The sequence below is a fragment of the Dreissena polymorpha genome, chromosome 8, assembly GCF_020536995.1.
Source record: "Dreissena polymorpha isolate Duluth1 chromosome 8, UMN_Dpol_1.0, whole genome shotgun sequence".
NCBI classification, from domain to species: Eukaryota; Metazoa; Mollusca; class Bivalvia; order Myida; family Dreissenidae; genus Dreissena; species Dreissena polymorpha.
The window spans coordinates 70,861,938-70,934,026 of record NC_068362.1 but is presented as its reverse complement, the minus strand read 5'-3'; the positions used below and the strand labels follow the sequence as shown (position 1 = coordinate 70,934,026).

The 72,089-nt window shown below is 33.7% G+C and overlaps 2 protein-coding genes across 2 annotated transcripts; both read left to right on the top strand.

The window, feature by feature from the left end:
• Positions 1-15,401: 15,401 nt before the first annotated feature.
• LOC127842747 (insoluble matrix shell protein 6-like) lies at positions 15,402-18,959 on the top strand. The gene is made up of 4 exons (XM_052372452.1): positions 15,402-15,553; positions 16,335-16,419; positions 18,146-18,286; positions 18,791-18,959. Exons 1-4 carry the CDS (start codon positions 15,502-15,504, stop codon positions 18,849-18,851), a joined length of 339 nt encoding a protein of 112 aa, XP_052228412.1. The 5' UTR covers positions 15,402-15,501; the 3' UTR covers positions 18,852-18,959.
• Positions 18,960-42,491: 23,532 nt separating this feature from the next.
• LOC127842748 (insoluble matrix shell protein 6-like) lies at positions 42,492-45,739 on the top strand. The gene is made up of 4 exons (XM_052372453.1): positions 42,492-42,637; positions 43,669-43,756; positions 44,891-45,031; positions 45,579-45,739. Exons 1-4 carry the CDS (start codon positions 42,589-42,591, stop codon positions 45,631-45,633), a joined length of 333 nt encoding a protein of 110 aa, XP_052228413.1. The 5' UTR covers positions 42,492-42,588; the 3' UTR covers positions 45,634-45,739.
• Positions 45,740-72,089: the final 26,350 nt, after the last annotated feature.

The following is a 72,089-nucleotide window of genomic DNA, read 5'->3' as shown; positions in this document are numbered from 1 at the left end:
GGCAAAAAATGTTAGAGATTGAAAATTTAAGAAAACACAAACCAAGGGACTTCTGGCGATTTTTCAAATCGAAAAATAACGTTATTAAAAACAAAATTCCCTTAGAAGAATTTACAAAGTTTTTCGAAAACATTAGTAACAATATGTCTGATTTTTGCAATACTGAAGCAGAAGATTTTTGTTTAAACAATGACTTTGATTTAGAAAATTCTGCATTTCCAGAACTTGATGTACCTATATCTGTTGAGGAAGTTAATTCTGCAATTAAACATTTAAAACGACATAAATCATCGGGAAGTGATTGTATTTTGAACGAATATTTTATTGAATGCAGTGATATTTTATCAACTCATTTGTGTGATGTGTTTAACGGTATTTTTGTATCGGGATTTTTCCCCGATAAGTGGACAGAAGGGGTAATAATCCCTTTGCATAAAAAGGGTGCTTTTAGTGATGTTAATAATTATAGAGGGATTACTTTAGTTAGTTGCTTTTCAAAATTATTTACCACGATTTTAAACAAGCGCATTGAAACGTTCTGCAATGAAAACACTATTATTTCGGATGTGCAGTTCGGATTTAGGAAAGGTTATTCAACTGTTGATGCCATTTATATATTGATGTCGATTGTACAAAATTATTTAAATGAAAATAAACGCCTGTATGTTGTATATGTCGATATGTTTAAATGTTTTGATAGTATATACCGCAATGCATTATATTTGAAAATGTTTAAGTCTGGTATACAAGGAAAATTGCTTAGAATAGTTAAGGATATGTATGCAAATGTTAAGTCACGTGTTAAATCATGTTCTTCTTATTCAGATTATTTTAGTTATGCGGTTGGACTGAGGCAAGGGGAGGTAATGTCGCCAATTTTGTTTTCTTTATTTGTTGAGGATCTTGAACTTAGCCTACAAGACAACATTAACTCTGGTTTGAATATAGATGATATTGTGTTGATGTTACTATTATTTGCTGATGACATGGCTATTTTAGGCAAGTCGCCGGCTGAAGTCCAATCACATTTAGACAACTTATATGTATATTGCAATTCTTGGGGGCTAAATGTTAACACTGAAAAAACGAAGATTATGGTATTTCGGAAGAGGGGAGGGTTAAAAGATAACGAAAAATGGACATACAATGGTAATGAAATTGAAGTGGTTGATAACTTTAACTACTTAGGAACGGTTTTGAATTATACAGGAAATTTTAAATTAAACCAGGAACATTTGGTTGGTAAGGCCCTTAAGGCAATGAATGAATTATTGTTTAAATGCAATGATTATGACATAAAACCGAAAATATTTTGTCAGTTGTTTGACTCTTTTGTTGGCTCCATATTAAGTTATGCTTCAGAAGTATGGGGATTCACAAAGTCAGATGACATTGAACGCATACATTTAAAATTTTGTAAACGATTGTTACAGGTTAAAATAAATACATGTAATGTAGCTGTTTATGGAGAATTAGGGAGATATCCATTGTATGTAAACAGGTTCGTTAAAATTATCAAATACTGGTTTAAAATTATTTACAATGAAAATATCATAATGCAAACTGTTTACAAACAAGCTATAAATGATTGTAATAAAGGTTATACAAATTGGGTCTCAAATGTCAAGAACATGTTAAATAATTTTGGATTTGGTTATGTATTTGAAAATCCAAACGTTGTTAACGTTAATAGTTTTATTAGCGAGTTCTAATGTAGACTTGTTGATAATTTTAAACAGGAGTGGTATGGTAAAATGAATAACAGTTCTGTATTAGATATGTATAAAGTCTTTAAAAACTCATTTGAATATGAAGAATATTTGGACTTACTTCCTAGACGTTTGCGCCTATTTTTTGTTAGATTAAGAGTGTCTGCACACCCGTTGCGAATTTAAACCGGCAGATACGCTCAGAATAACATACCACGAAATGAACGTTATTGTTTATGTTGTAATGAATCTGATTTAGAAGATGAATACCATTTTATATGTATATGCCGCTGCTTCGCTGATTTAAGAAAAAGATTTATAAGCCGTATATTTTATATCAACCCATCTGTGTATAAATTCCACAGTTTATTAGTTTCATGTGACAAAACAGTTATTTCTAATGTATGTAAATATATCAAAGAAGCTTTTGTTTTAAGAAATACCTTGCTTAATAATGTTGTTTAATAAATTTCAGTACCGCCTTGACAGAACCTTAGTGTTCTTTCGATTTATTGTTTTTATTTGTATTTGTATTTTTACATGACTATTTCTATGTTATGTAATGTTATGTTGTTACACCTATTTACGTGACAGAAAGTATGTGTATATATATGTATGAAGACGATGTACTTTTGTATAAGTCTGAAAAAACTGTCTGTCTGTCTGTCTGTCTGTTTAATTTCCTGATTAGCACACAATTGATATTCATGTTCCTGATAAGACAGCTGACACAATTGCTTATTTGATATTGGAAAAGATTTTTCCTAGGTTTGGTTGTCCTTTGCAGATTGTAACAGATCGAGGATATTAAAATGTAAATAAAACAGTGAAATAAACATTAGACATATTAAAAATAGATCATATTCTCACAAGCGTTAGTCATCCACAGAGGAATGCAAAAGTGGAAAGATTTCATAGAACATTACACGACGTATTAGCAAAGAAAGTCCAGGAAAATGTTAGACGAGTAATAAAATTTTTAATCAGACACTAGCTGCTATAAGATTTAGTGTTTCTGAGCCTACAAAGTTCAGTCCATTCTATTTGCTGTATACAAGAGAACCTTTATTACCATTTGATCATTTGCTTAAGCCAATTATGGTCTGTTAATTACAATTTGTAAGGTTGCGGGCCTTTCCCTTAATATCTTCAATTTCAGAGAATCATCATTTAAGCAATCTGTGAAATTGTCTATCAATTGTCTCTCAGCATCAGCGTATCCCACGCCATATTCCTCTTTTCTCAAAGACATAATTCTTTCAGCGTATAACTGGATATCCTCATGTTTACCTTGTCTAATTTTCCTGAGGAGCGTTAGATCGAAATGCGGATCTGTCACGTCTGAGAACCTGATCTCTGAGTCTCGTTTGAACTGTCCCTAAATATTCTCAGGATTAACATGAATATCTTTCAATGTAGCCAGGAACTGCACCCGATGCACTTTGATATGCGATGCAATGTTTTCTATCATCAGTTATATTCATTAACGTAGCAAATTTCTCAATGGATTGTGTCCATTCCCTATACTCTTGACGGTTTCCCTCAAATTTAGGAACTGTTCATGAAATGCCCTGAGCTGTTAAAGCATTGGAAACATTCATTAATTTACGCCTTAAATTATCGAACACTGTTAAAGGGTCTGTACCTTCCGCCACGGTCTAATTTTCTCTGTTGCTCTTTTTTAGCATGGATTCAAGAAACAAACAAATAGAACTTACCAAATTTTTATAATCCTGCAAACGGCGCCAAATAGTGTCCATCTGTCACATAGTCGACAGAATTACAACCCAGTTCATAGTTGAAACAGTCTTTATTTATTGTTCAAGTAGTAATCGTACAGTAACACGAATTGTAAAGTATCTATGAGCCGAGCCCCTTCATTCAGTCATGGCGTCTAACCAAAATCGACTCTCTCTAATACCAGACCTCGAATTATTTATACAAGGCATTTGTAACAATGAACTTTCATTAATTGAATTGATAAAGAACTACGTCCAAACTATTCAGGAAATCATTCTTTATCAATATCCCATTAATTTCTGAATATTGGTATTTTCTAACATGTAGGAAATGTACACTTCTGCTAAACAAGCAAGCGTATTTCAGTAGGGTGTACTATGTTATAGTAACTCAGGTAAGCAGAGGTAATATTTCTGCTGACATATCAACACTGAATGACAATGAGCCACGCTCTGTGATAAAGCATGTGCGCAAAGTATCGTCCCAGATTAGCGTATGCAGTCCGCTCAGATTAACCAGGGACGACACTATCTGTCTAAACTGGATATTTGCTATAAAATACTTCCTTAAAACAGAAAATACAATCACAGCGGAGAACGTCGTCCCTGATTAGCCTGTTCAGACTGCACAGGCGTATATGAGTCGATATTTACGCATATGCACTAAACCCCCTTTTCACAGAGCAAGGATAAAATAAAAACGTTTCATTGCGTATTAATATTATAACATAGATGGTAGTTCTTCAATGGCGTTGTTCTTGACATTTACACTCACGAGCATGACTCGGTTGTCAGAAGACAAACCGATATTGCATAAAAATCGAAAATATATTTTAAGCGCGTTAGACTTGTCTAAGATTTCGTTTGTAAAACTTGTGGTAATCTGTTATCTATAGACACTTCAGGAGGGGCTTTTAATTAGATCTGGTGAAATAAAGATATCGGCAATGACGGCAACTGATTTGTCGCGGACTGTACAGTTTGTAGTTTACCTTGCCTTATACACAATACCCAATGGTACTCGTTAAAAATTCGTTTTTACGGCTTCTGTTACTAACCGTGAAAGATGCAATGCACGACAGTGATACAGTGATAGCCAGCAGCTATCAATTTCGGAGCGTTAATACTGTTTATGCTGGATGAACAATGGTAAAAATTCGTTTTTACGGCTTCTGTTACTGACCGTGAAAGATGCAATGCATGACAGTGGTACATGATAGTATATAATAATTATAATATTAAGATCTCGACAAGGCTCTCCCCAAATATTAATTTAATAACCTTATATCACGGGGTCAGCGAGAAGCCGTAAATCTATTAATCCACATCATTAGTTTGAGCCAGTTTGATCTTTTCATTATTTACTATTAAGTTACTTATTTTTATTAAAACGTATTTTTTGAAGCTTGCACCTTACAACGCATTTTCTGAAACTGAAATGTTATACATAGCTTGTTTTTGCGCGTAATTGACTTGTTATTGATTTTGATCAGCCCCCTGTCGAATTCCGCATTGTTATGTGTGTCTGTTATAAAAACTAACCACCGCAACAACGTCTATACATCATACATGTAATTGTACAACGTAAATTAAAATGTCATAAAAAAGTCTACAATTGAAAACCTGACATTAAACTAAAGTAAACCTGCTTCTTAAATAATGAGTCTTCAAACACACTTATCTTTTTCAATTATTAATTGTTAATATAGCGTGTTGAAGATGCTGGCCTTTTTTTACAGTTCCCTTTTATTATGTATCACGATAATTTTGTCCATTTAGAATGAATAATTAGGATGCACTTTTCTGCAAATGAATGACAAAAAAACAACGTGTTAAACGTAGTTAATGTGCAAAAAACATTGCGCTACCGTTTGCCCTTTTTACATGAGCATTTAAATTCGAATTTGCAAATGCCAGAGAAAATGTTTCTAAGAAAGATTGTTAGAAAGAAAGCTCGATAAGAAAAGTGGTATCAGATGTTAATCACGCAAGTTAGCGGACGTTTAATAATATCTTGTACCGTTTTATAGTTGAATTGCGTCGTTTTCAGCTTTGTATGAAGACATTTAACGGAAAGAAGACTATTTAAAAGAAATATAATTTGAGATCATCTAGTCTGTTATCATCCCGCTCCGTTATGATCAGCATTATATCCATGTAGCACTCAAATATGCATACTGGTATTTCAGAATAATGGTACTTTTAAAATAGTTCCCTAACCACCAATATTAAAATCGTACTAATAATTGTGCAGTGTTTTTTTTCATGACATGTTTACCTTAAATATCAAATATAATTATAAGTTTAAATCGGGTCAAATGATGTAAAAATATTTACAACAAATTTAATACATTCATTTGATATCTATATCCTTTTAAGATTTGCAGATGGACAGTATAGTTTGGGAATTTAATTAGATGAAGGGAAATATTTGATTACAGCTCAGTTCAGAGTCTATTGAAAACTCTGAAAATTGCTATGCGTCTCAATGCTTTTCTTTTTCTATCTGACTTCAAATGAATTATATGACTATTTTTCTGTAGTTAAGGCTGTTACATCATTGCCACTTCAAACACCGTTTATTTTAACAGAATCTAAAATTGACAATAAACTTTGTATAATAAATATTAGATTTTGTTGTTATTTTTATTGATACTTAACGGTCAAATGTAGCGTCCACGATTCCGATAATTTAGTTATAAAATGTGGTTTAAATGGCCTTTAAAGCGCACCAGAGACGTTCTAGGTATAACAAAAATCCGAGGGATGCATGCCCAGGACCTCCCTGGAATTACCTAAGATACTGCCTCGACTAAAATTTGGGTCTGGCTACGCCACTGATTTAGTCATTGACGATCCGTGAATATTTACCGAAAGTCACATATAAACTCAATTCTGTATTGACCAGTTTAGAGAGATTGCAAAATGGAGTAAAAATGAGACTTGTGCAGAAATCTTTTTTTGCATATGATTTTAAGAAATAATACAAATGGACACAATGAACATTAAGCGTAGCGGTACGGGTAGCGTATTTCTTTCATCGTTTAATGCGTATTTGATGCTATTTAAGAACACTTTAACGGGCAAAATAAATACACTGTTAACAGAACAAATTGTTAAGAGCGATTTCAGAAAAAAATACTCAAGTGCACGTAAAGTGATATTTAAGTTGTTTGCCAAATGCTTTATTTCTTCTTTTTTTGTAAAAAAAACAACAAAAACAGAAAATAGCAGAAAAAAGCAAGTGTACTTAAAGCCCATTAATCAGCACGTATTACATTGCCTACAAATATACTTTTTCTGGAACGGATGCATCTCACTCTCTGTTTTGATAAATTATCATTCAATGTAAGTTATATTGATAGACCTGTGAATTGTATATGCATCTCGATGATTGTAGCCACAAGTAACTATCGCGATAGCTAAAATCTGAATTCTAGCATCATGCCAAACGTCAGAACAATCAAGGGAAAATTGCAATACATATGTGACAGTACTTTAGAAATCAAGGATTATGATTGTATTTTGTCAGCTTAATCCCTGATGTTATTGCTGTAAACATAGTAGTGTTACATGTTTATATATTTATTTTAAATGCACATAGATAATCATGATTAATGTAAAATAATGAAGATAACACTTAAAAACTGTGTTATTTGAAAAGGATTATGATATTAATTAAACATTAGATTTGTATTGATAATTTTATTTTGAAGTTATATCAATACAAATTGCATTTTTTCCTACCATCAAGTGATTTGAGCGCTGTCCTATGATGATGCTATAATTATAAATTTAATACACATTGTTAACAATTTATTTATATTTGTTATCAAACAAAATATTCCTATTTTCATTCAGTACAATAATAATTACCTGGTATATCAATATTTGTAATTATATTAAATTAGTAAAATTCATTTTGCATATGCTACATTTTGATGTCTTTTTGGGTGGTTTACCCCTAAACTTCTAAATATACAATGCTATGTTTAAGATAAGACATAGAAATATACGCAGTTGGCATTTGACTAAATTGAGATAAATCTAGTCAGAAATCAAAGGCGATAAGCGACATTTTCACATAACATATTCATCAAAGATAGCATATAAGATGGATGCAAACTTTTACTTTCGATGTCATGATACGACATATTTTCCCCCAGTGGACTGCATACTACAAAATGTGTCAACTATGCTGATATAACATAATTTACCTCATTTGAAAGCAAATGGGATGGCTTAAGGACTATCATTTACAATACAATTAAACAACGTTTATTAGATAACTTCAAACAAAGATGGTATAGTGAGATAAACAATGCCCATAGACTCATGAGCTATTGTAGATTAAAAAACACATTTGAGTTAAAACCATTTCTTCATTTTATAACAAATAAGAAATACAAAACATCACTTTCACGATTTCGATTATCGTCACATAAATTAGAAATCGAAAGAGGTCGTTATAATAACATACTACACGAAAATAGAAAATGAAAGTTTTGCAACGGACACGCTATAGAAAACGAGTATCACTTTCTACTTGTTTGTCCTCTATATAGAGAAATTATAAAGGTACAATTAAAACCATATTTTCAAAGGTGGCCAACGTTAAATAAATTTGACTTTCTAATGCAGTCGGCAAATAAAAAAGACATTATAAACCTTGCTAAAGATATAGAGAATACTAGGTCGGTGCCGAATAAAGCAAAGTTTATTTTGCGAGGTTTAGAAAATCTGAACCACGAGCCTTGGCGAGTGGTTCAGATTTTCGTGCCGAGCAAAATAAACTTTGCTTTATTCGGCACCGACCTAGTATTCGATTTATCCCATCAATTTTCTTAGTCGTAAATTATTTCTTTAAAAATAAAATAGGAAAATCGAACTACACGGAATATCCTAAAGTTATTTTAAGCAAACATTGTTTCATTATTTTAATCGTGCCGAGCCTGATACAATACAACAAGATCAGTAACTAACCTGTTTTTCTGTTTATCATACCTTTACGTCCCCGATTTTGAAGAAATAATGGAAAAAAAAACAACACACTAAACAAATGCAGCTTAAGCGTGAAAGAACATGCATTGTGTCGTTTGACGTGTTAATAATGACGTCGCGAGTACGCGCACTTAATATTTGTAAATAAAGTTTTTTTGCTTTTTGAGTTGCATTATTTGTTAAAAATATATTACATCTTGGTATCAAATTGTTTGTTTTGTTGAATCTGACTCGATTTTACTAAAAATGATTACTTTATAGTTGATTCCGAGTAATATGACCATTCTCCGCCGCGCGTGACAGCTTTATTTCAGCACTGCCGAAATAGAGGAAAATTTATTCCACAGTGGTTTATTTCGACAATGCACGTCTGATGATGGGATAAATTTTTAATGCTAATGAAATGCGTAATAATATGACAATCAGTTATAATTGTTAACTTTTACAAGACATAGCCATGTTAAGTGATTTTTTCATTGAATATGTTTATATAATTTTGATAATTCTACAATTTCCTCGTGTTACAGTTGATGATATTTTTTCATTGAATATGTTTATATAATTTAAATAATTCTACAATTTCCTCGTGTTACAGTTGATGATATAATTATATTGATTACTGCTGTATTACTGTTTTTTGTAAACTTCTCTTATTGAATCAATGATTTGATATTAGTATACACACTGCGTAACTTTCTGTTTTGTGGCAAAAAAGCATTGTATTATGCTTATATGCTAAAAAAGGTTGTTGTTGTTCTTATTTAAACATATATTGTCCATGTAAATGCATTGAAACCTAACCCGCATTTTTTAGCCTATAGACACTATTGAAAAGTTTTAAATATATCGACATTCACTTTGCATAATTAAACAGATCAACAAGTTGAATGTTTTCTGTCAGAATTTTTGTTATTAAACTTGGTTTACTGATAAATTCAAGACCGAACTAGAGAATGAGATAACATGTAGTATGGACGCTGTTGCATAATTTAATAGAAATAGGAAAGTCCAACGTACGTTTCCTAAATTTAGGCTATGTTGTAAACCTATAATATATTAATAAGAAATCACTAAATAAATCTAAATTCAATGAAGACCAGACATTCGAACATTTTCCTATGCGGCACAACATAAACTCCCTACTCATTAGAATCTCGGATGCCATATTATAAGGTTAGAAAACGACGTTATCATTAGTGGAACAGACTGTAACTACATTTGCAAAAGTGCTGTGTGCTTAAATGTTGATGCTGAGTTGTTGAATCTTAACAAGAAGAAACATACATATTTGCATAGGTTTCATTCAATCGCATCTAAGAAAGTCGTAATTTTGATGTCTTGTTGAATATTTATCCATTAAACATTGGATTGGTATTTAAAAAATGATGTTATCTTTTATTGTTATTTAATTCGGTAATACAGTATAGACTGGGGGACATACTGTTTTTGCCCTGTCTGTTTATTGGTTTGTTGGTTTTCGTCAAACTTTAACATCGGCCTTAACTTTTGCAATATTGAAGATAGCAACTTGATATTTGACATGCATGTGTATATCATGGAGCTGCACACTCTGAGTGTGAAAGGTCAAGATCATCCTACAAGGTCAAAGGTCAATATATGGCAGGGGGGCATAGTGTTTCACAAACACATCTTGTTTTTTTTGTGTGCAAAATGCTGGGCGTAGTATAAGGTTCGTTGCGCCTTTAACCCGTTTTAGCATCCAGTGCTTGACATAGAACAAATGCGATGCACCCAGATGGTGTATTTTTAATATTGAGTACTGTAGCGCATGTAAACTCTAGTTTCAAACGGCTACTTTGTTTGTAGCCTTAACCTTAGAATAGCCTTTTTTTCTCATTTTAAATTAAAAAATATGTAAAGAAGCAAAAACTCGTTAACCTAAGTAATTCAGTGTAAAGGTGCTTAAATTGATAAATTGATAATCTAACTTGTATTATATCTTATGTCCATAACTATATTAATGGTTCAGTGAAAGTTATTTGAAAACTGTTAATTGCTGAACAACATATATCCGCGGGGGGGGGGGGGTCGGTTATGCCAAGGGACTCTTATTGTTTATGCCCTGCCTTTTGTTTTAGAACCGAAAACATCCTTTGAAATTTTAAACGCAAATGTTTGCTCAAATGTCAATAGTAATTAATTGCGGGTTTGAATGTCCTGCACATGATAAGAAGAGATAGGAATTAATCGTTATGCAAAGTGCAAGTTGGTCACCCAATGCACGAAGAGAGTTGAATGTTATATTGTGTTTGAAATTATTATTCAACCAAAAAAAAGATTTTCGAGTTTTAATCCGACATTCATGGCGAATATAACTGAGGTATGGCCAAATACATCTTTATCAAACTATTTTTAAGGATGTCTGCTTTATTAACACCGCGTTACAATGGCAGTTGGTATTTTTAGTTGGATTAACTATTTATTTTTTTTATCAACAGCTTCTTTAATTTTGAAATTTATCATGTTAATTGCAATCCGCATACAGATTAGATATGGTGAACTTTAAATTCTCATAATGTTGAAATAATATTTTATCTTGTTTCTAAATTATTTGATCAGATCCACAGTCTCTTCTTTGATACCTTGTTCTAACGCCGTGTTCCTTCAAAAATCAGCATAAATTAACACAACTTTTTTTCGGGACAAATTTTGATTTATACCAACCCTTGTTTAATCATCAATTTTATCGACACCATTGATGTTGAATTATTATGAATGTTTAAATGGTTTATCATTGGTCGCATAATTAAATTTATAATAAAAATTGTAAGAAGATGCTCAGTTAATTTTTCAACCAGCATTTTTAAATGTATTTGGACCGTGCTGTGTGAAAAGGACGCATGTGCGTAAAGTGTCATTCCAGATTAGCCTGTGCAGTCCGCAAAGTTAAATTATGGACAACACTTTTCTCTTTACTGTTTTTTTTGTTTACAAAAGTGTCTTCTTAGCAAAAATCCAGTATGGGCGGAAAGGGTCGTTTCTGATTAGCCTGTGCGGACTCCGAAGGCTTGTCTGGGACGACACTTTAAGCACATGCTTTAAACACCCATTTAACAAAGCACAGCTCATTTAGATTTATGCAGTGCGTGCATTTTTTTTTGCTTTCGTCACTTTTGAGTGCGTCAAACAGAATACTAATTGCACCTGTTATGTGTCGAATGCAATTAAAGTGGCAGGATAAGCTTATATTAGTTCATGACAGACGTTAATGACCAGTAGGTTTAGTTATAGTTCGCAAACCTTTCATGTTGCACACATAAAACGGCGTCTTCAACGTTTTTACTACATTGTAAATGCGCAAAAAAAACAACAAATGACGAGTTAACGTTTAAATTTATGTGTAAAAATGAAATACAACAGAATATAAAAAACATTACGCTGAACCTTTTGAAGATCAATTAAGATAAAAGTTGAATCAGTGCGACATTTACATCTCAGGCAATTAGTGCCTGTTATAAGTTGTACATATACTGCCATGAACACAAACTTAAAGCAAACTGTCTGCACTCTAGACGAAATAAACACTTATTCATATGTTATTACAGAACATTTTACTCACCATTTCGAACGTTACCCGGCAATTGAAGAAATCAAATTTAGTTAGTTACGTAAGCAAGCCATGCGAAATATTTGGCCGACGTTACCGCCTGTTTCACAGCTGCTGATGGAGCTTATACTATCTGTTGGACACTATTCAGTTACCCACATGGCGTGTAAATAAGATTAAAATAGTATATCAGCATCGATATTATGTATAAATAAAAACAAAAAAGTGGAATAACGTGTCTGGTGTAATACAAGCTATTGGACAAGTGCGTCCTGTTTCTTTAGTCTAGAGTAGTCATTCAAATTCGATCATAAATGTGTCAGACGAAAAACAGACGTCTGTTTTTACCGGGTTATTATGTTGAGCGTTTTCAGTGGTTTCTGTCTTGTCAGCATTATCGTCGTTATTGCTATTGTCAATTATACTTTCTGTTGGAAGCCAGATATGGCCTGTAATCAGATCAGGTGCAATAACGATACTAATGGTGAAGGCGAGTGTCTTAAAACTGCCACACACGATAACGTTTACAGTAACCAGAGCAAACACAATGGTGAACTAGTCGTTTTTACAGTACAGCTATTTGTGAATATACGTACTTTTGGATTCGATAACATATAATTATGGATGTTTCAATATACAAATTGGAATATAAAATTATGCGAACAGCGTTTTGTTTCAATTTTATCAGATTAAGTCTCGTAACCCGCAAAGGACGTGATATTTAAAAGCACCAGCACAAAAATAACACCACCACCAACAGCAACAAAAAGTGATTGTCTTACGTAACAAATAGTGCTAAAAACTTATGTTAAAACCACGTTTCTTAAAATTGCTTGAAAAAGAGCGTCCTAAAAACAAAAGCAAAATTCGCAAGTCATAATTCACTGTGACACAAGTACGTACGATACCTAGCCAATCATGCATGTATTGTTCGTTCACTCGTTTATTGTCCTGCTACTAGTTTATGATGATGTTTACTTTAATTGAGCATTCACTTTATAAAAAAAAGCATTTGAAGGGGCAGTGTCAAATATAAGTTGCTTGAAAAAACATAAAAAGCAAAGTAAACGTTAAGAATGTGGATTTCCCTTTTGGTCATCAAATAAGTTGGAAACATTTATTTCCCATGAATGGTGGAAGCTAATTTGAATTCAATATAATGACCGAATCGTTTCGTTGAAATAAACACATAACTGTGCAACACGGCGAACTTTTATAAATGTCACTGCAGACTGATTTTGTTGCGCACAGATAATTAATAGATTCATGTTGGGCTAGAACATTATTGAAAATTACAATTGTGCTAAAACACTTGTGTTGTAAAAACATGTTCAAAGCTTGCGACTCTGGGCTCAACTAATTAAAATATATTGTTTTCAAGAATTGATATCAAATCAAATATATATATATATATATATTGCAATGAATACCTTTTAAAACATACGTTTGTTGACAGTTTTAAATATCACTATATGTCTTATCTATAGTGATTACAATGTCAAAATAATGCATTCCCAATGTAAACTTTAAATTATATCCAATGATTTTAAATACCAGAACATAAAAATAAATTTTTGATTCAAAAGAAGTGAAATAGCCCACATACAAGCGAAAAAAATAGCACGTATGGTAACTCGTTTACATTTTTCCAAATTATGGGTCGTCTAATACTAAGATACAAACATGCATGTATGCATTTTAAAGACATAACAACACTGTGGATTTTATTAAAATTTCAATCTATAATTATCATAGAATGAGCATGTAGACTAAGTTAAGCAACTTAAAAACATGTCGAATTAAAGGGATTATTTCAATGATAATTTTGCGTAAAAGTATATAGAGACAGGTACAACTTGTTTTATTAAGTGATTTTCCGCTTGTTGTCTCTCGCTCCACATGGAGGCAAGGATAACACGGGGGTCTTCTGAAAATCCTCCACGTGTCCTGCAGGCTCATCGGCTCCGACATTACATTTCTCCTCAGGGATTGGTAGTACCTACATTTCTCGAGGTTGTATTGTGCAGTCATATTATAATGGTTTATACTCTGTCTGCTACTTTCCATTTTGTATTGCGAGCACATGTATATTCAAGTTCTTTAAATCTTGACCACATTAGTTGCTGATTCTTCTGTGTAGGCCCTTATCCATGCTTTCAGATGGTACGTTTCTTCAAGCAAACCAGCGTCAGGACTTAAAATAATAGTGTGTTCACTTTGTTAGTCTTTTGTTGTGATATAGAAGACTGTGGTACTTATGGTGATTGTTCCTCTTTATAGTCTGCATAGGGGAATGATTATACGTTAATAACAGTCATACATTGAAATTTTTCATAAAGACATCAAATTGGATAATATGTTTGAGTGGTGCAGTCTAGATGAAGGTCACTGTAATTGAAATGGCAAAACGCTTAATAAGACTATTTTATTTGCCCCGATCAGTGAGGCAATTTAATGAACCTTATGTTGCTTGTGGATTTTTAAGTGAATATACCTTGCAGTAATAAACATAAGCTTACAAATCTAACCAATTTACTCTGTAAATTATTTGCTTTGATAAATACTTTAACAAAATGACCACAAAGAAATAGATTCAGTTTATTTTGTAATAAATTTTGTATTGTACACACATTTAACAATACAATAAACTGCATGAATCATGACGACATTGAACGGGTCGATAACAGTAATTTAAATCTCCAGCTAAATGATGTCAGATATATTTTGCATAATTTACAGATGCGTAGAATTGAATATCTTTCAAAACCTATTGACAAATATTGCCATTCCATTTAGTCCGCAAAGAAGACGATTATGTTTTTATAGAAAACTAATTTTTTTTTAAAGTAATGTTGCAAACAACGTATACGTACATGTAATGTAGTCCCACACCTCAGTGAACCGTTTTTTTGGTACGTTTTCTTCAAATGATATATATATATATAAATCAGATAGAAATAGAAAGCGAAAAACATGAAAATCGTGTTAAATTTTGAAGTATGTTCATATACAGGTATGTTGTACCAAGTGTTACATGACAGCGCCTGTTAAACTGATTCATCTTTGCACACGGTTTCAACATGCATGACAAGCGGGACATAAAAGCATAACTCACAAGCTATCCTCTTATACAATAAATTAATACTTAACAATTTCACAATATCTGCATATCACGCAGTTTTGAAATTCAATTGTTTTCCCCCAAAAATATAATGTTCATAGCTTGCAAAAAACTTCAAAACGACGGAAATGCTGCCTGACAGTTATGTTAATTGGATTAGGAGGACTTCACTTTTCTGTAAAATTTATGTATAATTTAAGTATTCGCACTTTAAAATGACAGCTCCAAACCGATGACCCAAAGATCCTCTAAGCCGGCGCGTTTTCTCTCTCTATATATAACATCAGAGGAGTCCAAGTTGACACATCACTCTGCAGTAACACTCAGTTAGGCAGTCTGCATCGTCTGTTTCTTACTTCCAAAATGAATTCATATCTGGTTCTACTCGCTGTTTGCGTCGCAGTTGCGGTTGCAGGTTTGTTATTATTTTACAATATTTTTTTTATTAATATTTCATTAAATGTGCTACATGTTTATACATATTTTTGTGCAAAAGGTATGTTTGCCGTTTAGTCTTAAAACTGTATCACATTTATAAAAAGCATGTTTACTTATGTAAAATATTTATATTAATACACGCATATGACGTCCGTGGGCATCATCGATTATTACATAGGGAGGAAGATAAACTTTATTTTTCGTTCAATCTTATTTAATTCAGTGGCACCAACATTTAGTGGATAAAAAGGCGTTACAAATTCACCATGAACGTTTATAAGACACTATTTTCTACATGTGCTGTTTTGTATTATCAATGAACATTATGTTGTAAATATAAATAAGTGAATCGCTTACATACATTAAATACGTAGATGGTGTTATAATTATTGCCATCATCGGGTGGTCTTCTTAAAGTATTTTTTGTGTAATTATTGTATCTGTATAAAAACATGTGACAGGTGTTTGGCTGTTTATGACTTTAAGTAATACATTATAGACAAGTTTTAACGTTGTACTATTAAATGGTTTCAAATGAAACGATTAAATGCACTATTAACGATTGACAAATTACTAAATTCACATACCATTATTCAAACATGTTTGAATTTAATGCACATATGTGCCTCCATATTACAACTTAGTTCACCTTAATCGAATTCAATTACATAGTCCGTCGTAACATTTTAACGATATAATATTAACAAATTAAAAATCGAGTTGCATCATCATTGTAATATTTATATTATGTTTACCAGACGAATGTGGATGCGCCAATGGTTGGGCTCCAGTATGTGCCACGGACGGGAGTACATACGAAACTGACTGTGATCTCCATTGCAGGTAGGTACTAAAGATTTAGAGTGCAAGTACCTGTATGTCAAACTATGTTGGTAATAACACATCAATTGCGAGTAAGAACAAGTGGGAAATATAGTGTGTATCCATGCATTGCAGGTTAGTACTAAAGATTTAGAGTGCGAGTACCTGTATGTCAAAGTATGTTGGAAACAACATATCAATAGCGAGTGGGAAATAGAGCGCGTAGCTATGCACCAAGTTGGAACGATGTTCTGTGTAGACTATTCGAATGGGGTTTAGAAGTTTTAGCACTTAAAACTTCTATGTCATCATTAGGATTCATAAGGATGGGGATATGGTATGTCTTAATACGTTCATGGCAACCAAATATTAGCGCATGTGTTTGCTAAACCCATTAATGCCTAGTGGACTCTCCCATCCTTCTAAATGGGAGAGTCCACTCAGCATAAATGGGTTAAGTTTATTACTGATAATACAATTACACGTGTAATTTTGATGATCTCGGTCGCATGCTGTTGGCAGCTTAACGTATTGCAGTACATTAATAATCAGTGAAGGGCGTTCATTTAATTATGAAAATTACCAAACTGATATGTTGTTTTGCACTTTCCATATTAATGATTTTGTACATGTGCTATTGGAAAAATGTTTATTATTATTATTGTATCACCTTTGACATGAAATTACATGGCCAATTTCGGTACCTGCTCGGGTCGGAAAGCGTTTACAATGTACCCAAATCCCAGTTATCAAATGCTAGTTCGTGGCAAATATACTACACAAATGTTTATGTAATGTTTAAATGTTGACAAGTAATGGTTCTTGCATTTGCATAAAACATAAATGATACAAAACTTTTAACCAGTGATTTAAGGGATGGCAAATGTGAAATCAAAATCACACCGAACATCGCGTGAATCTATCAGTACTATATTGCCACTTAGGTGTTAGCTAATTTAGGTCTCTAACCGCTCGGTCACGTGATTAAGTGAACTGAGCGATCGTCGTCCGGGCGAAGTGTAAACTAAAGCGATATTAACGTACTTTAAATGGCATTCGTTTTTATTATTTAAATAACCATTTGCCACTAAACGAAGTATCTAGCTATGCAATCACTCGAAGAAAACGCACGTTGGTGATGTGCGTTCGCAGTGTCTGCCTCTATCTTTCGCGCCAAGACTTGCATACCATTTTCTATGTTCAGATGTTTCCCAAATGAAAATTAGTAACTTTCAGTGTGCCGTGTATACACTGATTTTTATGAAGTTTAAACAGACCCCATATACGGTTTACACGATAATTTTATGTGGAATATTTGCAATGGGTTAAACATTATCATTCAACCCATGGGACGATTAGCGCATTCTTCAATAACTCAGTAGCCTTAGTTTCATATCGTATATAAGAAATTTAGATTTATTGAGTCGTGCTCTGAGAAAACCGGGCATAATGCATGCGCGTAAAGTTTTGTTCCAGATTAGTCCGTACAGGCTTATCAGGGACGACACTTTCCGCAAAAACTTGATTTTCGGTAAATAGGGACTTCCTTGAAACTGAAAATACCATAAAATCGGATAGTGTCGTCCTTGATTAGCCTGTGCAGTCTGGGACGACACTTTACGCACATGCATTAAGCCCAGTTTTCTCAGAACAGATCATTTATTGTAGACCACAGCGTTTCGATTACTACAGAAAAAATCGTGATGGGTTAACCGGGTAGTCATCAAGACTTCTTGTATTTTTTCAGTGGGAAGTTTAAAGCGTGTAATGGCGTATGTCCGTGCCATCCGGAACCCAATGTGTCACCCTGCGGCTGCGACAATCGCTACGAACCTGTGTGCACTGCGAAGGGAGATACTTACCAGAACAAATGTCAGGCCGACTGCAGGTTCGTACTTAAAGAATGCTGAAGCGTTTTGTTTGAACGAAATGTGTGATAACAATGTAGGTCATGAAAAATCATTCCAACCAAGGACGAAAAACAGGATTAGCCATACAGCAACAGCATAATACATTTTATGGATTGTTCTATAATAACGAGAATGTTTATATTGATCCCAGGATGTCTGGCATTTTACTTTGTCAAAACAAACTATTCCCATAAAGGTATATTTTTGTAATTGCCGCCCGACATAGCATAGTGAAAATAAATAATTTGATAGAGTTCTGTTAATATCGTATCAGACGCAATCTTTTTACTTATTTTGTATTCATTGATTTTGACTTAAAAGTCTGTGAATTTTCATCGGTTAAATCGATAGAAAACTAGTTTAATACCGAATATTTGTGACAGCTTTTGTGTGGATAGTTAATGATTTAATATTATTCGCTCTTATTGTATTGTCAATATATTAAACACTTATAACACAAAAATCATACCGTTATTTTTCAGTGGTGAGTTGGTCGTCTACCCCCACGCCTGTCCCGCGTCTATCAAGCAGAACAGCAAGTAAATGACGTGAAGATCAATCAAATGCGGTATATGCAGTTCAGCACTTGCCGTTTCTTCTGTCTCAATAAAATGTTGTAATACTGTCGGTCAATAAAAACAGTACAACCGTTGCCATAGTTTATTGTTTTCTTAATCTTGGGAAAAGTCAACTATATTTTGTGTGTAGATGTTATAACAGCTGATTTTTTTTTATACTGTATACAGTTTTATACAGTATACTTTTATAATTTTTATAATAAAAAGGTCATGCACTGCAACTTACTGGTTTCTGTGTTTTTCCTAAAGTGGTCTAAAATCCTATTAAAGTAATTGCGGTTATATCTTCTTGCCTGTATTCTTTGAAAATTGTATACGCCCTTGGCCTATTATATTACAATAAGCAAATATTATGCAAATCTGTTATGAGGCCATTTGTTTGTTTGTGATAATGCCTATCGTCTGCGTATTCAAGTGATAGGATGTATAAGTATCTCCATAAATCAAATCAAAACAAAAAGCAAATATGCCTTTTATCTTGAATTTAAAGTGAAAAGATATTTAATTTTACATATAAACCTGATTTTTTTCTCAACGAATATCAATTAAATTAAGTTTAACGAATCATTTTTTGTGTGGATAATACTCGGTTAAACATGAAAGGTGAACGTAGCAATAATCGCGGTCAATGTTGAAACCATAGAAAACAATCCCATTTGCAAAAACCCATGCTTGCATTAGATTTACTTGGAATAGAATGTATTACATTTTTGTGAAGAAGTAAACAAAACCACGGGAGCCACACATTGTTAAGTGTTAAGTTTATAACCAGAGATCCATTAAGATCCATTAACTAATTATACAAAATGACTTTGGGTTAAAAAATCAAACATGTAACCAACACCAACTTAGGGCAGAATATTATTTATAACAGTAAGCTTAATTTACTGGTTTATAGGGTGATAATCCACAAGGTAAAACTCACAAATTTCGCTTGAACACGACGTTGTTTCCTTCGTAACTTTATTTGTTAACCAAAAATTGTAAAAACATATCAACTTATGCAATTTTAGTAAAACAAAACAAAACAAACATATAGAACGAACAATTCAAATAAAATTGAGTTATTTGCTGTATTCGAATCCATCTCTTCCCTTCAATTGCTGACTACGAAAATTAATATATCATTTGTCATATCCCAGTAAATCGCGCTTTGGAAGGAAATAACAAGTTATAGGGACGGGAAAAACTAAAATAAATGACATTGCTATTTTTTATTATTTATGATCATTTTTATTGTATAAAAATAGTTTTAAAATAACAACTGTCATGTGGGAAGATGGTCTTTATTCATTATTTGACAATAACGCGTAAAAAATCATGACACACAACGCGCACAAATAAACATCATCATGAAAGAGGTTTAATAATTGTTAATCATTACAAAATAACTCATGATAATAAATCTCTCATTAGAATGTGACATTTATAGAAATCGTAAATCTTACCTACATCTATAGGTCATGGTTGGTAAAAATATTTTAAAAGAAACGTTATTTTCACCTAATTGAAAGAAAAAATATGGCTTCAATATATCGTTTTTTTCTCTCGATCTTTTTTTTCTAGCCGTATCGGGAATATCGTCGCCTTCGAAAGAGATGTGTAAGCAGCGGTACAATACATCTGCTGGTTATAAGCAGACAGACATATTTGCCTTCGGTACAAGATTATGTTAGTCATGAATTCATTCGTATGATTGATAAGAAAAGTACCGTAGCTGAGACGAACTCACTTCAGGATGCAGGACTGCAGTAGTGCTTTTCGAAGATAACGCAATTCAGTTTCTCAAGTGTATGATAATGCAAATGATGTAGTATAAAATGTTCAGATCAGGGACCCATACAAACATTCATTTGTTTTTATAGGGCCCTGTTCAGATTCACAGCATGTCAGTTACCAATTGGTTCTTTTATTCTTAATATTATCGAATCAATAATTCATTACTTTTTGGTAAGCCCATTTATAACGTTCGCGCTTTGCGTATGATCCATTGTCCAAACTATTTTTCTTAAGTTTAATAACGAAACACTCTCGTTTGAACGTCTTTTTAAATGAAATGCTGTTGAATAATAAAATAACATATTGATTTGTTAAAATACAGTTAGTGAACAATTAAAACTAAATTCGAATTAATATGTTACTTATTAAATTTCCTCACTGCATACATTCTCTATGTTTCTTATATTTACTCGCAATTGCCAGTTACACATTTATTCCTAACACCTGCGTGTTGCAATATTATAATTTCATATTGGTAAAGGACAACTGCTCGCTGAAATTTGCTATTTGTCACTAACATACTGCAACACTTCCGCTAGTCTTCTGTTTATCTTTCTATCACCTGAATGCAAATAGCTTGCACATAATATAAGTTGACTTTGAATAATATATTCCTGAGGTTAAATGAAACAAATCAATCATGTATCATGCTTATTTGGAAGAATGTATTGCTTTAAACTCTGTACTTTAAATGTTATAATCTTTAATGTCGCCTACCGGTGAAACCGGAAGTGACTTATGGTTTGCGCTCTGTGTGTCCGTGTGTCCGTGATTCCGCGAGTCTGTGAGTCTGTCACACTTTTCTGGATCCTGCGAAAACTTGAAAGTTCTTCATATTTTTTCATGAAACTTAACACATGGACAGATGGCAATATGGAGATTATACACGTCATTTCATTTTGTTCCTACGTCAACAATTATGGTTGCTATGGCAAGAAATAGACTAGAAATATTGCTGAAAATGGTGGAGTTTCAACGGTAGGGGGCCATATTACGTGACAATAGTCTTGTAAAGTCTGGTTTATACATTAAATTTCAGTGTAACAACATGACACAGTTATTAAGCAATGCATATGCTGCAAGCCATGATGCTACGTGGAGTTAATAGCATGCGAAATATCAATTTGAATAAATATGTTATCCTTACAAAGCGGAAAATAGAAATATATCGTGGATATTAAATCTAAGCTATGGGTAAAGTTAATAAACCACTCTTTATGTCTTTGTGAGTCCGTGAAATTTCAGTGCAGGCTATTATTGTATTTATAATTACGTTGTACGTTATTTGTACGTTGTGAAAACCCTGACTGTAGAGAAGTCAACCGTGTTGCTTATGGAAAGCAGTACCATCTCAAGATCAGGGAAATGCCATTCTTTGATGTAAATACCAAGCTTGGAACAGGTATGCATGTCTTCATTTTTCAACTTGCCATTTCTATCAATGTTTAATCATTCAATTGCCATTGATCTTTGGACTTTTTACACATTTTCAGACGCCTTAAAATTCCAAGTGTCATTCCCAGTGAATATTTGTTTATCGTGTAATATATAAGGAAACATTCCGGTGTCCATCAAATTCAGTTTTCAAATTTAGTTTCGCATTTGTGTTGTTAAATCCAATTGATTGCTCATTCATGTTGTTTAATAATGTAATGATGATACGAATGGATTCTATGAAAATACATTGTGACGTCATTATTAAGTAACTACGGCCTTATTTTGTTTTCATGTTCTTATCATTTTCAATTCTCTTTTCAGCAATGAAAGTCAGTTTGGGCAGGCCGGTGAAGGTAAATAACTTCCTAACCACTCTAAACATAACGCTTATTGCAAATAGAAATCTTAAGAAGATGGAGGGTCGTGCTGGGGAGGCCATCAAGAAAATCTCAAATGCGTCGTCTTACAACGCTGCCATTGATGCTTATGACAAAGAAATGAAGTAAGTGTATAAACTAACTTATAATACAATGTTATTGACAATTCTGGTGCCAATTTTTAGTATTTTTTCTCATCAACTATCTTCTTATTTCCTATTCCAGATGAGCATTTATTATTAATAATAAGTGTTTTATTAAAGGCACTGTTGTGTTCATAGTTTGGTAAAATTACATTTTTTAAAAGATTTTTGGTTAGAACCCCAGGGCAGGCACATTATTAAAGTATTTGTGATTGTTATTAAAAAATATTAAAAGCTATTCCAAATATTACACTTTTTTAAATAAGTTCATTACGTTTAGCAATAAATCTTATGAAGGAGCATAGGTATATTAAAATTCTGAGCTATTCATATAAATGATGAATTATTTTCACAAGCGATAATTTGAGTTCAACGACTTGTCAATATGTAATGTGCTTGTTTTGCTGAAAATTTATTTTTCTCATAACCAACGATCATATAAGGCGTCAGAATGAAACTTCAATGGGAGTTATAAAATTCATGAAATAAGCATTGTGTAAATTTAATTTTGTATTTCAGTTCGAGGTACAGTAATGCCTGATATTACTCAGATTGCTGCTGTGCATATGAAGACGGGTATTAAGTTCTCGACATATGTGAAGACAACAGTGCCAATTTCTTCCGAAGCTCAGAAAGTGATTCGCCTCTCTGTTGATGATCATGGCATAATGCGTGTAAATGGTGGAAGTGTTGATAGTGTATCAATTAAAACTTCTCTACATGAGTGTATGATGTGGCTTGCAAAGTTTCCCAGAGCCATTTTTGACGATGCTGGAACAGCATCGTCTAAGGTATGATAACCATCAAAAAAATATACAATGGCAACCTATGTAAAAGACCGAGCCAGTCCGATTAAGATAACTCGATTTTTCAGTTACTTCCCTTGGGCATACGCAACTGCGTAGGAGATTGCTCGTTGATTCTCCTAGCAGAGTTGTCGTTCGTGTTTCAACATTCAACAATGGCCGCCCCCATGAAAGTCTCGATTCAAAACTTTCTTACTGCATAAATTGGCTTGTTTCGCTATTTAGAAGCTGTCATTAATGATATATGAATTATTTATTCACTAAATCTCCGCTAATTACAACAACGGATGGAATTCGAAGGATATATTCGATGTGAATGGATCACTTTCTACAACGATGACTTCGCCCATGAGAGACTTGATAACACTCGTGTCAGAACTTTCTTACAGCTTAAATTGGCTTGTTTCGCTATTTAGTAATGCAACAATAAATGGAATTCGAAGGATATATTCAATGTGAAATGAAGCACTTTCTGGATCTCGACAGATTGACAAGGCAAAACTGGCATACTGATGATACTGGTATTTTTAGTTATCAATTTAAGTCACATTTTGCTTTATAAATTTTGGTCGAGCATTTTGCGACTTATTGAATGCCTATGATACCCGATATCAACAGATCATATGGAATTTGCATATCACCAAGCTGTCCTGAAATACAACATTGATTACAAACTCTAAACTCAAATTACTGGTTTGTATGAATTCTTTCTTCTTTCTATTTAAGTAGCTGATATCATAGTCCAAATAATTAGACGTAATTTTTCGTTTAGTCCATGTATATCGACCTCATATTTATAGGAGTATATATTATGTTAAAGGGGCCTTTTCACAGATTTTAACATGTTTTGAAGTTAGTCATTAAATGCTTTATATTGATAAGTGTAAACATTGGATCTTGAAAGCTCCAGTTAAAAATCCAGAATAACATTCTTTTTAAAAAAGTAGTCCGCCACAGGGCTTGAACCAGTGACCCCCTTAGTCATGAAGTAAAAACGTATTAGCCTGCTCGACTTTTCTGCCAAGTAAAAATGGTTGACGTATTTTATACCTAATATAAGCAATCTTCGTAATTTCACACAATAAAACAACAACAACATAACTCTCCAAATTATTCAATCGTTTCGCGTTGCAACGCTTTATAATTTTTAAATCGTTAAAAGATGCATATAATCGCTATATTAGACCATGGAAAATTTTCAGTAATACTGTTTCCTAAAAATAACATAACTTAAACAAAAATTTGCGGATCCGATACAACTTTTTCAATTTTTGTCAATTTACCAAAACGTAAAAAGATCTCTTTAAAGTTATATGAACTGTATCCCAGTAAAAGAGACATTAAGGTGATTGTGGCCAGTTTTGATCCAGTTCAGCCTGCAGTTGCTTGAAAGCTGTTTGCTTAAGAGCGGTTTTCTGACAATGACAAATAGTTTAATTAGATACTGATTAGACTGCCCTTTTCCTGTGACCTGGCTAATTAAATTCAGAAGCCTGGTAACAGTTTAACGTTAATGTTACCAATGTGTCAGACCAGGGCCTGGATTTTGAAATCTAGGACATGCATGGTCAGGAGATGTCATTTAAGATTATACATTTTTTCAAACATATACAAATGCATAAAAATATAAAAAGTAAAAGTCAGAAGGCATTTGACTTCGGCTGGTGCCATGGCACACCAGGTGTTTCGATTGCAATAGTTTGATGGACTCACTACTTGGATGTGTAGTTACATTATTTACAGTATATCAAACAGTATTTAGCATGAACCAATACTTTTTTTCAAACATAAATAATTATTGATGTAAAATGCTTGAAGGAATAATATATAAGGTTTAAGAATGCATTTTCTTTTTGTTTTAAAGGATATCTTTGAAAATTATATTTTTTTATGAATTTTTTGGCAACAAGGGGTAACGCATTTTAAAAAAATGTAATTAATTTTCGACAAAAAACAGGTACCATGAGTAGCATGAAACAATTTTTTGTAAACATTTGTTATTGATGAAAAATGATTGCAAAAATAATATCTACGGTCTAGTAAAGCATTTTTATTCTATTTTAATAGGTTACTCTTAAAATTCTATTTTTCATGATTTTTTTTGCAACAAGGGGTTATGAAATATTTTTGCAACAAGGGGTTATGAAATTTAAAAATTGTTACTGGATTTTAAGACCAAAACTGGTACTATGATAAAACTATAATGCACTTCGCCAAAACATTTATGATTATATTGTTTATTCTTGAAAATGTATTTCCCCTATTCACTAAAAATAACACTTTTGATAAGAAAATTCATATATAATGATGTTTTTAGTCGTATTCAGCCACAAATTCTTGTCAGCCACTTAAGTGTTATATGTTGCCTTTCTTTTTCTAAATGCAAAATAATTCTACGCTTTGAGACATTCATAAAATATTTTATGTCTTCACAACACCGACAGGCTAATAAATTTATATATCAAGTACTTCCATACTAACAGGACCATTCTAGGCGGGCAACCTAGCAACCTTGATTTGTTCATATCTTCCTATCAATCTGTTATATGTGTTATGAATCATTTGTTCGGAGAACATTTAATGTTTGTTATAACTTTTAAATAATTCAATGTCTAAAGTGATATTGTTATTGACCTATAAACCAACATACTGATTGAAATGGAATATTTTATTAATTTTTTGCATTTTATCTTACATGAGAAATATTTGCCTAAATGTTTTTCAAACTATAGAGAAATCTATATACAATTAATAATTGACGACGCTTATCAAAAAAACATTTATGAAATTGAAGTTTAAAGATAAAAATTAATAATGCAAGTTTTTGTCAGATATTCGTAATAATTTCCATTATAATTGAGTTCTGAGTAATGTGGATGAATAAATATATCGGATAAAACGAACACTTGTCTACACTTGAATTATGATTTATTTTTCAATATTGTATGCACTTAAGTTAAGCCTTTATGCTTTTTGTAAGCATTTATAGACAGTGTCCCTCCCCAAAATCAAGGAATTATTACTTGTCATTCATTTGTGTAATGGTATACTATAATTTTGTGGTAGAATATTTGAGAAAAACATTAGAAACGAAACTTGTCAGTGATGAAATTTTTTCCATATGGTTAACGAAATTACCGATCGTCGGTTTCTGAAAAACAATACGTCACGGTTTTTAAAAATATGATGGTTGTGCCCAAAGATTTTGGTGTTAATGAACATTACTTGTTTATATTTTAATAATTTCGATTCTCATTTGATTAATACATTATTTCAAGGCTGATAAACTTGAAATATGCAAGCTATTCTTTCGTTTTGCATATGTCTGTCGATACATCTGTACAATCGGTAATTTCCGTAACCGCTGGTTAAATTGTAGCAGACACAAGTTTAAATAAAACAAATATGTTTTACACTAATATTCTACCTCTTTCTTGCTAAAAACTAATGCATGAACGATTTCCAAGTAATATTGCATCGTTTTCAGCCAGGAACACTGTCTATGGCCGCGAAAAAAAGCAACAAACTTTTTGAATTACAATATTTACTTTATAAATGGCTTGCATGCGGCATGGCATTGCATGTTCCGCAAGATAAATATCTCGACTTTATTTATTGGATGATTTCGGACTGTTTCATCCAATCAGAAAATATCTTTTAAACGTAATTTAGACCCATGTTTAGCGATATAATTAAGTACCACTTTTTATACACTGCCAAATTGTGACATAACAAGTTGCCTCCCTTGTTGGTTCATTCTACTGTATTATTAATACAATAATTTATTATGCCCCCCTTTGAAGAAGAGAGGGTATATTGTTTTGCACATGTCGGTCCGTATGTCCGTCCACCAGATGATTTCCGGATGATAACTCAAGAATGCTGGATGCCACGTTTATATTCCAATCTTCATAAAATTTGGCCAGAATATAAGTCCAATGATATCTTGGATCAGTTCGAAAATGGTTACAATTGGTTAAATTACATGGCTGCCAGGAGGTGGGTCATTTTTCCTTATATTGCTATAGTAAAACATTGTTAAAACCCGAGAGGTCACATTTATTTTCCGATCTTCAAGAATTTTGGTCACAATATTTTTCCCAATAATATCTTGTTATCTCAGGTGAACGACTTTGGGCCTTTCAGGCCCTCTTGTTTTTTCATCTTACCATTTGAAGAAAAGATATAATTGCACAGATGTCTTTTACTTTTAAAATGTGTTATGCTGCATTTCTTATGTGGCTTGTTCGGGGTATATTGTTTAGCACATGTCGTTCAGTCCGTCAGTTGGTCCGTCCACCAGATGGTTTCCGGATGATAACTCAAGAACGCTTATGCCTAGGATCATGAAACTTTATGTGTACATTGATCATGACTCGCATATGAACACTATTGATTTTGAGGTCACTAGGTCAAAGGTCTAGGTCACGGTGACCCGAAATAGTAAAACGGTTTCCGGATGATTACTCAAGAACGCTTATGCCTAGGATCATGAAACTTCATAGGTACATTGATCGTGACTCGCAGATGAACCCGATAGATTTTCAGGTCACTAGGTCAGAGGTCAAGGTCACGGTGACCCGAAATAGTAAAATGGTTTCCGGATGATAACTCAAGAACGCTTATGCCAAGGATCATGAAACTTCATAGATACATTGATCATGACTCGCAGATGACCCCTATTGACTTTCAGGTCACTAGATCAAAGGTCAAGGTCACGATGACTTGACAGAGTAAAATGTTTTCCGGGTGATAACACAAGAAAGCTTACGCCTAGGATCATTAAACTTCAAAGGTACATTTATCATGACTCGCAAATGACCCCTATTGATTTTCAGGCAGGCTTTTTCCGCTCCATTTTGGGAATACGCCACACTGGAATTTTGGGAATTTCGCGTCGTGAAAAGCCCCATTTTGGGAAAAAAATTATTCGCAAAATTGGCTCAATTTGGAAAAATTATCGCATGTAAATAGTGTTTCTTATATTTCAAAGAAGCCGTTAACTGGTAAATAACGACTATTTTGATAACTTATTATTAAAATTTTACAAAGTATTATGAACATGTGAGATAACTGCAGGTTTTTTTATCTGAATTTGGGGAAAAGGCCTGGCCTTTTTTGAGGTGAAAAAAATCGTGCGAAGCGCCGGATATTGAGGAAAATAAGGAAAGTCTTAAATAATAATAACATATTTTACAGTCTTTAAAACAAATTCAAGGCAACAGATTCTTAAATTATGCAACACTTTCTATTTTCTACACCGGATCCGGTTAACTTATATATTTTAAGTTAAAAAAAAATAAAAATTTTTTTTTTTTTTTTTTTTTTTTTGGAATTGGGAATTTTTTTTTCAATTGGGAAAAAAACTACCAGATTTGCATTGGGAATGGGGCCGAATTTCGGACCCGTGGCATGGGGCGGAAAAAGCCTGTCAGGTCACTAGGTCAAAGGTCAAGGTCTCAGTTCCAAAAAACGTATTCACACAATGGCTGCCACTACAACTGACAGCCCATATGGGGTGCATGCATGTTTAACAAACAGCCCTTGTTTCAAAAATGTTTTCATGTAGTATATTTATATTGATATTTACAAAATTGATAAATATGAATGACAGACTTTACTGAAATCATTTTTGACGATTCTGCGAAGCAGCTCGTCTAAGGTATCATACCATGAAAAATCTTCACAATGTCGACCTATGTAAAAGACCGAGCCAGTCCGATTGAGATAGCTCAATTTTTCTAATCGGCATACCTCGCTTATTATCATTGATAAAGGTATAGGAAGCTCAGCTATAAATAGGACAGCATATTCTGGGAAAAAGATTTTATTATAGTTTGAAAACGTTAATTTTTAATCAGTTATATTCAATTCATTATATGTTTGTTGTTGTTTTTTTTGTGGGGGGGGGGGGGAGGGGTTCGAACTTTTTATTCACAAAGAAATAAGTACATATAACAGAGTATAGGTCAGTTATAAAGTACAGTTACATACAGTTACATACAGTTACATACAATTACAGCTGTGTAAACATTCATTCAAAACGTGTGTATGAATATCTAATAGTTTCGTTATAATAACGTTATATATTGGTTATTCACAACTATGTTAATACCCTTTTTGCATAAATAACGTAGGATATTGTTTGTAGATCAATGAAACAACTATGCATTTTCTGTATTGTATTTGACATTTGTCGTGATTCAGTAAATAAATTGCGAAATAAAACGTGTATAATTAACTTTCAACGCGATCATGAGTGTAAAGAAAACGAATTATTTCGAACCTGCCCATTGTAAACGTTGTAGCGACTATGGTATATAAACAGCATAATAGCCATGTGACATCTGAGAAACTCGCTCTTATGCGTGCTTTCTCATTTTGCATATTTAAAAAACTTTTCAAACAGAAATTACAGAGCCACATCAGTACACATACTATGTTTGATTATTCATTCATTTGTTGGATATTGTTTGCTGTTTTAAAACACATATTAGGTCATATCGCGGAGATTTAACCTTACCATGTGTTCAATAGGCGAACTAACGTATTCAAGTGCTCTTACGACTATGTGCTCATACCTACTTTCCGGAATCATCATGAAATTATTGCTGTACTTAACGAACAAACATGCCTAAGCTTATTGAATTAAAGAAAAAAATAATCAAAAGATAAAAATTATATGTTCATGCACATGGGCATGTGAAATAACGTCCGTACAGCATCATTAACTTAGGAAAGGAAACAACGAAATATAAAGTTTGGTATGATAAACATGTGAAATTAAAGAGCATGATGAAATTAAAGAGCATGTCAAGTTTTGAATTTATATGCTGAAACGTTATGTTATAACCCACAAACATTTTACTGTAACATAACGTTTTTTAAGATAAGTGGTACAGAAAATACACGTCGAATATCTTAAAGATATTTCTTGTTATATTTGATCGAAAATGTAACCCGCCTCCCAGTTTCGCTGAATGGATCAAGTTCCCCACGGATACTACTTCCCTGTACCCCCATTTTTTTACGTAACCTACATTTTTCGTACCCAATTTTTTTCGTACCTAATTTTTGCTCGTACCAAATTTTTGTCGTACCCAATTTTTTTTCCTACCCAATTTCTTTTCGTAACCAAATCTTTTTTTAACCCATTTTTTTGGCATAATTTGTGTACCCAAAATGTTCGTAACCATTTTATTCCTACCCAAAAAGTTAGTACCTTCATATACAATTGTGGTGATGTAGATAAAATTAAATAGATGCTTTTATATCAATCCTTTTCAAAAGCATCGTCACACCAGTACTGTCAGTACTTTGATTGTTGCTCATAATGGGCGCAGGTTTGATTTTCCGGTTTTGGTTAGTGCATTGCTGAATAATCGTATCCTGGACAGTCACACAAACAGGAAGATCTGGTGAACGTGTTCTCCAGGCAACCTGCAACGCCCACAGTGCTCCTGGCGATGTTGAATCAGTAGGATCTTTGCTTAAAACATGTACAATTACTGACAATATGGTCCACATCTTTACAGTTACTGAAATCCATAATTCAGTTTGTTTTAGTCATGAAAAGCTTTAAAGGCAAAGAACATTAGATTGTTAGACGTGCTGTTGCGTAGAGGAGCTCTAAAGCGACCAACAGCTGAAAATATTGCGGAATATGGACTGGCCTTGTGTCATTTGAAATCCATATTTTCTAGTTCTGGAGAGGATGACTTTAGGGATACTTTCATTGCTAAAAACAATGAGGGACTACCAAACGTCACAAACGCAAAAAATATTTTATCTAAAATCGGTCAGTTTTTCAGTAACGAAAAGTGACGAAACGAGGTAATATGGCTTTCAAATTACACGCGGCCAGTCAAAATCATGCAATGGCTTTTTACTGATACTAAATTATGTACATCAAGTTGTCATTAATCTGGCTGTTTTAATGCCCCCGGTAGGGTGTCATATAGCAGTTGAACTGTCCGTCAGTATGTCTGTCCGTCCGTCCGTCCGTCCGTCCGAAAACTTTAATGGTCATAACTTTTTCAATATTTAACACAGCAACTTGATATTTGGCATGCATGTGCATCTTATGGAGCTGCACATTTTGAGTGGTGAAAGTGATTGTCACGGTCATCCTTCATGTTCAAATGTCAAATATATGGCGTCTGTCCGTCCGTCCGAAAACTTTAACATTGGCCATTACCTTTTCAATATTGAAGGTAGCAACTTGATATTTGGCATACATGTGTATCTCATAGAGCTGAACATTTTGAGTGGTAAAAAGTGAAGGTCAAGGTCATCCTTCAAGGTCAAATATCAAATATATGGCGTCTGTCCGTCCGAAAACTTTATTATTGTCCATAACTTTTTCAATATTGAAGATAGCAACTTGACATTTGGCATACATCTGCATCTCACGAAGCTGCACATTTTGAGTAATGAAAGATGAAGGTCAAAGTCATCCTTCAAGGTCAAATGTCAAATATATGGCGTCTTTCCGTCCGTCCGAAAACTTTAACATTGGCCATAACCTTTTCAATATTGAAGATAGCAACTTGATATTTGGCATACATGTGCATCTCATGGAGTTGCACATTTGGAGTGGTAAAAGTTGAAGGTCAAGGTCATCCTTCAAGGTCAAGACTCAAAGGTCAAATTTTGCAATATTGATGATAGCAACTTGATATTTGGCATGCATGTGTATCTCACGGAGCTGAACATTTTGAATGATGAAAGGTGATGGTCAAGGTCATCCTTCAAGGCAAATGTCAAATATATGGCATCTGTCCGTCCAAAAAAACTTTAACATTGCCCATAACTTTTACAATATTGAAGATAGCAACTTGTTATTTGGCATGCATGTGCATCTCATGGAGCTGCACATTTTGAGTTGTGAAAGGTGAAGGTCAACGTCATCCTTCAAGGTCAAGGTCAAAGGTCAAATTTTGCAATATTGAAGATAGCAACTTGATATTTGGCATGCATGTGCATCTCATGGAGCTGCACATTTTGAGTGGTGAAAGGTGAAGGTCAAGGTCATCCTTCAAGGATAAGGTCAAAGGTCAAATTTTGCAATATTGAAGATAGCAACTCGATATTTGACATTCATGCATATCTCATGGAGCTGCACATTTTGAGTGGTGAAAGGTCAAAGTTATCCTTCAAGGTCAAATGTAGAATTTTGCAATATTGAAGATAGAAACATCATATTTGGCATGCACGCGTATCTTATGGAGCTGCACATTTTGAAAAGTGAAATTTCATGGTCATCCTTCAATGTCAAAGGTCAAATATATGGCTTCAGAGCAGCGCAGTAGGGAGCATTGTGTTTCACGAACACAGCTCTTGTTATTAGAATATAAGTTGTATATTATTGTGCTACATGTTTAAAGAAACATGATAACTTATACATCTTTATGCCTCGTAATATTGGGACAACTTTGACAATTTGTGGTGAACTGCGCCTGTATTAATATGTTGCCTTTTGACTTTAGGTGACCTTAAGATTGTATTATTAATGTATTATTATATCAATATTAATTCAAAGTTAGCTAAATTTCTTCACATGTCATGGTTTATAACTGTAGCTTTTAATAAGCAACTAGAAAACCCCCAAAAAGAAGTGATATACAAATTTATACTTAAATTCATTGCGTGAAAATGAATTTGGGTAGGCATACTCAAAGTAACATTTCTTGAGATAGGAACGGTAAAACTTCCTGAAATTCATTCAGTGTGTAGAAAATATGTTGTGTTAAATAAATATGTACAATATATGCATTTTATCACACTACAAGGGACATAAAACGTAATTTAAGTTTCGTGTCACTGAACCATTTGTTGTCGTTTTTGCTATTTTATCCAGATAAGTGCATATATTATTGGACATCAAAGGCACAATTGGCTTTCAATGACACTTTTTTCATTCTGTATCCACTAACAAAATCCAGTCGAGTACGTTTATTAAGTTAATTGTCAAAATATATGTATATCCCATTACAAAAAACTATATTTTTTGAATATAGGGTAAATCCATAGAAAACGCCTAACCGAGTCAAGGGGTAAGTGTGTTCAACCAAGTATAAAACGTTACCAGGCTGGTAAAAGTTTTAAAATTTTGCAATAAGTTGTGATATACAATTTACTATGTGGAAATAATAACAAAGAGTGTTTCTGGAAAAGTACCCATTAGGCTCTCAGCCCCCCACCACCTTAATATCTTAGTAAGAAGGTGATTTTTCAAGCGCTTCCGAAGTGTAGTGGTTACACGCTCGCTTCACATGTGAGAGGTCCAAGGTTCGAGCCCCAGTAGAATAAAATTATTTTATTTGTGTTCTATATTAACTTTTTGTTTTGATGTAGACATTTTAGTTTAATAAATATGCTGTTTTAATGTAGCCATTTTTTGTTTTATTATGCCCATGAAATATATGTGTGAAAGGGGGGGGGGGTCGTAAACACATTTAAACTTTTACAGTGTTTTCATATCAATGAGTATTCAACCCCTATCGTATATGAGCAACGTTAGAATAAGTTCAGAATCATCTCCCCTTGAAGTTGAGAAAAATATGAAAAAACGCTTACAAGATGAAGCAGATTTTTTAAAACCCGCACAGTTCTGTTCCATTAATGAAAACGGCACACGGATGCCAGTAAAAATAGGAAACCAATGTAAATAAAATGAACTATGAAATATTTGGAGGTTACAACACAAAATCATAGATAATGGTTATTTGGGGGTTATAACACAACATCATAAATAATGGTTATTGGGTTTATAAAACACAGCATTATAGATAATGGTTATACCAGTATCTTTTTCTATTTTGTTTAAAATAATCGGCCAATATATTGATATTTACAGTAGAAAAAATCGTTCCATGTAACTTCATTGATTGCCTTTTACACTGAAATTCCCGACGCCCTTTGATGCTTTGCATCAATAATTATCTTGTACGTGTATATGCGATGAAGTTGGTTGCTCGTGAGCTGCCCCGCCTCGACACACTCCTATAGAATGGTGCGTGCAGGCATTTGGGTAAGCGATACACGCCAGGTTCCAGACAACACTTTTAAAATATTATTTATGTACTTAAATCAAATATGCATGGACAAACTAATGAAATAGCTTTGAGATCAGCTACGGCTGGTAAATGCACCATTCACCCTCTTCTCCCGTGAAATTTGACCTCGACCTTTATATGAATAACTTGCACCTTTCTTTTTTAATGAGCGTTTTGTATACATCAGCAACTGTCCGAGAGACAAAAGCTTTGATAACAATCTTTTGTTTAGTGCGCAATTATCACCAAATGAAGTTAATCAAAAACACCTCAAACATTTTAAAGTAGAAATACACCACCATCATAGTTCATACTGTATTATATAACGGTTTTCATTTTAACAGTTGTGGTTCTCATATAAATAACTGAGTTCATCCATCCTCAGAACCAAACAATATTGACATTTTTGTCGTGTAAATTCGACTTACCAGATTGAATAATCTTATTGTCCCATCGAAATGTTACTAGTATTCCGCCATTTGGAACTCTTCAAAACACCCAAAACCGATTTGAGTATCGCGCGGCTATCGAACTAGATTAGTGCTTGGTAGTTTCGCGTCGCCCTTGTCGAACTTGGTTCAACCCCACTCAGAGTATTTTTTTGGTTGGTACTCTTCTATGTCCTCGCCAATTATACGAAATGTGAAAGGTTAAATATCCGTAGATTTATGTTATGCATTTCAAATTTCAATAAAGTTAAAAGTTAAATAGTCATCGGTTCTGATGCACAGACTGATGCCTCGCACAAAGCGTCTTTATACAACACATTCACCAAATCATCATACACACAAAAACATACCCTCATACTAAAAAGAATATCGCGCACTTTCGCACACGCACGCACATATAAACTCGCACAGGCTGGCACTCATTCAAACACGTCGCGTACTTACCACGTGTTCGTACCTCAAAGTTTTCGAATGCTTTAAAATTTACACATAATTAATGTTTTTAAAATATTTGTTTTCAACAAAAATACATCTCTTCGCGGAATTCGCTATCAATAAAACTATTTCGCACGACGTCGTGCTAATTGAGTCTGTGCTACCAAATAAAACAGTATATTAATAGAAAAATCAACAAGGCTATAAATCGCCACCTAAATCTAAAAGCAACACTGTCAAATGCACGTACAGCAATAAAAGAATGTAAATAAAAGTAGGATGAATAAACGTGTAATATACCAGTTACAAAATCAAAAAAGGTTAAAAGCACTTATCGATTACACGCAGAAGAAATTATATTTACGAAGGGACTGTTAATAAGCATTAAGTAGCCTGAACAATAAATGTTATTTATAGCAAATTCTCGCAACAAAATTGAAATTGTAATGTGGCAGAATTCATATGTGTCACAATAATGAAATTAATCAGCATGTATGTACTGGCAGATAAACCCATATGTACCACATATGTACCCACTGAACTTGCGAAGTCGTCAGTAATTTATGTAATTTGTACGTTAAATGTTTCCGTGTCACTTAAAAGACAGACATACTTCAATGGGGGTGTTTTAATTAAGTGGTCGATTGAAGAAATTACGCTGTTTCGGTTTCTTCAGTGAGTGTATTGTACGCTTTTACTTTTGTTTCTTGCACGCGTTAAACCTTCCATTTATTTACAGCAAAAGGGCAACTCGTTTCCGTTTAATATTGCTTTTGAATTGGTCAATACTCAAATTTGCTGAGTTTGATGATAATAAAATGAACAACAATTATAGTGAAAGCTCAACGATAAGAAAGTGTAAATAATATTGTGAAGCTATAACAGTTATAAAGTTGGAGTAAGTGACATTTGAGAAAGTACATGCAATTATAAATAAGCCTTAATCAAACATATATGCACATATTTCAACGTTTCAGTTGATTAGAATGCCCGTTTCTTGATGTTGTTAAAACATATTAAGAGGAACAATATCGTTGGTAATTTGCTTAACCTATTTCAGTCGTGCATAAAACATTGGTAGAGGTTCTACAATATGATAATGACATCAGTTGACTAAGACGACATTACAGCTACAGTTAAAATATTCCATGTAGTTTCTTTAAAATACACATTATTATGGCGCATATTTACAAACCAATTTCATTATTATTTGATCTCAACGTTACGTTAGTTAGTCGATGCTCCTTCAAAACATAAATCACGTTTGTTTGGATATTGAAAGATATTATGCTTTTATAAGTACATGTACATTAAAGTGACAAAAAGAACAGACACTACAAAATAATAAGAAGGTCCGTTATAAAATCAAGTTGATACAAATTGAAAATAGGGGTAATTCGCAATCTTTCATGCATCGAGACATCGAGACATTGAGAACTGCACATGACGGGGATTATTATATCTTTCTTAGAAAAGAAAAGTGCGAATTAAATATGGACGGTAACGTTGTCACTATTTACGTATCAAGTAAACAAGGAAGACATTTAATAGCTCAGTCTAATTACCTTAATGCAATCTGCATTTAACGACAGACGCGCTATTCTTTGAAATAAACACCTTCATAAGTGCAACAAGGATAAATTATTTTAGACAGGTTGTCATATATTGAAGGTGCAAGGTATGAAAGCAATTTTGAAGTAAGTACACGAACTAAAAGTTTTTCTTTTGTTTAATAACATGAATCACGACAATTATATTGTTCATGTCGCATTCTCGTATTACAATTATGACCAAGTGACGTAGTGTGTTTAATTTTTTAAAGTTCTTTTTTTACCATGCACACTGCAATTAGTTTCGCTTAAACGCATCAGATATGCATAAACATAATGAAAAGTAGTCGTTCGTTTCGGAGAAAAGAAATGAACATTTACAAATCTGAAAGTTATTGAGACTTGAAAAGTGAACACAGACATTATTTATTCATAAATATATTTTGAAAAGTATGTTACAAACATTACGTGATAAAAACAACTAAATAGTTATAGTATATATATATTTTTAAAGAACATGATAGTTATGCCTATTTGAATCATGCTTACTTTTAAAATGCGATAACATATACCCGACCAATGATCAGATAATAGAATACATAATAAAAACATTCGCCCATCGTCACAAAGCTAGGTGGTTTCTTAGCACGGAATTCGCTGTTAGGTGTAGACCTTTTGTTTGCAGACATTATTGAAAATAATATTTTATAGTATTAAATAAATCACGAGTTTTTTGCTTGGCAAGACACTCGTCTGATGTACAAACTCTATTTATCGAAATTATCTCTTTTACGGACTTTATCTCTAACGTGCATATTTAAAATGAGCACTTGATTCATTTCAAGAACTATAACAATTGTTTGATTTGCATGACAAGGCTTTATAAGAATTTTATATACATCAATGTTCTTAATTTTGCGAACAACATACACACATTTGGAATAAAGCGTTTCCTAAATACATCACCGATTAAAATAATAATCAATAAATTGGTGCAATCTCAAGGTTTTAGAGTATAAATACAATACATACATATATAATTAAATAAAACATAAATAATTAAATAAATAAATACATAAATAAATATATAGATAAATAAATAAATTAGTTAATTAAATAAATACATGAATTAATGAATATAATACCAGTCAGTTTTAAACAATGAAATACAACGATATTGGATTAATGCGATGCTCTTGGTGAAAATTTGTAGACGAAAAAACACATTAACTTACGATATTATATTCTGTTATTGCGTTCTGTAATAGAGTTTATTTGTTAATGTCAGTGTAAGATCGTTTGTTATTTCACGAATGACCATAGAAAATATAATTTTTATATGATCACGAGTGAAAAAACAAACGATCTTACACTGACATGAACACATTTTCTGCTTCTTTTATGCCCCTTTTCAAGAAAATAATGAACAGCTGTTTCCCTTTCGCTGAAAAGTTACCCTTTCCCCCGTGGCTTGCCTCAATACATTTCAATACACACAATGACGTCATTATACCAGCGAAATTCTCCGCTTAAACTCTTTTACAATGTAAATAAACGGTGAAAACAGCATAAAATGAAATAAAATTTGTCGGATTCGATGGAATATCGTTTTTAATTCACTCGTGATCCTGAAAGATATATATAAATCTTTAAGTAAATCTTGATATGATAATCTAAAAATAGAAAAGTAGTTCCAAAAATGTGATATTGTCACCGGTGAAAATCGCGACTTGTTTATTTTTACTGCTGTTATTTCACTGCAGAGATGTCATATTTTATCATTAGGTATAACATAATAATTTATATTTTGACTTTACGATGTCGTGTGTATTTATCCCATGTGTTTTTTTTCATCGTATTTATCGTTTGTATCGGATAAAAAAGACACAGACGTAAACTTGTATAAATTTTTGGTGACGGATGAACCAATGAACAAGGTAATAGTGAAGTATTATTTGAGCAATTGTAAGAAAACACATCATTAATTGTCTGAAGAAGTAATTAAAGTGTCATTAACTAAAGAAGATAAATGATAACTATGAATGCTTTTGATTTTAAAAAACGCGTCTCGGTTGTCACACATATATATTTTTAGTGATTTGATGGTCCAGTGATGAAATTGATTTACGACGTTGATCTGAATCAATATTCAGTTATATGATGCATTGTTTCAAAAGCCTTTATATCAAAGACGATATGAAGCTGATAGATGTTTTAGTTGCATGGTAAACAGTTCCTCTTGTTCGTATGTTACAGTGGAGAGGTTAATTACCATTACTTTTGAATTGTATTAATTTGAAGTTTATTCTAGTATTCTTTTACATATTTGGAAATTATTAGGAGCCATTTACGAGGTTTGGAATTTCTGAACGCGGTTAAAACCCCAATGATTTTCATTCTCAGTTCCAGTTAGGCGACCATATTTTTGTTAAATTAAGTGTTGTTTGTGTGTCGTGATTGTTATATCCAAGCAAAATAACATTCAAGTCATCGGAATGTACATTGTTATCATCAAATAACATACATAATATGTACTCTGGTACTTGTAAACTGCTGCTGTACATCTGTCCTTATTGACTTGAATTACGTCCTTCTATATCACTTCAAAGAAATATCATGCCTCTAACAATAGGTAAGTGAATATAGATGCAGTTGAAAAGGATAATTCGTGAAGAATGGTAAAATCGAAGTAGTGTGTCAAAGTTTACTGATTTCGACCAACAATAAGACGTAATGAACGTTCACATTACATACACATGTAACACTGATGCTACGAGTCAAAGTAACAGATGTCATGTAGTTTGAAACGTTAATTGCAAATTGTCAATTTAAATTTTACGTTTTACTCGTGTCCAAAAAAAGTATTATTAATAGTGTTAAGTTTAAGTGAAGTTTCTGTTTTGATGTTAAATGTTACATTAAATTGATGTCACTTTAAATATATCTACTACACTACAAAAGAATCTATGAAAATCAAGAGACCACACCCAAATGCAAGGACTTGTTTAGATTTAAAGCAAATCGATGCAATATTATCATTTTTTTGGCAATATTCATATTTTGGTAAATTGTAATACGAATTTATTTCTGCACAAATTAGAATTATACAATAAATAACAATGCAACTTTCTTCGTTTATGCAGAGGACACGGTAATAAACACGCAATAACATCTCATGATGAGCAATGAAATAACTAATGTTAATAAAATGACAAAATATGTTAATTTGAAATTAACAGGCTTTTTTAATTAAAATGCGTCATAAAAATGAATGATAAATATTGTATTTCGTGACCATTAGTAGCATTTTACCTCTTTATTGCATGAATGACAGAACAAGTCTACGATATATTCATCAATTAAACGTTATTCATGACTATAGAAAGTCTGTATTAACGGCTTGGATGTCACTTAACTATGAAAGTAAATTAAAAGCATCAAAACTGTCAAATAATCCATCAACCAATTTAATGACAATTAAATACTCATAACTGCGTGAATTTAACCCGTTGAAAGGAATGTTTAGATGTATAAAGATAAACCTTTGGCATTATTTCCATAAAAACATGTTTCATAAAACACATGTGGTGTTATTACGTTCACATGAATAATGAATTCCGCACGAGTTTCAAAATAGTTATGATCTGTATGTTGGTAAAATGTGATTGTCACATATTATTACCGATTCAGGAAAGAAGTTGTCGATTTATTCAAATATACAAAACATACCTGTACGTGAACAACAACGAAACACAAACACACGCAAACACACACAAAGTAAATTGAAGTAGCAATAATCTTTTCCCTATTTAATGTTTGATTTTAATGTTCCTTCTGTAATTGTTTGTATTTATTATTGTCTACGTAGTATATATGCATTCTCATTTAAATGTTATACACGGAATTTGTTTTTGATAAATCTCTTTGGTAAGCACTTAAAGCGGAATTTATGCATTGAGAATTCTCAGGAACGCATGCAAACATTCCTGAAATGGAAATGCATTTTATAAAAATGAAATATAGACATGTGTTGATCTTAACAGAGAGAAGGAAATAAAATATCCATGACGAACGTAAACAATCCTCGGACATCAGTACTTATTGTTCTTAGCATCCGCATGATATCGTGCAGATCTTCATAATATCGAAATCAATGTCCCATATTGGCTGCTAGCTGAGATGAAGTACGAATTTCTAAAGTATATACATATTTATTTAATGCTTTCATGTGGTTTATAGAGAAATATCTGTGATTTAGAACTGATAAATCACTTCTTCAAACAGTGAAGTATAAAAAGTGAAAATTATCGATATTGTTCACTGTTTAACTGTAAAATGACGTCATCTTTCGATGAAATGACGTCATTATTATTTTCCATGATCACTCGTGATTTCAAATCGAGATTGCAACGAATCAAACAAATGTTTATTGAAATATGTCCAATGTTTAATAATAATACTTTCAATAAAATTGCTTGTACGCAAATGCAATTCATAACGGCGAATTTTCAGCCAATATCGACAATGAAGATACAAATATATGCAAGGCAAATGTGTTTAAAGTGAATATAACTCCTAATAAACTGGTACCGCTTCATCTGCATGTTTTATTCAACAAGCGCTTTTATGGTTTGAAATTGTTTAATTATGATGAATTGAGTTGCATTACTGAGAAAACTGGGCATAATGCATGTGTGTTAAATGTCATCCCAGATAAGCCTGTGCAGTCCGCACAGGCTAATCAGGGTCGACACTTTCCGCTTTTATGACATTTTTCGTTTAAATGAAGTATCTTAGTAGCAAAAATCCAATTTAGACGGAAAGTGTCGTCCCTGATTAGCCTGTGTGGACTGCACAGGCTAATCTTGTATGACACTTTAAAACGCACATGCATTAAGCCCAGTTTTTGCAGAACGCGACTCAATCTATCTTGGCTGCAAACCAACAGTACACCAATTCATCATCAATTAGTCTTGTAGTGAAAGATACGCTGAAAACCATTTCATAAATAATAATAATAATAATAATAAAATCGTGTATTTATTATGTATATTAAATCTACAAAATCATACATGGACGCGCGTGTGTTTAATATCTGTTTCAGTACGTCCAGATAGAAATAAAGCATGCATCCTCAACTAATAAGCTTGGGTAAAAGGGTTTGGAGAATCCATATTGTTTTTTTACCATATCTACGAAAGCCGCAACAACGTAGAAGAAAAGTTTTACAAATGAGGATGTTAGCTGACAATAAGTGGCAAATACAATGCTATAATAATGATTTATGCTATCACGGGGAAAACAAGCATAATAATCGTATTCTTATCTTCAACCAAAAACTATAAAAACTTAATGAGAAATTTCAGCGTCCCGACAAGTTACAATACATTCGTTTGTTTTCTAAGAGGGGACATGTCAATTGAGTTATAAAGATAACTAAAGATATGCATCCTGACATTCATATAAATTTGATTAGGAAACATCAAAATTATTTAATGACGTTTTTTTACTTTTGACAGTGACAGTTAGCTCATCAGCAATGAACCTAGCGTCGCTTTGTCACTCGCGGTCCGTTGGTAACGGTATATAAGCGCGAAGGAGACGACGTTTATACATTCTGCAGTAACACTCCGTTAGGCAGTCTGCACCGTTTGCTCTTTACTTCAAGGATGAGATCACTTCTGGTTCTTCTCGCATTTTGCGCCGCTTCGGCTTATGGTACGTTATTATTTTAACAATAAATGGCTAATTCATTCAAATTAGAATTTAAACGCAATTGAAATTCACTTAAACACGTTTCGTATAGACTTTAAGTAAATTGTTCTCAACTAAACAACAATCCGTATAGATGTAATAAATGTGATTGGTCGGACACATGCTAAACACTTTAAAAGCTTTTTTCAATTGTTGAACTGATTGGTATATAACCTTTATTCATAATGATAGGTGTTGTTCAGTATTGTAGCACAGATTGAGCTTTAACCCAAGAGATTCTTCATTTATCACATGATTGAACATTGACGGGTAATAATGCGGCAAAATGTTACTATGGCTTAACGGTCAATTTGCGATGTTGTATAGTAATTTCAGTGAAACGCCCATAACGACATTTTTTTAAATTTCTGATGACTAAGCATGTAATAAGATAGCTAATTTATTTTAACTTGGTAAATTATTTAACAAAAAAGTTGTCATCTTAACACCCTTTTGGCAGCTCATTATAAACTATTATTAATTTCATTCCTTTGTTACTTTTACAATTGGATTAAACAAACCTGTATTACTTCTAACTTTTGTATTTTGTATTTTCACTTAAAAGTTGGTTGAGATTGAATCGAATAAATCAATTATTGATACACTTTGTTTCGTTTTTGACGCGTGTTTTTTTGCAATATGCTATATATTCTTGATGTTATGTAGTTGAATAGGATGTTTGATTATTATATTATTAAGTCTTGAAAAATCAACAACGTTGTATTAAAAAAAAGATAATGATTTGAGCGTACTTATCTCAAGACAATTTTTCAAATAAAACGTATATGTCGACCATTTACGTAGGCAGCTAACCATACAACTTTACTTTTTTGCTTACAAAAATCTTAGGAAACATAAATGCTTACTCTTTTGAAAATAATTCACGTTACAACACGTTCACGATAAATAGCTCCAACTTTATTCAAAATCATCTAATTTGAATTTACCATCACGCCGGAAGTTTATTTAAAACTTGCAAACATTCTATTTACAAGCCTACGAATGCGGATGTGACAGGGGTTATGATCCTGTCTGCTCCACAGACGGGGAAACATACGACACTGAATGCAAGCTCAAGTGCGAGTAAGTGAAACAGTGGCAGCTTACATGTTTAATGTTCGATTATGAAAATAAAGTTCGTATCCATGTTGTAAATAACAGTCAATAAAACAATGGTTTTACCCATTTATACACACACAATTATATAATATATACAGTACACTGAAATAGTCTTTTTTTATAGCCATGCTATATAGTCTAGCAATTTCGTGTTTCGGTGCCAGGATAGAGATTGGCTAGATATATATATATATATATATATATATATATATATATATATATATATATATATATATATATATATATATATATATATATATATATATATATATATATATATATATATACATATATATATATATATATATATATAACCTAACATAATGATCATGATAACACGATACTCCTGGCTGCCTGACTAGACGGGACAACTTGGAGACTCTTCCAAGTAATAACAAATAATAAAGCATCGCGATTTTAATAAATAATAATGTTTATAAATTTCTGTCTTTTTTGATGATGTTTATGTTAACATCCATATATATCGTTTATGTTTGTATGTACCTGAACCCTTGTTCATATATAATGATATTGTGTTTCGATCATCTTATCTTGTATATGGTGGAATAAAAGTAAAAGACATTAATTTCTTACCCAAATATAAGTTTTTGTATGGACATAAATAATCACACGCAGATATCAAGTGTGCGAAAGTTTAACACCGGTCCTGAAAGGGATCGTTCCCAATAGATAAGTATGAGTCAGAACTGTTAGAGACGCACTATCATGTTAAGGTTATTTATGATAATGAGGCCTTTTCTTACAAACATCCGGTTACATTGAGAACAACATGGAATGTATTTGTCCAACTATATAGGGCTAGTCCGAGTGAGGACTCTTACCGTTCATGGCTGTTGTTGAATGTTTACGGGTTTGAGAACATCACAATGTTATTTAATCCTCACGACATAGAAACACATGATTTACCAGATCATATACCAGCGTGAAGTAAACATTAGGTCATTACGGAAGTCATCGGGACTGCATTGTTCTTTTCTTAAAACCATGTACATATTGTAGCCGGAAGTTTTAATTAGATCAACATGGCAGTCAACAAGACTGGATTGTTCTTTACTGACAGTCGTGTACATTTTGCAGCGGGAAGTGGAAAGCGTGTGACGGCCGCTGCCCTTGCTACCAGGAGCCGAAGTATGCACCATGTGGCTGCGACAATCGCTACGAACCTGTGTGCACTGTGAAGGGAGATACATACCAGAACAAATGCCAGGCCCAATGCGAGTAAGTATCTTACGGCATGTCGATCGGTTTGTTGTAAAGGTTTTACATGATGATTATGTTGGTGGTGAAAACCTATGTCTATCCATTTGACCAAACGGGTTTGCGAACTATGAAACAGTACAAGATATTCGTTTAATATTCTTGTAATTATTATAAAGTTACAACAAATCTTACCCCCTTTTAGTTGATTGGCAGAAATATTGACGGCGAAAAATGTATGGTCAGCACAAACTATTTTGACATATATACTTCTGTAATTCTATCCTGTAACATTGGTCATTTAACCGAACACTGTGCAGATAAATCATTTGGTTCTTGTAATAATGTTATTCTTTAATATTTGCGTAAATGACACTGTTTTAATAAAAGTATTTGCAATAGTTTAGTCGGAACCAACAATACTTGTTATACGGATATAACGGAATCTTTCAAAAGGGTTTTATTTAGTCAGATATATTATTTATATGTATAAGTGTTCTTTTTTTTTGGACAAAAGCTAATTACATTTCTAACATAGAACGCACAATACAATTGCTTTTCATTGCAGTCTACAACAAATCGTCTGCGACAAAGCCTGTCCGTATTGCGGGTTCACGTACTAGACGTCCATTTCGAAACCGGTTCACACAGAAGCTACAACCGGTCATTCTGTCTCAATCAAATGTTGTCACTTGTAAAACAAATACAAAATAAACAAACGACATTTGATTTTGTTGGTAAACGTTTAATCTTTCATTACAACCATTTCTTGATGGAAGTATAGTCAATATACTTATATTTTTCTTAACTGTATATTCCTGTTTTTGGTTTATATTCGTGTCATAAGAAATTGCTACGAAGTAAACGTCTGTCGATAATAATTATCCAAACACATAAGCGAATGCGAGTATTTTGGTAGTAAATACGTTACAGATAATGGTTGTCTGTGTTAGTTTTCAAGTTCATTTGGGTGTCATTATACAAATTGTCATCGTGCACAATTACTATTTTGAATACATAACTGTTTTTATAAAGTGCATCGCTACGATATCGTGTATGTGAATATAGATGTTGTCAATACTCTTCAGTCTTCAGTCTCACTTTGTAAATATATCCGCCACACATAACACAGGCAATACACCGGAAAAGGTCTGAATGCGAGTCATAGTCGTTTCCTTATTGCAATTATTCAATTTAAACAATTATATATAGCTTAAATATCATCGTCATCGTTATCATTTTCATCATCATCATCATCATAAAGTCTTTCAAATATCCTAACATGAATGAACCAACAGATCTGCAGATGTCAGCATTAGGCATCATCATTCAAACTTACATTAAATTGTGTTCAATTGTTTATGTACTTCAATATTATGAAATCGGGTTGCATGTTTATGTGATAACATCCAACCACACATGCGAAACAATATTTTGTACCGAAATAAAAAGAAGGTGGAAACCTCAAAATGATAGTAACACCTAATAACTTCTATGTCAATCGACGTACTCTTTGTCAACTATTCAATATCTCATTTCACTATTCGGTGTATTTTGTTATTAAAGCACATGGTTTTGATACGAACGACCACTAGTATTCCACACAAAACTATGGCGAGCGGTTCGACGCATAATCCCAAGAAACTAGGTTTCTCATGAGAACCTAGGTTCTCGCTTGAAGATTGCACATGTCGTCAAGAACCCAAGTTTTCAAATGAGAACCTAGGTTTTCATGAGAACCTAGGTTCTCATTTGAAAACCTAGGTTTTCATGAGAACCCAGGTTCTCAGAATGAGAACCTTGGTTCTCATGAAAAACCTAGTTTCTTGGGATTATGCGTCGAACTGCTTGCCATATCCCTGGTTTTCATTTGGGAACCATAGGTTCTCTGAGAACCTAGGTTTTCAGAGAACCTAGGTTCTCATGAGAACCTAGGTTCTCATTATGAGAACCAAGGTTCTCATAGAACCCAGGTTCTCATGAGAACCTAGGTTCTTTGAAAACCTAGGTTCTCTGAGAACCTAGGTTCTCTGAAAACCTAGGTTCTCTGAAAACCTAGGTTCTCTGAGAACCTAGGTTTTCAGAATTACGCGTCGGACGGCGTAAACTTGCTCGTTTGGAATACGGGACACATATTATTCAGGGCGCAGGATCAATGGGGTTCACATATGATTACACACGGGCTGGACAGAATGAAAACACGCCGTTAAGAACTTTATTTTTGCAGATATCTCAAGTTATTGAAATATGTTTGCAAAGTCTTTTTCTTGCAGTGTTGCCGATATCTTACGATTGAATAATACATTATTACACATAATCAATAGAGATAAAACTTGTATTGTATACCATAATGATTGCTTTCTACATGTAGGTCACAGACATACTTAAAATAGAAAACTGTACCGTACAGTCGTTTGAGGCCCGAACAAGGGAATTGAATATTTGAAACTCATTTAATGCTGTAACAATGTATTATGTAACGATTGATCTGAATTTTTAGTCTCAAAATAATATTTACAATTAAAGATGTATTTCATAAACAGTTCAATTTTTTATTAACGTGTTCAGACCAATGTCGACCGATTACTTTACTAATTTCATTCCTAAATAACACCCATGCACGGAAACATGAACAAGAGACGGTCACTGACGTCTAATGACTGTGGTCACAAATATTCAACAGATAAGTTTCGTAGAATATTACTGAGCATTGTCTGAACATTGTTCAGAAAATGCTCTTGGGGAGAAACATTCACGGTTTCACGCCTATTTCTATTCATTTTACACATATGCCGCCAGCGTGTACCAAGCAATGGGAGACAACTGGAGGTTAATTATGGCAAGCGGTTCGACGCATAATCCCAAGAAACTAGGTTTCTCATGAGAACCTAGGTTCTCATGAGAACCTAGGTTTATGAAATCCCAAGAAACCAGGTTTCTCACGAGAACCTAGGTTCTCATGAGAACCTAGGTTCTCATGAGAACCAAGGTTTATGAAATCCCAAGAAACCAGGTTTCTCATGAGAACCTAGGTTCTCATGGGAACCTAGGTTCTCATGAGAACCTAGGTTTTCATGAGAACCTAGGTTCTCATTTGAAAACCTTGGTTTACGCTTGAGAACCTAGGTTCTCATGAGAAACTAGGTTTTTCATGAGAACCTAGGTTCTCATAGACACATAGAACTTAGGTTCTCATGAGAACCTAGGTTCTCATGAGAACCTAGGTTCTCATTCTGAGAACTTTAGTTCTCGTTTGGTATCCTAGGTTTTCACAAGAACCTAGGTCCTCATTTGAAAACCTAGGTTCTTATGAGAACCTAGGTTCTCATTTGAAAACCTAGGTTCTCATGAGAACCTAGGTTCTCATTCTGAGAACCTAGGTTCTCATTTTGAGAACCTAGGCTCTCATGAGAAACCTAGTTTCTTGGGATTATGCGTCGAACCGCTTGCCATACAAAACAACGCCTGTTGACAAACATTTAATAACATTCAGTGCTTTTATATGCCTCACTATTCGCCACTGTGCTTTGCTGTTTGCAAACGTGTAAATTTGACACGAAATGTATATTCCCATGGTTTGTAAAATGTTGGACTTTCGAATCGCGTTTATATGACAGATACATATATCACAGTTAGTTAATGTTAGATTGGGATTGGAAGAATGAATTAAGAATATTCGCTTTATCAACTGGTGTCAACAGGCGTTGTTTTGTGTGGAATACTAGTGGTCGTTCGTATCAAAACCGTGTGCTTTGATAACAAAATATTTCATTTGAATAATCTATGATAAACAGGTCAGAATCTTATCTGCAAAAGTAATGTCCTATAAATATTATATATGAACATCAATGTAGATTCAAAGATTTTTTTCCAAAACTATTAGATTCAAAACGAATGATCAAAACTAGTTTTGGTATAATATCAAACACTTTCTGTAAAAAAATGGTTGGGTAAATAACGTTTCAAAATTTTATATAAAAACATTTCTGTCGGAATATTTTATATACATATGCGATATTATAATTTTAAATATAAAATACTAATACACAATCCGTTCATATAAAGAAGTGTATATAATGGACAGATATATTTTGTGTAAACACCAATATAGAACACATACTAAATTCTTGCCAAGTATTGGGAGACATTTCAGAAGAAAAAAACACCCCACATTACTCATATACTGAAAGACAGTTTATGTAAGTGCATAAAAATGACAGTTTTATTATTAATTTTATGATCGAAGATCTAATTTAACTTGATAATGGTTAATGCAATTTACTCTGACATGTGTGAAATATAAGAACATATTTTGAAAGAGGGTTCTTGACATCCTTATTCATAAGCGTTATGAATGTGGGAATGAAAGTCCTCCCTACGACCATTAATCAACAAGTTAGCCTAATAATGTTTTTACCTATTATATAACAGTTATTGATAATGACTATAAAACTAAAAATTAAAACCTAAAAAAATATAGAAAGACATCATTTAACTTAATAAAGTTGATGTTAGTCTAGAACTACATTCAGGTCAGTGAGGATTGCTCTTGAAATCTTCTCGCAGACATCCATTCGTTCGTAAATCAATGAATGCATTGAATTTGCAATAGATATTTGACAGCTAGGAGCGTCTTCTATTACATTGAAATATTGCATTACAAATAAGGAACTTCGAGTTTTAAGGACTCCGTTCTTAATAAGCACGCGTTGACAGGAACTTATTTATCAAAAATATACGATATTCCTCGTTCTTTCCGAAAATATAAATTGTCAGACAAATGAAATCGTAGTTTTCGCCACAGTGTCAATAGAGGATATTTGTTGGATTCGATGGAATATCGATTTTATTTCCCGAGTGATCATATACAAAATATTTTTTGTAATGATTACGAGTGAAATAAAACCGATATTCCATCGAATCCAACACATTTTCTCCTTATTTTATGCGTTTTTTCGGCGTTTACTTACATTGTAAAACAGTTTAACTGGAGAATTTTGCTGGAATAATGACGTCATTTTGTCGAAAAAATGACGTCATTTCGCAGTCAAACAGTTAAAAATATCAATATTTTACCCTGTTATTTTTTACTGTTTGAAACAGTGAAATATCAGTTTTAATTCACTGATATTTCTCTATAAACCACGGGAAAGCATAAAATAATATTTTATATTAACATTTCAAGTAACGCGGCCACGTTTTGGTATATAATGAAGATCAGTAATTTCTGCATTGAACTTTTGAGTGATTGAATGTATTTAAAATTGTGTAATTAATATATTATTTTTTCCAATCAGCTTTTATCATTCGAACGACTTGAACGTGTCATATTTTAACTATTTCAAGCGCATAAGTATGCGTCCAGGCAAATGTATCACATATATTCCGTATTTGCAAGGTGAGAGATTAACTAAACATTTCCGAGTCTTATAAAGAACGTAACCTCTAACAAGTGCGTATTAAGCCAGTAAAAATAGAATTTGAGGTACAACTAATTACAACAGAAACTTTTTTTCGCATAAACCATATAATAAAGTCATACTGTATTACGGAAAAAAAGTCCTCAAAAAAATTCATTGTATTTAATCCATTTAATTGTTTTTAAAATTCCACATATATTATGAATTGCCATTGCCCACTCAGCACGCCATACATCTTGCTGTTTCATCTCAAATTGGTGTTACCTGATACAAATGACTGATAGCACAGCCACACAACAGAGATAACTGTATATTTATCACTAAAATAATTAACACCAGATTTCCTAGGTGTCCCAAATATAGGACGCTGGTCATCAATGGGTATTAAACTTTATATTAAACCGCGTTCATTTCAAAACATAACATTATGGTTCTATAAACATGGATGCGAGTTCTGCTGCTGTCAGGTAAGACATTTTACGGTGTTTTTCTTGCATTTAGTCGTAAATGTTATTTAATTTGATCATAATTGTCATTATTTTCATAATGCAAGTCTTACATTTTAAGGGATATATTTAGCGGGCAATGGTAATAAAATGACGAATTATCATGAAGAACATTGGTTTTAACATTTTTGCAGTGCCTTAATAATGAGAATGTATATACATGCTAAACAGATTTTTGTCATTTTTTAAAAGTACGGTAGGCCGTTTCTTCCTTCTTGTTAATAGTTGTGTATGCTATTTAGAAGAGTTCACTTCCTTAAACAAATGCAATTCGAATGTATTCTTATGTGAATAGTATTGCCTGTGTGTGCAAAAGTCAATTTATCTGTCAATCAATAAAGAACTGCAACAATAACTGAAAACAAAAATTATTTATCATTTAGTTTATTAAGGAAAGCTTCACGATGGATTTGTTTGTTTCAGCATTGAAGATGGCCAAGATGTGTGTGTCATTTGTAAAACCTCCAACAAAAACGGACTGCTGGCTAAATTACACCAGAAAGGGTGCGATGGACTGATAGAAGCTAGCATAAAACGAGGTTAGAAATTCTTTCTTTGATGAAATATAAATGTTATGCAATGTACACTTTGTTGCGTTTCTTGTTTTATTTCTACAATACAAAGCGTTCAAAGCATGTAAATGATGTTTTTATGCCCAGTAGAGGGTATGGTTTTTCACAAACACAGCTCTTGTTGTTATATGGTATACATTTTTTTCAGGAGATGATCTTGAAGTTAAAGCAGGTCAATATGTCCACCAAGACTGCAGGAAGAAGTATTGCCATCCGAGCATTGAGCGATACTCCCGCATGGAAATCAACAGCCCTGAACAATGTAAAAGGAAAATACGGTCTGAAGGTGATACATTTGAATTCAAGGAAAATTGTTTGTTTTGTGGTACAGGAGCAAAGGTTGACACAAAGAGAAAAGGCAGTGGAGTTTATTCTGTTCGAACACTGGAATTTCAGAAAACAATTAAAGAATTCTGCATGAAAAGGCATGATGATTGGGGTGAAGATGTTCTGTGTCGTCTAGAATTTACCAGTGATTTGCCTGCTGTGGAGGCTATATATCATCAGAAATGCAGCACCAATTTCCAGACTGGATGTAGCATTCCATTGCAGTACCAACAGCAAACCAGTCTTGTGATCAAGAAAGGACGTCCTACTAATATTGATGCAGATTCAGCATTTGCCGAAATAGTTAAACATTTAGAGGACAATACATCTGATCAGATAACAATAAAAGATCTCACAAATAAAATGCGTGAACATTGTGGAGAAGAGGTTTACAGTTCTTTCTATTTGAAAAAGAGACTTATGGAACATTTTCGGTGTGAAATAGTAATTTCAGAAATAAATGGTAAACAACACGTGGTAACCTTTAAAATACGGCAGACTCAATATTGCATTCATTTCACAGACAGTCAAAAAATGCTAGTACAGATTCGAGGAAAGATGCTTTGATCAAAACTGCTGCAAAGCTTATAATGGAGGATTTGAAGGCAATAGAGTTCCAGAAAATTAACTATCTGTAGCTCTGATGATATGACAACCGTTGAAAACAATAGAAAATATGTTCCATCCAGCTTATTACTTTTTCTACAGCAATTTATTACAAGCAAAAATGCCGATGTAAAAATCATGGCCATAGCACAAAGCATCATTCAATGTTCTAAACCGAAAGGACACAACACTTTTCATGGTATGGGCATCATCGCAACAATTACACCCACGGTTCAATGTAAAAGATTTATTCCAAGAGTGTCCGCCACAAGTGAAGATTTGCTGACCATTGGCCGAATTAACATACAATTCTGTAATCTTCAAAACGCAAAAAAAAGATATTCTGGTGTTCCATAGTTTAGATTTGGTTCCTAATGGAGAAGATAGAACGAAAGGACTGGAATTGTTAGTTCAAATTGCAAGACCATTAAAACTGAAATACCCTAGTTGGTCGGGATTCATGCAAACGGTTCAGAGTGGTATTTACCCTGGAAAATCATTTGTTCTGTTCCTGCCAATGATCGACCTGAATTCTAGTGATTTGACATGCATCTACTCTACACTTGATTTCGTTACCGTACAAGCAAAAAAACTAAGTGTTTCCCCAATTGTTACATTCGATCAACCACTGTACTGGAAGGCTTTGCAAATTATTGTTAATGAACCAAACCACAGTGATATAAAATCCGTTGTTGTAAGGCTTGGTGCATTCCATTCACAGATGAGCTTCCTTGGTTGCATAGGTCAGCTGATTCAAAATACTGGGTTGCAAGAGCTACTTGAGACTGTGTATGCCCCGAATGCAGTTGTGCATATGTTAAGTGGCAAAGCAGTTTCCAGGGCAGTCAGATCACACATTCTGGTTGATGATGAACTCAATACGCTTATATTGGAAAAAAAATACTGCCAGCTGCGTTTCAACCGGGAGACATTGTTTCATCCGAAAATTCATCAAAAGACAGAAACGAACTTAAGATTGTTGAAGATTTGAAGGCCTTGTTTGACGGTGTACATTCCAAGGATGTGGAAGTGCCATTAGTAAATGAAAATGGAGCATTGAATGAATTACTAAGTAGACGTACAGAGTTAAAATCTTCTCTTGAATGTTACCGAACAGCAAAACTTTGGATTCAGTATATGAACATGATAGAAATTTTGAAAGCCTTCATTAAAGCTGAGAGAACGGGCGATTGGGACCTTCATCTGTAGACAATACAAGAAATGCTTCCATATTTTGCAGCTGCTGGGCATCATCTTTATCTTAAATCGGCTTATGTTTATCTCCAGGATATGGTTTCACTTCCAATCACACATCCAGAAGTATACAATTCGTTCAAGAGAGGTTATCATGTAGTGAGGAGGATTGATCGTTTCTGGGGTGGACTTTCAACCGATTTAGTTATAGAACAGGCACTTATGCGAAGTGTAAAGAGCACAGGTGGGCTGACTAGAGGACGAGGCATGACAGAAACACAACGTACCCAATGGATTCTTTCAATGCCTGCATGCACTGACATAAACGCTGCCATGCAAGAATTTACAGGTCAGACATACGAGACCAATGAGCAGCATACGGACACCCACAATGCAAGGATTGAACGTGACATCAAAGATGTTGATACCTTTGTTTCTTTCTTGCGGTCTAGAAATCCTTTCACAAATGAGCCTGATCTAAGAAATATTGAAACTGGTATTGTAGCAGATGAACGTGTCAATGTCGATAGGGCAAAGGAGTTGGGTTTGATACTTATTGAAGAAATGAAAAACAAAAGTGTATCAAGCTATTCATTCAAGAAGTCAAACAAATCTATTACCCCATGAATAAAGAATTCGGTAAAAATAGGTGAAGACGAAATACAAATTGATCCACAGCTTCTTTTTCAAAGGCTCTTGCTAGTGTCAGATATGTCATTGGACAATTCCTCTGATGTTTTTAAATATGAACTGTGTAGCCATCCAGCTTCTTTGTTTGATTCATCGGGATTAATGCGCGAAGCTCAGAAACCTTCTCTAGCTACCTCTATATGGGAATCTTGACCCTGTGGAGGAGAGTTTTCGTCGGACACAATTTCATACGTCTTGGATGGGGGTCTTTGATTCACAGACTACCGTGGCAACATGGGGACAAATTTCACGATATTTGTGATCGCTACTGCAAATTGGTTCGCAATCAGTATGGATGCGCTAAAATAGTATTTGATGGGTACAGTTCAACGCCAACAACAAAGGATCAAACACATCAGAGGCGGTCAAAAGGTATAAAAGGCACAAAGGTATTGTTTGACCAAAGCACGGTTTTCAAAACAAAAAAAGAAAAGTTCCTTTCTAATGCTGAAAACAAACAGAACTTCATTAACTTGCTGGCTTCATATCTTTCATCATCTGGTTGCATAATAATACATGCTAAGACGGATGCAGATGTTCAAATTGTAGAAATAGCTATCATTGAAGCAGATAAATCCGATGTTGTTGTCATAGGTGAAGACACTGATCTGCTAGTGTTGCTTTGTGCTCATGCAAAAGTTGAAGCAAACAACATCTACTTCACCTCTGATACTAAAGCTTCACAGAAAGTTAAGAAGATATGGGACATAATAAAAACCATGAAAGTATTAGGAAGTGATGTTTGCAAGCTTATACTATTTGTGCACGCATTTACCGGCTGTGATACCACTTCTAGAATGTATGGAATTGGAAAGGGAAGTGTATTGAAGAAAGTCTTGACAGATGCAACTTTCAGACAACAATGTAGTGTGTTTCTTATGGATTCCTCACACGAGGCTGTTGCACATGCTGGTGAAGCTTTAATCGCAAGTGTGTATGGTGGAATGCCAGATCAAGGTTTGGATCTTTTAAGATACTTGAAGTTTTTTAATAAAGTCCAAACTAGGAAGACTGCTGTATTGGTAGAGTCTCTTCCACCAACATCGTGTGGTGCTAAATATCATAGTTATAGAGTATATCTTCAAGTGCAGGCGTGGCTGGGAAAAAACCTTTCCCCAGTTGAATGGGGCTGGATTGAAGTCAATAATAAACTCATTCCAGTAAGAATGACTGTACCAGCAGCTCCTGATAGACTACTGAAAATTATTCGGTGCTGCTGGAAGCAAAATTGTGACTCCAGTAGATGTACATGCAAAAAATACGGACTACATTGTACACCAGCATGTGGGGACTGCCATGGTTTAAGCTGCAGCAACAGGGATGAACTATCTGAGGACACACTGCAATAATAATATGTTTCATGTAACTGTATAAGTGATACAAAACTTTGCACCGTTTAAGTGTTTGCTATAATAACACTTATTACAATTGCAATTAATTAGTTAATTAATTGCAATTAGTTTATGTTTCCATACTGTATTAAACTTCGTTTTTTGACAGTATCTATAAGTATTGACGGAAAGATTATGTTGTTCTTAAAGTTATTGTCATACCCTGATAATGTCAATTATTTTTGCATTTATTAATATAGTTACACAGCATGTATATTAATTCATAATTAGTTGAATTATTAACATTAATTGTATAAATAAATACATTACCAGTCGCGATTGTTGTTAAAGATATTATTTTTGGATGTTACATAACTATACGTAACACAAATCAATTTGTAGTTAAACTACAATTTTGTTTATTGAATGATTTAACGTTGGACTCACGTCGTTTTTTTTATTGATCTCATTAATATTCATAAATATGCAAATTATCAAGTTGACCTTGATCATTTCATCTGAATATAAATTACTCAAGTTTATGTTTGGTGACATAGTTTACACCTTAATCTTTATCGTTAACAAATGTATAATGATTTTATTAAGAAACGCATGCGTTAGGTGGCAGGGGATATATCAGTGAAAGGGGGGTCCATGAAAATTACATATCTTTAGGGTAGGTGTTACCTATGGTCTTTAAAAATCAATTAGGTATTTATAAGATGTATTTCTTGTGTTAGGTTGTAGAAAGAATGTCTCAAAATTTTGGAAATAAACATTACAACTAGCCACAGCTACCTAGCAAGGAAATGTTGAATCTTCAAAAAGGAGGTTTTCACTTTTGTCGGAAGTCAATATTTCACGCTGCAGAAACAGAACAAAATTTTGAAGGTAAATTGTGAAAAATCTAAACGTATGGGAGAAACTTTTCTAGGCAAATAAACAAAGCACAGGGATGAAATTAATGAGTAATGTAGCCAAAACTAGGATTGCATTCTGTTTGAATGTTCTGTGCATGCCATGAAATGGGTCAAATTTCTCAATTTTTCATTAAAAATGAGGTGGGTGGGGGGAAAGATCAAGGGCCATAGTTTCACAAGTGAAGCAGCCAGCCTTGTCTTTGGCTGTATTTTCAATGTATATTGCCTATGCTATGACACTGACACAAAAAGGCTTTCTTGTGTCACTTTCTGTTTTGATGCAATGGATTTGACTGTTTGCGGCCTTTCGGAACTCGAAATTTGGTCAAAAATATATCCCCTGCCCCCTTAATAGCAAAACGCAAAATTTTAAAATTGTGTATATCATACGAAAATTGATACATGTATTCCACAAATGTGTTGCGGTAACAGATCGAACATAATTTTGCATATATCTTTTAACCGCTATGGTTGAGATTATGGAAAACAAAGGGAGGTAATAATGTTAAAACCATTGCTAATTTTAGGAAAATTTCACGTGTGCTGGTTTCGCACTGGGATACAATGTTTAAACTCATATTTGTGTAATAGCATCTACATTTGCACATTTTCTGAGCTTGAATACTTAAATAAGCAAGATAAGTCTGCAGTTTTGTAGAAAAAGTTGGTAAAAATAGGAAAATTATGCAAAATAGTGGTTTGTAACATGCCGCAAACATAATTTTTTTTTCTTCTTCTTATTTGAAGTCATTACGGCAACATATTTCTTCATGTGACACCTAACAGATGAAGAAAGACTAAGATTGAAGCATTTATTTGATAATAAATACGAAATAATAAGTGAATGCCACATCTGGAAGGGGGCGTACACTCCAAGCGTCTATGGTGTTCTGCGGTGTAGTTTCCGCGGCAAAAGGCTAAGGCTTAAAGCTCACCATGCACTATATTATCTTGAAAATAAACATGCCATGTCATCAAAAATGCATGTGTCACATTTATGCCACAGTAAACTTTGTGTCAACATCAAGCACTTAAGTTATGGGCCTCAAAGCATTAACAAAAGGAAAATATGTGCTCATGAAGGTTCCTTATGCACTTGAAAATGTTTCCAAGCTGTGTCTTGTTTACAATGATGTTCTCATAGTCAGATATATTTGCCCACTGTTTCCAATTGTAGCACTCTGATTTTCAGACTGTGGTACTGTTTGATGTGGTCGCAGTTTAATAGGGAGAACGAGTGGACCCCGGGAACGATTACACGCATTCAAGACATCGTTAGCCACAGAATCACCCAATCGCACGGCACTTTCCAGGTCAGGGTCTGAATTCAACGGAATAGAATCTTGAACTTGTTTCTCTACACAGGGCACATTCCTGCAGAAACTTTATAGTTTGGAAATACTCCTTTTTTGAAAAGTACACCTTTGTTTTTCCTAGCGTGATTGTTTTTATAACAGTGCTGTGATTTCTTATGGAGTGATCTAATTTTGAATGGTATTTTAATGAATGAATATCAATATTTGGTGCATGTATTATGTAATCATATGGGAATATACATCTGTAAGACTGATTGATAGTGTCAATAATCATTTTAAACATTTGACATATAACTTGTGTGCTTTTCTACTAAATAGAGTCAAATGTTGTGAATAGGAACACTATTTTTTTGATTATTTCTGTTCTGGTTGTTTCCCTTGAATTGTGTGAATTTTTGGAATTACTATGAAATACAAACAAAACACAGGATACAGTTTAGAAATGTTGCATTTAATTCATTAAACATTATATTTTAATATAACAAAAGCTTTTTGTTTTATTATGCATATATTAAAAAACTTAAGGTGGCAGGGGATATATCAGTGAAAGGGGGGTCCATGAAAATTACATATCTTTAGGGTAGGTGTTACCTATGGTCTTTAAAAATCAATTAGGTATTTATAAGATGTATTTCTTGTGTTAGGTTGTAGAAAGAATGTCTCAAAATTTTGGAAATAAACATTACAACTAGCCACAGCTCCCTAGCAAGGCAATGTTGAATCTTCAAAAAGGAGGTTTTCACTTTTGTCGGAAGTCAATATTTCACGCTGCAGAAACAGAACAAAATGTTGAAGGTAAATTGTGAAAAATCTAAACGTATGGGAGACACTTTTCTAGGCAAATAAACAAAGCACAGGGATGAAATTAATGAGTAATGTAGCCAAAACTAGGATTGCATTCTGTTTGAATGTTCTGTGCATGCCATGAAATGGGTCAAATTTCTCAATTTTTCATTAAAAATGAGGTGGGTGGGGGGAAAGATCAAGGGCCATAGTTTCACAAGTGAAGCAGCCAGCCTTGTCTTTGGCTGTATTTTCAATGTATATTGCCTATGCTATGACACTGACACAAAAAGGCTTTCTTGTGTCACTTTCTGTTTTGATGCAATGGATTTGACTGTTTGCGGCCTTTCGGAACTCGAAATTTGGTCAAAAATATATCCCCTGCCCCCTTAATGCATTTCCCGATTGTTACCATGGAAACACGTGATTTTAAGCACTTTCCCATCATTGGATTTTTGAGGACTTTTTTCTTTGAACAAGCAATCATTATAGATAACAAATAAGTAAGTTTCGTTTCTGTTGTAATTTGTTGCGGGTTGAGGCTAATTTTGATCTAATTTGACTGGCCTATATTGACCGAGTACAACAATATATAAAACTAACACTTCACAAGGTCGTTTGACTATTTTACGTGAGCTTTTGCGCTGTTTAGTGGACTTGACCTTTATGTTTCGATTTAAAGTGCATACTCCAAATTACTGTTATAATGTTATTAGCAACATATTTTATCGCAATATTATTTTACAGCGTTGTAAACAATTCTGTTATATGTGTATTCGAACACAGCTGTTATACTCACATTGGACTCGTATTTCGGCTAACCCAGTATGTTATGTGAGCTGTGTCATCCAAGTATAGTCCATTATAATTATTACACGGCGCTGTTATAATACACGAATGAGTGTTTATAAGAATGTAATGTGTATGTGTCTGTTCAATTTAACTTAAAAAGACATTCACATAGTACCATAATATTTTATGCTTAATAGAAAGACAACGACAATATTACTAAACATTCTTTAAAAATACAGCTGATAAATGAAAAGAATATTTTCATTATCATATTGATATCCAACCTAAATAGGTATACAATAGTATAGCCCAGATAAATGCATCTATTTAAATAAATAAAGAACCATGAGATTAAATCCGTTTATTTTCTTCTGCTGGTCTGATTAGTTTCCCGTGTTTATATCACTTAATATAATTCGAAACATTTAATTTAGTTATAATTAGATCAACCTGTATCTTTCTTATATAGTGTTAATATGTTACAATATACGGAACGGACTGATAAATTTGATAATATTAAGTTATTACCACACTTAAAGTGCGTTCGAGGCAAAAATTTCAGTGTAAATATAGTCATAATATGAATACGAAAAGAAAAGGAAACGTCAACCAAAATTTCTATGTGTAATTCTGAAAATATCGGATCGTTTGCCTATTCAGGGGATAACAATGTTCCAGAAAATATCTCTGATAACTGGTAGTAATTGGACGATAGTTTCTCAAAACTATAAACATGCCAGAAGGCCCGCCATGTAGTCGTCTATTTGAATATTATTGTATCGCTCAATTCGATGACAGATATATTTTGCCTTCTATTAATTATTTCAAACGCGAAATATAGTTAAGGCCTTTGTAAATGTGTGCATACATCAGTACATAACTGTGAAGAGAACTTTTTTGTTTGCATGGGAACAAATTTAAAACAAAGTTCATAATATTAAAAAAAGAACGCTAACACTGGAAACCCAACCAAGAAAACATTTCTGTGAACACTTCTATTTTGCTCGTTGTAATCGATCTTGACGCCTCCGTCAATAGGAGGTCATTACTCTTACTGGTTAGCATCGTTTACATTGATTTGTTCGACCATAACGTACTTTTCTTTTTTTATAACTCTGTAATTTGAATGGTAATGCTATTAATGTGTCTGTGTATCATTTTCGATGTTTTATTAATACATATTGAAATCATTAAATTTGGTTTAGATCCCAAATGATTTGTTTTAACCGTTCCAATGCGGTGATCAACTGTTTAAATAATGTTTCGTATTTGTGTGTTGTTTATGCCCCACTGTGTGGACATGTATTCTTTGTATTACATAAATATTTTATCATGGCACATGTAATAATAAGGTTTCTCTGCTGCAAACGAAGCTGAATTTTCTCTTAGTTTATGTGTACGGAAACTAATCATGAGGCACGGAAAAACTGTAATGTCAATGATAAATATTAAATGGTAAAAACTGATTTGAACCAATCTTAATTTTCTAAATTCCATAACGTTTTTAACGAGGCATTCGTTATTCATATTCGTGATGAATAAAAAAAGATGACTCTCACAGAAAAGAAGCTTTATAGATTAATACGAATTTAATCAGCTTTTCTAACTTTCATGTGGAAGATGTTTTGTATGTTTACGTTATGTCCTTGTTTTGTTTTTCATTGGTCAATTGTCATAAATAAGACGAGTATATGTACCGGATGTTAACACGAGGTTATTTTCTGATACTTTATCAATAGTTTCATTTCTTTCATATTAAAGGCGCCTTTTCGCAGATGTTGGCATGTATTTAAGATTGTCATTAAATGTTTTGTATTGACAACTGTTCTCATTTGATATAAAAAGCTCCAGTTAAAAAACAAGGATACAATTAAAGAAAGAAAGAAAAAAAGTAGTCCTCAACTGGGCTCGAACCACTGGCCATTGGAGTAAACGCCTATCGCTTAGACCACTCGACCATCCGTGCTCATGCAATAAGTGATGTATTTTATACTTAATATAAGCCATCATCGTAGTATTGCAAAATATAATGACAACAACAGAACTCTCCACATTAATCAATCGTTTTGCGTTGCAACGCTTTATATTTGTCGAAAAGTGCATAGAATGGATATTTTAGAGCATGGTAAATGTTCAGTACTACTGTTTTCCCACAAATATTATAACTATAACGAAAATTTGCGAATTTAAAACATTTTGATTTTTTTTAAATTGTGTCGATTTACCAAAACCTGTAACAGCCCCTTTAAACGCAAACACAAAGTTCGAACAACCTTGGTTGGCATTGTCTTGTTTTGGGTTAAATGCAAACAAACAGCAAGTCAGCAACTGTAAATGAACTTCCTTACAGTGCATTTATGTAACACCGGATATATTATAAACCAAAATGATTTTTGCGTTAAATCGATTCACACCTGCATAGTTCAGGAAAGTGTGAGGGAAAAAAGTGTTTTGTGTGTAAACTGGTTTTGTACATGTTTGGTGATTATGTTCTTTTTGTTGCTTATCGTTCGCGTGCGCCTAGGTTTTGACCTTTGTTAGGTTACAAAACAACAACATTTTAATAACAGCTTTAATCTTTTAAGAAAGGCTTATCACTCGCAAAGTTTATATTCATTTTTGATTTAACTACGACTTATATGTCTTACCTTTTCTTTCCATTCGATTTGCTTAATCTGAAGAGACATTAATGGAAATAAAAACCTTGAACACCAAGGTTCTCAGATAATAGACGTGTACTATTATAAAGTTAAAGTGAAGCCAGACAAATGTAACATATAACAAGATGATAGTATTTAGTTAATATTGTATAGATCTATCTTTTAAAATATCAAAGCACAGTAGGCACTGAATGCCTGGGGTCAGATTTAGTGTGCTTGGGAAGCAGTATTGTCCGAATGTCTCCCTTTGTCCGAATGTATACGGATTGACCCTAGCGGTTTAGTGCAGAAGCTTAGAGACTGTAAGAAAAGTAATATTTGTGTACATACTACAGTGTACATAGACGGTGGAGGACTACACGATACTGGTGGCGGGAGCGATAACCTATTGTTAAACGCTACACATCCGGTAGAGGTTCGTCTATTTACAAATACAAATACACTTGTATAGCGCAAAAACTATAAATATTATATTGCGCTTCACAAAACGTCCTATATACACATATTTAGATATCCTCTAGTGAGCTTGCAGGTTACAGAACGCATCTAAGTGTTATTGAAATGCCCAAATAGGTAGGTTTTGAGTTTGCTCTTAAATGTTGTTTCCGAATCAGCCGATTTCATATGTCCGGGAAGCACATTCCATCATTTCGGTCCTACCACTGCAAGTGACCTGTCGGCGATCTTTGTTCTATGCCTTGGCACACGGAACTTGATGCCTACTGATGATCGCAAGCGGTAGCTGCCTTGTGCATGTGTAAACATCGATTGGAGGTAAATTGGCGCAGTGCCCTTAACGACCCGGAAAACCATGACAAGCACCTTGAACATTATTCTTGCCTGCACTGGCAGCCAATGTAATCGTTTTAGCAAGTCGGAAAAACGTTCTTCATACGATGCGCAGGTTACTAACCTGGCAGCATTATTTTGAATTCTTTGTACTTTGTTCAGCTGATATGCCGGAATGTCAGCAAAGAGTCCATTACAGAAGTCAAGGTGGGAATGAATTAGACCATGAACAAGAATTTTAGTGGATTTTTGTGTCAAATGTTTCCGGATACACCGCAAGTTTCTTAACTGGCAATAGGCGACTTGGCATTTCTTAAGAATATGCAGATCAAAATTTAAGGTACTTGACATATGCACCCATAAGCTATAATTTCAGTTTTTGCATTGTTCATTTTGAGCTTGTATCTAGTCATCCAGTTAATGATATTTTCCAGACAGTCATTCAGTTGGTTAAACATGTTAAATTCACTTTGTTGATTTCCAGCTTTTATTTTAAAGGCATTTTTATGGTCATCAGCATAACCGTAAAGGTCAGCTGAATAGTTTTGAACAACCCTGTTTAGCCCAGCGATATACATTGTGAAGATAACCGGGCCGGCGCAAGAGCCCTGTGGGACGCCACAGCGTAGTGGCATGGTATCTGACGAAGCATTGCCAATCTTGACCTTCATGGTTCTGTCAGTAAGGTAGGATTCAATCCACCTGTGTGCAGTGTTGGTAATACCGAAGTCGGTTTGCATCAGCTGAAGAGCTGAAGGAATGTCTATGGTGTCAAATGCAGCGCTAAGGTCAATCACCACTACTAGTGTCACGAGATTCAGATTAATTGATTCAAGAATATCACCGTACATCTTCAGCATCGCTGTTTCAACTCCGTGATATCGTCTGTAAGCACTTTGATACTGGGGTAGAAGATTGTGGATGTCAACATAATTAGTTATTTGTGACAGTGCTGCCTTCTCGAGTTCTTTGGTAAGAAATGGGAGATTGGATACAGGGCGGTAGCTCTGGGGTTCTAAGGGAAGACCTTTCTTCTTCAAAAGAGGTTTAATTAGAGCAACCTTCCACTCATTTGGAAATGAGCCAGATGTGAGTGATTTATTTATAATGTCAGTAACAATAGGTATGAAGAGAATTATCTTTCAATTTTTTGGTAGGAATGACATCTAGTTCACATGTTGTAGATTTAGAGGTCATTATCAGTTTAGAGACTTCATTCTCTGAAATTGGCCGAAAATCACTGAACGTTGCATGTGGCAGTCTTGAATCAGATGACTGAATGTTTGGGGAATCATGGCGAATAGAGATTTTGTCAAGAGTGTCCCGCAAATTTGCAATCTTGTCTGCGAAGAAGTGGAGAAAATCATTGGCCAAAGTGTTATCATCAGTGCGAGGAGGCAACTGATTTTCCGTGGATCGGCCCAATAAGGGTGAAGTTACCTTGTACAGTTGTTTCACATTACCTTCTGCACCACCTACCACATCTTGATAGTACTTGTCCTTTGCGCCAGAGAGCACAGACGTGCAGCTATCTCTGACACCTTTGTAAACAGCCTTCATTATTCCAGATTTATCGTTCAGATAAAGATGTTCAATCTTTCGTTTGTATTGCTTGAGAATTCTAAGATATGGGGAATACCAAGGAACAGTCGGTCTACTGATATGATTCTTCACAACAACAGGGGCATGTTTGTCTACGATCTGTGTTGACAACTCAGTCATCAACACTCGAAGAATTAGCTGAGAGTCTGTTCAACTGTGCAAGATCATGCTGTAGTGCATCTTTATCCACAGCTTTCAATTACGGTAGCTCACGGACTTTCGAGATAATGGAGGACGAAGCTGTTCAATACGGCAGCTTACAAAGCAATGGTCTGATAAGTAATAGGTAGCCAAAGGCTCTGTCACACTGGTATGTTTATCACCCTTTCTAGTGGTTATCAAGTCAAGAATGTGTCCGCCATTGTGGGTTGGTGTAGTGACATTTTGCATAAGATCAAAGGTTTTCAAACACTGCAGGAATCGTTAAGTGTAGGTATCATTTTGATTGTCAATATGGATATTAAATCTCCCATGATGTCAAATGGTATTGACTTTAGGCAGACTTTTCTGCGAAATCTGTGAACTCTTCAATAAAAGTTGATAACGTCACTGGGTGCTTTTCGGATTATGGAGGACGATATATCCCAAGGACAGAGAATTTTAATGTTTGACAGCATATATTCCACTCAGCACACTCGAATGACCGATGCTCATGCTTTGGGCCTTTAAACATGTCAAGGTTGTCACGATAAAAAATTGCCAATCCACCACCTCCGCGGTTAAGCCGTGGAGAATCGTCAAAACAAAACCCTTCCTGCCTAAGTTCCCCCCTTATGACATAATCCCCCTCAGCCCTCAGCCAGGTTTCAAAGACCACACAGACATCGATGCTATCTTCTAATACATGTTGTAAAAGTTCTGCAGTTTTCCCTTTAATTGAATGTGTATTGACTGTTGATGTTTTCAACTTTCAGTTTCTGTGTTCATTCATTATAATTGTAGGATCAGTTTTAATCTGTGTTAGATTGTTCCAATTAACACCAGCCATACACCTTGTCCTGGGGCGACCAGCTCGCTTACCCCTGTATTTAAGTACACCACATTGCTTCAAAGTTGTCACAACACCATTGTCCAGCATAATTGATTGTCTCGGTACTGCGAAGCGATAATCCAATAATTGCTTTCTGCTGTACTGTGTAACAGTAAATGGTAGATGATCCATGATGTTCAACACGGACAATATTCACCCCAGGCAAATGTAAAAATGAAATTGCACAAAAGAAGATATTGTTGTATTGTTTAGAATGTGAATTATCACGCAATCCCAACTCAATTTCAATAAATAACCATTTCTTCGTGATGATAGTATGTTCATAGAAGAGTATGCCAAAAATCCTGATTCTTGAGTCACTAGTTTTAATGAATCAAAGTACTGACAGTACTGGTGTGACGATGCTTTTGAAGAGGATGGATATAACACATCAATTTAAGTTTATCTATATCACCATAATTGTGTATGTTGATACGAATATTGGGTACGATAAAAAAATTGGAACGAAAAAAATTGGGGTACGAAACATTTTTGGTACGAAAAAAGTTTAGGGGTACGGGAAGTAGTACCCGTGGGTAACTTGACCCATTGAGCGAAATTGGGAAGCGGGTCTTATTCTTGTTCATTAAGTATGGCAATACCTTCATGATGATTCTCGAAAGTAGGTATGAGCACATAGCCGGACCAGGTGAGCTCAATCGTAAGAGCACTTGACTATCCGAGTTCGCCCAGGAACATATGGATAAGTTAACTTATCAAAGCGATATGACCTTAAACATGTATATGCTGAATCTAACAATCGAACGAAATATCAAACATAGTATGTACACTGAGGTGGTTGTGTAATTTCTGTTAGAATATCGTATTCAATATGTAAATTTAAATGATTGTGCCCGTACTTGAGTGTGTTGCCTTGTTTGAGTCTATACGCGCCTTTGCTGCACCCAGTGTGTGTATTAGTGTTTTTCCAAGGTAATGAGTTACCTCTGCGCTGAGGCTGCATAATGTTAGGACCCGGCGTGTGTCCAGCACTCCTACTTAATGAGATAAGATTGACGACAGTTGTTAATTTCATGATACATAACTCTTGAATACTCTTCATTAAGAAAGCAGAATTGTGACGTCGTCATGACGTCATGATGTCATAGCGTCATTCTCTGACATAGTAACGTCTTTGGTGTTTAAGTGACATTGTAATGTTTCAATAGGGATAATTAAAGTGTAAACTATCATTTGGTGTTGGTGTATATCTGGTGTTAGGTGTTAACAACAGTTGGGACGAATTTCGAATGATAGCTGCAATTTCCAGCTATTTGTTTTGTACTGAAATACTTAATTTTTTATATGGTTTTATGTTGCGGGGGGGGGGGGGATAGGATTATCCGGAGAAAAAAAAAACACCTGTCCGGAATGGAAATTACACAACATACCAAATAAAGCATTGCGCCGGGAGCGGGAATCGAACCGGTGTCGTAAAGGTAAAAAAAAGCGAATGTCTTTACCACTGCGCTAGCCGGACGGACAATAACGCAATGAAATGTTGTTTTATCTACATATATCATAGCAGTGCAACGTTTACAATTTGCAGGTTCGAAATTGTTCGCATTCTGTAGTTTTGTATCACGTAAAAAGTTATTAATACATGTTTTCATTCTCAATATATTTACGAATTCGAGAACAAATATCAAACAAAATAGAGAAAATATATAGTTGTTTCATTGGTCCATGAAAATAAAATGGATATAAAATTACTAATTTAAAATTAACGCTCTGATATACTTATTGAATCTGTTTCCCCAGGATACCCTGTTCTATTAATATTTACCTTTATCAAAGATAATCAGCGAGGTATGCCGATTAGAAAAATCGAGCGATCTCAATCGGACTGGCTCGGTCTTTTACATATGTCGCCATTGTAAAGATTTTTCACTGGAATGATAACTTTGCAGCATTGTCAAAAATATCCAAACATGGAGAGCACAGAAGTTGCAGCCTACACCTGGCGCAAAATAACAATCCAGTTAATAATATAGGCAATGAAAATATACAACAACAATAAAATGGCCGCAAAACTGTTATTGTTGGCGTCAAATAAATCACTTGCAATAGCCTAGAAAAGCTTTTTATATCATAATAAATAGATCAGGAAAACACTCATACTTCCTTTGTAATGTGTTAACAAAAGATAATCCACGTACCCTGATAAAGAACGGTGAACAGATTGTGTACTTTGTCTCATGTACAACTTTTCACGCTAGATTTGCTCGCTCGATCTGCGCAGTGAAATACCATATCCGGTTACATCGTCTATTTCCGAGAATAATCGTGAATATTTGTGTTTTTTTCATTTCCTTTTTTTGGAGGGTCTTGTTGACGCAAAATAAAAAACAAAATTTTATAATATGTTTAAAAATACCAAATATAAGGTGTTAAAAAATGTCTCAGAAAAACTCTTCTTACTGTCTCCGTAAACGCTCGTATCTTTTCGGGCTAGACCGTCAATTTAGGAACTTATTCTCGCATGAATATGTAAACAATAAAAACTATATCGTAGCCAATGCTTAGCAATTTTGTTACAATAATGTTTTTAACACTTTTTATGACACTGTCATGTAATATAGTGATGTTCTGTATTTATAAGGCAGGTTATTGGGATTTGCGAAGAACTACTTTTTTTGCGCATGAATTAAGTGGTAAATCGGAGTTTTGGGGATTTGGTTTTTGGCAGCCAGCCAATTCGGATAGGCTCAGAAATTGGTATCATCACATTGACAATAATTCCTTGCAACTTGCAAATTAGAAACGACTGATATAAGAAACACATTTAGAAAATTGCATCCCGTGTATATGATGCCACCATATTCATGCATTACTGATGAGTATGCAATTTGAATACGCATCACAAATAGGGAATTTTTATTATTAAATGATAAACAACCAGCGTATACAAATAAGAGAACAAAACTCGTCTTTAGTTTGTGCAATGATCTACTGAATCTAACCAGTTCATGTACCATTTAACGAATATTGTTGTAATGGCTTTAAATCAATTGATAATAGTACCATGAACGTTATATGCCTCAATATTAAAATGGGTCAAATATATATAAGGAAGATACGAAATCACATAATCTTAAATATAAACAAAACATATATGTATTTGTAAGTCTTGTTGTACCATTATATTTCACGTTAGTGTTCGACCTTTATGCCCCGTGTTGTCATTTGTTCAATACATTTCCGTGTCTAAGTTGTACTTAAAACAATTCCTTAAATACGGTGTATGTGCATATGTGCATCATAATTATGCTTAAGTGAGCTCGCTAAATTTATTATTTAAAAAGTCCATGCATGATTATGGCCCTGTACCTGTAGAAGAAATGAAAATAAAAACAACTGTAAAAATGAGAATCTTTGCAAACAGAAAATATTATACATTTGTATTCTATTATCTACATTATACATTTGAATAAGGAATCGAATATTAGATTTAACAAATCACACTCAGGCGAGCTGGGTTAACATAAAGTTATGAACGGAATTCTATCTTCTGGCAGGGTTTTAAAACACCAGATTAAAATAAGTCCAAGTTGATCAGACATAATATTTGCGAAAGATTTTACATCCATACTTGGTTAAATCACATGTATACATTTGCGCTTTAGGTAATACTTTCATGAGGTTTATAGGGATATGACATTGGTATACAATAAGAAACAAACTTTTTTTACAGAAAAAAACTCCCATTTTCAATCCTGATAATGAACCAAATTATAATTTTTTTTTATTTAATCACTACCGTAAAGAAATCCATTGTCGAGCCTTAAACATAATATTCATGACCAAGAATGGTTTAACTGCCTGTTTCTGTCGAACACCGAGTGAAAATATTTTCCAAAAAAATGTCAAAACGACAGAAATAAAAATCCTAAACAACTTTGCCAATATTCTTAAAACATTTAAACGAAATTTTAACACTATGATGTTTATATGTTTAAAAGTGTCCACATGTTTTATTAACTCAAGATCTCGCTTTCTTTACCGAGAATCTTAAACATTGTTGGATATCATTTAACTTTCGTAACTGGTGTTTTAACAAAAGAAAATATTAAATATATTTTATGTCCTATTTTGTTTTACACATTCTTACTTAACACTGACGCTCAATTTATGTTTATGATCGCAAACCGCAAGCTGTGTTGCAATATGCAATATTAGTTATATATATATATAAATTAAACGTACATTATGTTGCCCCATCTGATTTTGCAAAAGTATCATAGTATAAATTTAACATGACATATTAACTACTTATGTATAGTGTTGATTGTAGGATCATTATACGATTGTGCAAATTATGTGCTTCGTGTAATATACAACCTTACAGACTCCATAAATACAACATGGAATTGCATGAGTTAGCGAGCTACTTAATGCAATCATACATGAGTTTCAGAATTTTCAAAGATGTAATAGGCATATTTTTCTGTTTTTTTTCCGTACCAATAATTGTGCATTTTATTAAAATATTTGAAAACTTTTCATAGTTTTTATCGTTTTCAACCAAACGTCAAAATGCAAATTTAGCAAAGATCATCCGTCCGAAAATTACATTATCTGAAACACTCTGACGTTTTAAGAAAGAAGTAAAGCTCTTTTCCTAAATGGACGCTCCGCAAAGCAGGGCAACTTCGATTAAGGTTCAACTTTTTACACTTGTTGACGATACATCTAATATGAATCGGAAATGCAATTTTATATCTACTAAATAACATGTTTTGTCTCTGCCCGATATTGCGTGAGTATGCAAAGTCCATTAATTATCATTTGTGTGGTCGTATGATTGACACTACGTTTAATTAAAGCAGAACATTATTTTAACATTCCTGGAACATTATCATATCGGCGGAATGTTACATGCAACGCTTATTAAAGCACGGTTTCTTATAATGAAGCACTGTCCCGATGTGCACTTTAATTAGTTTAGTCAGCATCGATTATCACAGACATCGGTTTCTATTTACCTTTCGCTTAAATTAATCAGAAAACGTCTGAAAGAACGAAATTCATATTCCTGTTAATAAACCACTGCTTCTATAAAATAAAATGCGGGATAATGGTCATGTTATGTTAGCCGCCAGCAAATGAATATCAGTTTGAACATTTAATATTATTTATCGACAAGACGGTTTTATTGTGTTCAAGTACATTTATGTCAAATATAACATTGTCTAAAATGCAACAAATAACAACTTGTGTACGTGTTTTTTATTCAGTTTTTATATGTTTCTTGTTCTGAGAAAATTGGGCTTAATGCACGTGCGTAAAGTGTCGTCCCATATTAGTCTGTGTAGTCCGCACAGGCTAATCAGGGACGACACTTTCCGCTTATATGGTATTTTTAGTTTCATGGAAGTCCTTCCTTGTCGAAAATCAAGCGGACTGCACAGGCTAATCTGGGACGACACTTTACGCACATGCATTATGCCAAGTTTTCTCAGAACGCGGCTCATATAATGAATTTTATTTTTACTTTATGAAATATAAATTTAATACTATCATCATTTTTCTTCTAACTTACAGATTGACAAAATACATGTTAATTATGTGAGACTGAAAAGTAAAAGCAACACAGAACCATCATAACAGTTCTAAATTTGTATAACAGACCACACAATTAACAGTAAAATACGAGCCAATATCACTTTATTGGCTCTCTGAAGCTATGGAAAATTGCCCAATAAAATATGTTGACACACTATCAATCAAATACAAGCCATGTAGACTAGTGAAGCAATACAACTGCATTAAACTTGCTGGCTGTAAACCAATCTTCGATGAAGAAAAACAAATCTGTCACAGAAAAATAAACAAGTCGTTTTGCTTTATTTTAGTATCCATTCACAGTAAAACAACAACATAAACGGGAATAATAACACCTACATGTAGCATTACAGCTGCAGTATTGAGTAAGTTGTTGGCTGCGGCATCGTAACCGCGAGGCACTATTATTGTTATAAAGTATCTATAATGAACATGGGACGTGAAAACGTGCATAATTAAGCAAAGTGTAATCTTGCTTGTAATAAAAAAGGCGCTGCATTAACTATTTTCGATCGTATATCAAACACTTTCTGAAAATAAATTGTATGGTAAAATTAAAATTAAAAATGCTTAAAATGGCATTCTTGTCGGTATATTTTATATACATATGCGATATTATAATTTGAAATATCAAATACAAATACACAAAAAAGAACTCAAACAATACATTATTGCTTAGTTCTGGGAGATATTGCAGAAGAACCTGCCCCCCCCACACACTTTACTCATATACTGACAGTCAGTTAATGTAAGTGCATACAATGACAGTTATTAGAATTAATTGTATAATCGAATATATGGAATTTACTTAGACATGTGTGTAATTTTTAAACGTGGTAATGAAAGTCCTCCAGATATTTCAATACGGGACTAAACTACATTAAGGTCAGGGTGAACCGCACTTTACGTGTTAACGTCATATATATATATATATATATATATATATATATATATATATATATATATATTTATAATA

Bases quoted from the DNA above. Each gene is read 5' to 3' on its own strand.
- LOC127842747 (XM_052372452.1), top strand. From the start codon at position 15,502: ATGAATTCATATCTGGTTCTACTCGCTGTTTGCGTCGCAGTTGCGGTT. The intron at 15,554-16,334 runs GTTTGTTATTAT...TATGTTTACCAG, and splicing joins CGTCGCAGTTGCGGTTGCAG to ACGAATGTGGATGCGCCAAT. The intron at 18,287-18,790 runs GTTCGTACTTAA...GTTATTTTTCAG, and splicing joins AAATGTCAGGCCGACTGCAG to TGGTGAGTTGGTCGTCTACC.
- LOC127842748 (XM_052372453.1), top strand. From the start codon at position 42,589: ATGAGATCACTTCTGGTTCTTCTCGCATTTTGCGCCGCTTCGGCTTAT. The intron at 42,638-43,668 runs GTACGTTATTAT...TCTATTTACAAG, and splicing joins TTGCGCCGCTTCGGCTTATG to CCTACGAATGCGGATGTGAC. The intron at 43,757-44,890 runs GTAAGTGAAACA...TACATTTTGCAG, and splicing joins GAATGCAAGCTCAAGTGCGA to CGGGAAGTGGAAAGCGTGTG.